The following is a 72,089-nucleotide window of genomic DNA, read 5'->3' on the forward strand; positions in this document are numbered from 1 at the left end:
AGCAATGGGCACGAGGCAGGGAACAACCCAGGATGGGGGGCCAATCCATCGCAGGGCACACTCACACACCATTCACTCTTACACATGCACACCTACGGGCAGTTTAGCAAGTCCAATTAGCCTCAGCATGTTTTTGGACTGTGGGGGGAAACCGGAGTACCCGGAGGAAACCCCACGGTGACATGGGGAGAACATGCAAACTCCACACACATGTAACCCAGGCGGAGACTCGAACCCGGGTCCCAGAGGTGTGAGGCAGCAGTGCTAACCACTGCACCACCATGCTGCCCCATGCAGTTACATGACTTTGTGAATTCAAAGAAGTTTTTTGACCTGTTGTCAGTTCCAGACTCATTTTGTTCAAAGTGCTCCTGATACTTGGATAACCAACAACGACTATTTGAAGGCTGAGGAAACTGTATGGGTGCTGTGGGTGACAAATGACACTGCAGAGAGAGGCATGTCTATGATACAGGAGTACAGTGATTTACTGACAAATAGTGAAGAACAAACACAGTTTGTTTGCTGAGCATGGAAAGCTTTTCCCAGACAGTAACAAGATGTCTGTAATATTTTCTGCGTCTACGAGTAAACCATCAACCCTTGCATGAATGACAATTATGACATCGATTACTTTAGTTAACACTAGCTACCTCAGATTTCTGAATAGAAATGTAGCCTGACATAATAAATTGCACAATGTAGCAATGACGTTACGGAAGAGTTGTTTGTTAGTGACTTTCGAATTTATTAATGTCAATCATAGCCTATTAATCGGGTTTTCGGGAAAAAAATGAATATTTCAGAATGCTTCAGCACACCCTAAATGTCAACTGAACTCAATAAATTTTTGCACATCTTTTTTTTTTGAGTTGATTGACAGGGTTGAAAAAATAATCACCCTATTATACACATTTTTTTTAATAGACCAAACAAGAGATTGGAGGAGCTGGGCCTTGGCTGCGGCAGCGTTGCTGTAAACATGTCCATCCCCACCCAAACCTCCTCCTCGTCCAGCATTCACCTCTACGCCCAAACACGCTTCATCCTCTTCCGAACAACCTCCTTCTTCTCCTGCTGCTGCATGTTCAGAGTCTCCTCAGCCAGCAGTAACTGAGCCACCAATGACTTCTGTGACAGCAGTATCACAGAATAGTCAACGTTATTCAACCTCAGAGCTCATTACAGGTACGGTTGCAAATGGTTTGTTACAAAGTAATCCCATCCCATAATGCACAAGAGGTGGCTATATTGTTATTGTACAATAACCCTAAAAACAACAACAACAATAATAATAATAATGATGCTAGCAAAAACAGTAGTGTTCTAAAGTAGTACGTGTTAGATGTCCAATTTTGTTACGTGACGTGTAGAATAGTTATGGTTTTGGCTATTAAGACTGAAAACGTTCATACATTTTAAAGGTTTACTATGTGCATGTCATAATACTTGCATACCATGCACTTATTTCAACCTCTGTGCACTAAATTTAAAAAGTCAGCCAACATGAATGATCAGGCCAGAATTAAATAATTTCTTCATCAATAGACAGTAGTGTATGTTAAATGTCTGAATACACATCGCAGTCCTATACTTTCACAGACCTAAGTTAAATTCTAAAGCCCCCCAGGCCACCGGTATGTGTGTGTTTGTGCACATGAGCGTAAACAAACATTTACTGAAAAAAAAGTGTGTTTATCAAAATATCTAAGTCTTTATTCTGTCAAAGTTTTTAAAAAAAAATTAAAATAAATAAATAAAGACCAGCGGTTAAATCGGGCATATAGTCACTGTCTGGTCTCACTGCATAGTGGATGACTAAGTTAGGGTGCTTTTGGGTTTGGTCACACATCGCGATCACCAACCTAAAATTAAACTCTAAAGCCCCCTGACCTCTGGGGTGTGTGTGTTTGTGCGCATGAGCGTGAACAAAAATTTACTGAAAAATCTTGTTTATTGAAATAACTAAGGCTTTATTCTGCTACAGTTTTTAAAAATGTGTTTTTGATGCTTGTCACTAAATGCTGCTTAATAGTTCCTACAGCTATTAAATTAATAATAAACTGAGTGCATTTTATTTAAAATAAAACTAACAAACTACAACTAAATAGTTTTATTCCTTAGATCATATTGGTTCAAAATTTATACTAAATTGTCATACAACCGTTTAAGTTATTGGACTTTATCCCTCCGATTAAACAATTGTAGTTAGATACTTCATCCAACGCCCCAGGCCTGCAGCGGGGCGTCCGGGCCCATGCCAGAGCCCCAGAGCTGTGGTGTTAGAGATTGACCTTTATTTAAATTAGAAATATATTATGTTATAATATTTACAAATAAGACAGATTGATAGAGGTTATGTGCTTTCTGCCTGTTTGGGGGTGTTGGCTGTGTGCTTCTCACACCCAGGACCATCGGTTAAACGAGATGTTACAGTCACTCTGTAGACACCCCGCAACAATTTGTCAGCCGGCGGCCATTTTGTTTTATTGACGCTTCCTCCTCATGGGCTTATCGCTCACGGCTCCAAAAGCTCTTGCGCCGACGCCCTGTTCCCCAAGGCCACGGACATTAGCAGACCGACATGTCTAGACATGCAATATGCATAAATCCCCCTAAAAATAGGATGGCGGTGTTTTTACCGATATAAAATAGTGCATTTTGTTTAAAAAAATACCCCGTTAGCAATACACAACTACTGCTTTTACCATTCAAAACTGCCAGACCCTCTTTCCTCTCTAGCTAGAAAAGCTTGACGCATCCGGTGACCCTGTTAAAATTATTGTTAAAAATTGTAAAATGCCTTAAAACATATTTAAAATATCGCATTAATAAATCCATGTAATGTATTTTATTCTTTTAAAGACTACTGATTCCAATTTGGTGCCATATGCTTTTATCTTGTAGGACGTAGGATAGCTCCATTTCTACCAGCTATAGGCCATGGTACGTCTGGGATATTTTGCTTAAATTCTTTATTAATTGTCGTTGGCTATATGCTTTATAACACATTTTATACTTATTTTACACGTTTACTTATTGTATACACACTTTAAAGTTCAGAAAACGACTTGCCTCAGCTGTTTTCAATAAAAGACAGTGGTGTGTGGGGATCGTGGCTCTACGCACAAGTGCGACATGGCGAGAGAGCGACAGTTATTTTAACAAGGATCGCCGGCGAAAAAGGGATATGTCCCCCTCCCGCTTATGACATCATAGACGGGGAGAGAATTAAGCTCCGCCCAATGTACCACCTAATATTTTTTAACCTTCCACTCATAAAATACTTTTTTAATGAAATCAGTTAATCATAAGTTGTTAGTACAGTTTGACTGAGTTAAAAAGTGACATAAAAAGTTAAGTGAAGTAAGACTACACAGAAAATGTGCCAGTGTTAAATTAACACTGTTTATATATTGGAGTGTTTATATGGGTCCACAGCATTCGGTGTTACCTTTAACACTTTACAGTGTGCCTTGAGTGTGTTGTTTTTACAGCAGTTATCTTTATTAACTCTAATAGTGTTAAATTTACACCATAGGGTGTTAAGTCAATGAGTCTCCACCTCCACATATCTGCCCCATTTTAATCCTCTGGGGTCTAAGGGTAGGGGACACTGACTGGAGCATTTAACACTTTACAGAGTACAATGAGTGTTGTTGTATAGTTTTACATTTATTAGCTATTTTAGTGTTCAGTTGACACCATAGATCAAGTGAGTTAAATGATGAAAAACCCAAAAATGGGGTGCAGGGCTCATACTGCACATAATGCAGTATACCATCTAATGTGCCCACATCATTCCCATATGTGGCATTGGGGGACTGCTTGCTTCAGGTTCATATAGTTTTTTATTATTGTCTTCCTACATTTATCCATACATTCCATTTTCATCCATCCATCCATATAATAGAATAAAACTGGAAGCCGTGATACTTGTATTGTTATGTACCGTGTGCGGGATGAGTGAGCGGGAAGCGAGGAAATCAGGATCGGGCTCACGGAAATCAAAAAGACGGGGTGTATTGCAAGATGAACACCACACAGTAGGACAATGTTAATGACCGGACTGGGGAAACTAACTGGAACGCGGACTAAATACATTGGACTAAGGACGGCAACAGGAAACAGCGGGTGGGCACGGGGAATCCACACGGGGTTAATGAGGGGGCGTGGCACACGGGAGGAGCGGACGATCGGGGCATGACATGTATGTATTTTTATTCAAAGATCAACAGCATGTAATACACAGATGTTTTCTGTACCAGACAAACAAAATAGCTACAATTAACAGTGCATGTATATGACATGATAATAAATATATATGATCTTGCTTAATTTATTAAAATGATTTCTTGACACACCTCTGTGGAGAGCGATATCTGCAGGGGACTAAGGACATATAGGGAAGCTCTGTGCACACCAAAGTTAATCTATTCACGCAGGCTGTGGTGACAGTCGCTAGGTAAATGATATAGGGGTGACGCAATAACTAGGAACATACAGAACAACATGTTGCACCAGATAAGACGAAATTGCCTGAAAGTGGAAAAGTATGGCCAGGGGCGGGGGCTGCTTGTAGAATGGCTCCGGGTGATCTCTTCTCATCCACGGACCTGGTGGAGACGGCGAACTCCAACAATCTGGGGGCTCGGGATCCAGATAGAGGTCGGCATTCGGCAAACACCAGACGAGACCTGAATGGGCACGGAAGGCTGCAGGCGCCACTAACAAAAGGTAAGCAGAGCCTGTTATATCAAAATCTGCATATATGGCTATACTAAATAAAGTAGTCCGAAGTGTCCATCAGGGCCGTCAGTACATTGAGGCGGCGAATGAGGGTAGGTAAAAGAATATTAAGGCTGGGTTGGAGTCCCACTGTGGTGTCCTTGGTGTGGCAGCCCCACTATTCGCTGACGAGCAAATAGAAGCACTGGGTTAGAGTCCCAGTGAGCTGGGTTAGAGTCCCGGGGAATTCAGGACCCGCGAATTCTACAGGTTACCGGGTGGGAGTCCCGGTAAAGGTTGGGTCAGAGGCCCAGGGTCAGGGACCCCGGATTCTGAGGTAAAGGTTGAGTCAGAGGCCGAGGGGTCAGGGACCCCGGATTCTGAAGTTTATTATTTTGGGTTAGAGACCCAGGGGTCAGGGACCCCGGATTCTGAGGTAATTATTTTGGGTTAAAGGCCCAGGGGTCAGGGACCCCGGATTCTGAGGTAATTATTTTGGGTTAGAGACCCAGGGGTCAGGGACCCCGGATTCTGAGGTAATTATTTTGGGTTAGAGGCCCAGGGTCAGGGACCCCGGATTCTGAGGTAATTATTTTGGGTTAGAGACCCAGGGGTCAGGGACCCCGGATTCTGAGGTAATTATTTTGGGTTAGAGGCCCAGGGTCAGGGACCCTGGATTCTGAGGTAAAGGTTGAGTCAGAGGCCGAGGGATCAGGGACCCTGGATTCTGAAGTTTATTATTTTGGGTTAGAGGCCCAGGGGTCAGGGACCCCGGATTCTGAGGTAATTATTTTGGGTTAGAGGCCCAGGGGTCAGGGACCCTGGATTCTGAGGTAATTATTTTGGGTTAGAGGCCCGGGGACCGAGGGCGAAATTGGCCCTGTTTAGGCAGGGAACAGATCATTTACATCGTGAGGGTCAGAGCAGAGGAGAGGGCCAGCCGGAACCCGAGAAGGGGGAACCGAGAGCGGGAGACAGGCCCTCTGCCTATACGTGTAAAAAGGTCGCCCCTTCTGCCCCGCCTGCCCATATGTGCCCTATGATCACAGTTACGTCCGGGGCGATAAATGTACAAGGGGGGCATCCGGCTGGGGGGAGACCTCGACTCCCTCAGACGCCGGATTAGGTGGGAGATCGCAGGCGGACTCGAACGTAGATACAGAGTGTAGGGAACCCAAGGAGAGACAGGCAAGCAGGGAGGAGAAAAGGAAAAAGCAAAAAGCGGCGGGGCGGAAGGCAGACAGGACCAGGTGGCGTTTGCAGCTCGAGTAAGGAGGGAGCAGTTAGAGGAACAAGGGGGAGTAGATTCGCCTGGTCAGCGGGCAGGGACCAACACAGGGAAACTAGAGGAGGGTAAAAAGGTGGAAATGTGGGGTCACGTTTCGGGGGTATGGAAGGACGACCCAGAGGACAGGGCTCGTAGGGCCCTCGCAGACCAGGTAGAGGAGCGGATGGCCGAAATAGAGGCGGCACTACAACGGGAAACCTCACTCTTAGAGGAAAGGGTGAGGGCTCAGGGCTTTGCCCTCGATGAAGAGGGAGAGAGCGAGGGGGAGTGTCATTGCAAGGTCTCAAGGCCCCCAAAGCATCAACTACCTCTGCTAAGAGGGACGGGCCAGACGCAGGATAAATATAGACCTTTCCTGATAGGAGACGTGCAGGCACTGGCTGATAAAATGCTGCCCCCAGCAGAAGGAGGAGGACAGTGGATGGATAAGCTAGACCAGCTCACTCAGGGGACGATGTTGGCATTGGGAGATTTCCGGGCAGTGGGAGCCAGATGTCTGACTAAACACTCATTGCTGGAGGTGGAAGAGAGGGCAGGGACACTGACGCATCCTGATGACGTTAGCTTGACAGCCGTAGTACTGCGCATTGGGAACGCCATGAGAGAAATGTTTCCTCCTCCAACTGGAGCAGGCGTCCCAAAGCTGGCGTGGGATAAAACCCTGCACCCCAGGGAATACCTGGATAAGTGTAAGGAGGATTGGACGGCGAACCGGGTGTCACCCCGGACAGGAGGGGGTGCAGCGAGAATGGAGGGGGTTCCAGAGGGGGTGTGGGCTGCGATCCTCGACAACCCAGACTTACCAGGTGCGGACTCCCACGTGTGGGATAGGCATGTGATACACCACCTACAGAGGGCCAAGGACGAGGCAGGGAAGGAGGAGAGTGACCTTAAAGAGCTCCAAACCCAATTGCTGAAGTTGCAGGTGGGGGAGGCTAGACAGAGGGCCAACGAGAATAAAAAGAGGGGGGCTGGGAAGCAGATGGACGATCTGTTTTAATATGAAACTTATATATATATTAGTTTTATATTAAAATGTATAACAGTGCTATATAACAAAAATCAGTGGAATAATGTGTACATTAACTATGGTTACATAACATAAACCGGTTTATTTTAAAATGTCAACTACAAAAAGAAGATTCCATTTGATATTTGTTTCACTTTTAAGCAATTTATACGACATGTAAGTGCTTTTCGGTTTACATTAGCCTGTTGTACAGCATTTTAAGTCAATAATTGTATGGCAAGCCGGAAATGAGAATTGCTGCAATATTCAATATTCATGAACTGTGGTGTGGCCACCAATATCTGTGACTATATAAAACGCTGTGAGCTCATACTTTCATTTTTACAATTGTCTGTAGAACTGAAGCTTTCGAAGGTCATTTGGAAAAGGTGAGTTTGTTTAATGAAAAAGGCAAATATACCGTACAAACCGTAGGCTAGTAATCCTAATAACTCGTTCATTTTGTCCGTCTGTGGAAATATTTTAATATATTTTTAACTGTTAGTTACTCTTGTTCTCGAATCATGTTATTCCCAGGAGACTCATGCAGATGTACAGAAGATGTCAATTTCTGTATTAATATATAAGAACTTATTCTAGTAATTATATAACTGGTAAATCACAAATGTATTCATATTTTACCATTTATCACTGTTGTCTGTGTGACTAAAATGCTTTTGAACTTCTTTCACTTTCACAATCGTCTATAAGAACTGAAAAAAGTGATTTTGTCTGACAAATACAGTGCTTTCCCTAGGTATACAGCTTGGGGGGGGGGGGTTCATGTGTTTTTTTTAATGACAGCAGTCAATATAACAACTGAACTAAACATCAGAACGTTTCTTTTTATGACAGTTACCCACAAAGTGTGCAGCTTTTGTCACTGCGGTGCATCTTCCTGGGCTTCTGGAAGAACATTTCTAGAGCCTCTTGATATGAGAAGTCAGAGACGTCTGGCTATACTTTATCTTCAGGACTTAACAAACACGTACGTGCCAAACCGTAGTGATGGACAAAATGACACTTCTGGAACATTTAGCAATTTTTTTATGTCAACACTAGATGGAGCTCTCTATTCAAAAAGGGGCTCAAAGTATCCCGAAAATGAAACTAAAGCGCCACGTCTAACAAATAGCATTTCGCATTTCACAAGTCTGAGATAGAAGATGAGCAGGTCATTTTAGCCATCGGAAAGCTGCAGCCTCCCTTCCTCCTATCCTTTCTTAATTCTCTGTGGATTATTACCAGAGTTGGGTAATTCAGGTCCAGAGAGTGTGCTCATCTGTGTGTGACAATGCATAGACCTGTTCTATAGGAAAGGTAACCTTAAATGACTTCTGTTGTGATCTGGCACTGTATAGAAAATAAAATAAAATTAACTTGACCTTCAAGGGGGGCGGGAGGCGCCTTTGGGGGGACAGGGCGCCCTCTAATATAATGGTAGGGGAAACACTGAAATATCTATAGAATATATCTCAGTAGCGTGCAAAAAAACTCCATAAATAGTTAATTTACTGGGTTTGTGAAAAGTCCTAGTCAACAATGTGAATTGAAACACCTTTGGCTAGAATGAACAGTAACCGACCTTCTCAGGGGATCTTCCTAGGGAACTCATAAATGTGAAGTAAGATTTCAGCAGCCGTATCAATATTATAATTTAGGCTCAATTCTAGAAATTCTTTAACTATTAAATATCCACTGTACCTATTGTTAGGTTTGGGGATTGGACGGGCGAGCAGGAAGCGGGGAAAGACCAGGCGGGCAGGCAGGATCTTCGGGACATCACGGCACGGGCAGACGGTGACAAACTGACATCAACTGACATCAACTGACATCAACTGACATCAACTGACATCAACTGACATCAACTGACATTAATGACAAGTCTGGGGAAGATGGACTCAGACGCGGACTAAATACACAAGACAAGCCGAAAATAACAGGAAACAGCTGGGCATGATCGGGGAAGCACACGTGGATGATCAGGGGGCGTGGCACACACGAGGATCGGACGAGCTGGGCGTGACACATATATTGTTCCTTTGTAAACAGAAAGAAAAAAGAGTTCATTTTAATATACCAGATAGAAAAACAGGAGAATCCACTTGTCAAGTGTTTTACTTTAAGGCAGTTTATAAGATAATGTGTATATGCCTTCATGTTCATAGCACAGCGTTTTAAGTCAACGACTGTATGACAACTCTAAAATGAGATTTGTTGCAATATTTGCTGTGGTGTGGCCACAGTAATCTGTTTGATTAAAAAATTCTGATGTAAAAAAAACCTATCAACTCCTAAATTCACTTTCACAATTGTCTGTAAAGAGGCAGCTTTTGTGGGCCATTTGGAAAAAGTGAGGTTGTTCACAAAGATATACAGACACGGAGTGGGACTACTTTTCAGCCCAGAATTTTTATGCCAAAGACCAGGGCCCACTTTCTTGATATCGGTGACTCTTAGCATCTTACAAAGACTCTAAAGAGCACAAGGATGAAATCTAATGAAGATTGTAGTCATGTATCAGACAAAGTAATGTTACCATATAGACCAGTCATTTTTTAATTAAGTGATGTTTGGTTATGAAACTGTACCCTTAATGATTTCAATCTTATTTTAAATGAGCAATATGAGTCAATAACAGTGATAAGAGACAGCTAAGTGAGACTCAGACCATCTTCATAGAAGATATACTTAATTAAAAATGTTTCGGGAAACACAGTGGAGCTGTAAGAGAATTAAGGTAGAACTTATGAACGACGTAGCATTAAGGGACTAAAATACTAAGGGGTAACAAGACTAACACTGGACAGATGAGGCTAATTAACAGACTGAGAAAACACAAGAAAACTAATTAACTCAAAGGAACTAAAACAGGGAAACTAAAAACTAAGCAAGGAACAGGGAAACAGAATCTAACACTGGGGAATTAGGCAGGTAGGAACACAAGCAGGGGCACAAGGAACGAAACCAAAACCAACTACAAAATCACCAGACACAGGAACTAGAAAAACTCACACAAATGAAACACTAGGGAATGAAATACAAACACAGAGGAAGCAGGATTTGAACACATGACAAAGGGATTTGCAAGCAGTCACATGCTCATCATGTTGAGCCATGCGGCTGACAGAAAACAAGGGAGACAAAGACTGACAAGAGGGACAGGATGGCCAGCGATGCCTGCTGGCCAAACGGGGAAGGGACACAAAAGACTGAGACAACAGGGGCTGAATCTGACAGTTAAGAAGGTTTCGGGAAACTGGGCCCATCCAATTTTGTCTTTGTTCTGGGGGAACTTTCATAAATGATGCTACAGTATTCTGATATTTCAAGAAGAAAAAAAATAATAAATAGCATATGGAAATAAATAATTGTATGCTGAACTGGGGTGGCTTTTCCAAAAGTTTTGTTATGCTAAATAGTTTATCTATTACTTAAGATTGATTACACTGCACAACAATTTTTTTTTAAGTTTTTCTTCCTGAAAAGTTTTTGCTGATCGTGACAGGTACCTGGAGGGCATGCACAAATATAGTTTTGGTTTTGTTGTTTCACATAGGAAATAGACAGTTAACTGTTTACTGGCAATAACGTATTTAATCGCATTTATGTTTCACATATGCTATTGTGTTTACCATAGTTAGAAATGTATTGCTCTTGATTTTCATTTGTATTCAATGTCAGGTGCATCACACTGCAGTGTTAAATAGTAGTCAGCAGAAATATTTGTATCTGGTGACAGCATTCCTGCAGTCCCGAACCCAACAATTCGGCTTTGCTTTTGACAGATCCAAATCTCTGACCAGGTCATTTAATTCCGACTGTGTTATGAGATGTGGATCGCCTGATGAGTACGGTTCAAAATCCGGATCATTGTCCCTGCCAGTTCCTGCATTGCAGTTTCTTCATCTGGCTTATCTAAGATCCATTCCTCTGGTGGTTTCGGAATTGGAAGACTGTGGTCATGTGGCACAGGTCTCATTGCTGAAGGCAGATTAGGGTATTCAATTGGCTTCATGTTTTTGGCAGAGAAACCAGAGACATTAGTCAAACAGAAGTAACAGTCTGTTACCTGGTCTTTCTGTTCTCGCCATATCATCGGGACAGCAAACGACATTGTCTTTCGAGTGCCTCTGAGCCAGGCTCTCAGACAGACAACACATGTCACACAACAAATGTGAGGCGGTCATTCCTTGTCTTGATCACCGATTTTACAGCCGAAGCACAGATTATATGCTTTATTCACAAGAACAGTCATTGAGCATCTTTGAGGAGCAAGCGTATATTCACCACAAATGTAGCAGTGGACGAGAGGGTAGCTTCCCTTCGCCTTCGGGTGGGGGGACGGGTTCTGACTGTTGCCTTTGCTTATGCGCCAAATGGCAGCTCAGAATACCAACCCTTTTTGAAGTCCTTGGAAGGGGTGTTGGAGAGCGCTCCTACTGGGGACTCTCTTGTTCTGCTGAGGGACTTCAATGCTCACGTGGTCAATGACAGTGAGAACTGGAGGGGCGTGATTGGGAGGAATGGCCCCCCCAATCTGAACCCGAGCGGTGCTTTGTTATTGGACTTCTGTGCTCGTCACGGATTGTCCATAATGAACACCATGTTCAGGCATAAGGGTGTCCATATATGCACTTGGCACCAGGACACCCTAGGCCGCAGTTCAATGATGAGCATGACCTCAGGATTAGGTCTCTGCTTTTTGCAGATGATGTGGTTCTGTTGGCTTCATCAGACCGTGACCTTTGGGTCTCACTGGAGCAGTTTGCAGCCGAGTGTGAAGCAGCTGGGATGAGAATCAGCACCTCCAAATCCGAGACCATGGTCCTCAACCAGAAAAGGGTGGAGTGCTCTCTCCGGGTCGGGGAGGAGGTCCTTCCCCAAGTGGAGGAATTTAAGTATCTCGGGGTCTTGTTCATGGGTGAGGGAAGGATGGAGTGAGAGATCGACAGGCGGATCCGTGCAGCGTTAGCAGTGATGTGGGCACTGCATCGGTCTGTCATGGTGAGCCAAAAGGCAAAAGGCTGAGCCAAAAGGCAAAGCTCTTGATTTAACAGTCGATTTACGTTCCTACCCTCACCTATGGTCACGAGCTGTGGGTAGTGACCGAAAGAACGAGATCGCGGGTGCAAGCGGCTGAAATGGGTTTCCTCTGCAGGGTGGCTGGACTCTCCCTTAGAGATAGGGTGAGGAGCTCAGTCATTCGGGAGGGACTCAGAGTAGAGCCACTGCTCCTCATTGAGAGGAGCCAGATGAGGTGGCTCGGGCATCTAATTAGGATGCTTCCTGGACGTCTCCCTGGTAAGATGTTCCGGGCATGTCCCACTGGGAGGAGGCCCCAGGGAAGGCCCAGGACACGCTGGAGGGACTATGTCTCTCGGCTGGCCTGGGAACGCCTTGGGATCCGCCCAGAGGAGCTGGATGAAATGGCTGGGAAGAGGGAAGTCTGGGCCTCCCTACTGAGACTGCTGTCCCGCGACCCAACATCGGATTAAGCGGGAGATAATGGATGGATGGATGTAACGCAGCTGCTACGACATTGACAAGACATATCGACTGACACAAATCGTCCTGCAAACGTCTATAGCATCTAGCTTACTTGTTACATTGCTATTGAGGCAATGCTATATTATGAAACAATACATACACACTATCAGGTCAATTTTAACCCAATGAGCAGCATCTGTGTATGCAAGCTGCTTTTTTGGACACAAATATAACAAAAATATATGACAAACCTGAAGATTTCACCCATCAACCACCGAGCAAAGCTGCGAGTAAAATGTCCCCCTCAACAAGACATCACTCACCGCAGTCAGAGCAAACACTGAGACAACAGATAAGACACCCAAGGAGGGCCTTAGCCTGAGTCTCATGATACGCTCCTCGAAAGGAGTGACGTCAGACACCATAGGGAAGAGCCGTTAGCAATAGCAACACCCTGAGTATGGCAGCATTCAGAATGACCAGACCAACAGCAGGTATCCGCACGTGCAGAGATCTGGCCACTTCCTGGTCTGCATGCTTCAGAGTGCCACCACTGAAATGTGGACTTTACGACGCTTCCCCGACAGTAGAGAAAGATGGACATCTTGCCAGAGAGACAACCCAGATAGCGAAATGATTCGGTGCCGGATCCGGCAGGAGGATCTGGAACAGATCCGCATAACTGGTCTGGATCGGAGTCCACTTGCACAGCAGGACGGATCCAAAGCAGTTAAAGATCACTGGATTCAGGCCAGACTCTACCCATATTTGCCAGTATCATAGTTCACCCAGCCTTACAAATAACATGTTAAATATAAGGAAATTTAATAATTACCTTCTGGTCTTACGTAATGTTTGTTGTATGTATTAAATAAAACTTACATTAATCAAATCAAGCCTATTTTTTAAGGTCGTGGAATCTTACATTATATAAATATATTAATTAATAATTATTTGTGATTTCTAATTAATATTTATTTCATCCTCTCCACCTACCTACCTACACTAAAAATATATTGTTGGATGTAAGTACACAAAGTTAAATTATCTAAGAACGGATGTACATTTTGAGTTCACAGTTCAATTTTATGTTATATAAACTGAACAAATTTTAGAAGACTGGGATTAATTATTTGAAATGAATTCAATAGCACTCATGTTCAGTCTACTTAAATCTAATTTGTATGTGGGGTTGCAATTTATCTATGAATTTTAATTATCTAGTACTGAATCATTTTGCTATCTGAGAAGACGTTCTACATACCTACCCGGGTGGGCCGCCTCAAATTGGGACCCAAGTACTGCCATGCAGCAGGTGACGCCCCAGCACCACACCAGCCCCAATCCCCAACAGGCCTGACACTATTAGCTCTCCGAAGGTTTCGACTCGCCCGGGGATGAGGCTCACGAGGGCTTTGCTCCCCCATCCACTTTATGATGCATGCAGTCTACCTGTGGGCGGCTGCAGCGGAGCTACTTCTGTGGAGAGCAGAAGGGTGTCGTGTCTGTTTAGACTGAGCTGCTGTGAAGTGTTTTATAATGACTGGAGTGCCAGTCCCACCACTAACCTCCGAAAATTTTTCCCTGCAAATTGAAGATCCACTCGCAGGTCCGGATGCAGTTTAACGTCAAACCCAGGACAGTAGCTACTGTACTATAATATACACTCAGTACTCTACAGCAAATAATAATGTAAATATAAAATCATAACAGTTTAGAATAAAAAGTGATACATCCATTAACATCCTGCTACATCCTATTTTAGTCGTCTTTCGATTGGTGTATATAATTTACTATGAACCTTGGACGTAAATGCAATCAGTCGCTACTCGATCAGACATAAGGCGACAGATACCTGTCTTTTTTAATACATTTAAATTTTTGAAGTATTAATATGATCAATATATAATACAATGTCACTGTGACAACATGCATGGCCCCCCTGTGGCCCCTCCTAAATTTGTATGTTACTTGGGTCTGAAATAAATGCATTATTATTATTGCTGTTATTATTATTTACATTTATATATATGGGCAAAAACTTGTGCTGGAAAGAGGTGAAACAAACAAGCTCTTAACGGACTCTTAATGCAGGGATGCTGGGTGGTCGAGTCGTTTCAGCTGGTTAAAATTTTTTTTCTGTTGTTAACTTATTATCCTTGTGGAAGCAAGACAGTCTAAACAAGAAATGAGAGTGAATATTTGTAAAACCTGTGAAATGTAACCGCAAAGCTTTAGTGGCCCACCCGGAATTCTCCGGAGCCTCCTGACTGGCAACTCCGGCTTGAATATATCTATACTTCAAATGTGTGCAATGTCTAGTAAACCGCATAACTTGTTCACGTTTAGTCATTTTGTGAAAAGTTCAGCTGAATGATGGTGTATGAGGCCTGTGAGTTTAGAAATGTAAGTTTCCGATTTCCTCAAACCATTGGGGTTAGTAGTAATATATTATAAGTAGCCCAAAGAAAGAACATGTTGCTGTAAATAAAATAAAAAAAAACATCATTCAACTAATATGTGCCAGCAAGCTTGGCAAAATTCACCTGAAGAAGTAGCAGAAGCAGACTGGTCCTCACCATACTGGCCAGGGGCGCCATAAGAGGGGGGGGGGAGTTTCCAAGTGCCCCTGACTGACAGGGGCCCTAAAAATCTTCAAACATAATTGGATTGGTCTGTGTTGAGAGGCTGAAATGATATGCTTTCATGGGGCCCAAACTCTCTAGCAGCACCCCTGGTTCTAGCACTTCTTGAAAATTTGCACATTGGTAGAAATGGTCAATGTCAATGGATAATGCGGTGTGTGACTCAGCCAGTTAGGACTCTGTGCCTGTAATTGGCCGGTTGCCGATCTTGTGATGGGTTAAGTGTTTTTCCGCACTGGAGCCTTAAGCAATAGTCTTAACCCTAGTTTCACCAAGGAGTGGCTGATTATGCTTTCTAAACTGTGTCACTTTGGATTAAACCATATGGTAAAGAAATGTCATTTATAATTTGTTGTTAAATGTAATTTGCGTTTAAATGGATGAGGAAAATACAATGCATTCATTGAACAGGTCTGGAAGTTGGTGTTTGGAAAATGGGAGGCGGCAGCAGTACTGAACTTGTGGTGGAACAGGAGAGGAGACCAGAGCTCCTTAACGAACCATGGAGGAATGTTGAGTGGAACCCTAGGTATGAAGCCCGTTTTTGTTCAATATAATCAACTGATTTGTTTTTTTACTAGTATCACATAATTTTATGCATGAGTCTGACTTGCTTGTGCGAACGCTGGTGCAAACTGATTGCCGCTGCTCGCCGGTAAATTCTAACCTTTGATTTCTAATTCTAACTCTGGTAATTTGTTTTATGTGCATTTGGTCTCGACTGGAAGAGTTATTTTTCTGCTTTTACTGATCTTACTTTTTTGCAAGACCGATGTTTTAGCCCACCTGTTCTGTTTGGGCTATTGAGTCTTCCCTGGATCCAGATCTGCCCACTGGACATTTAAGTTGTCCGAGTTCTCGCCCACAATGTGGATCAGTTGCATTTTTACCTGGTTTGTGTTTATCTGGACTCCACTGTTGCTTGTTTTCCAAGCTGCGACGGGTCTGCTCCAGTATTCAGCAGCTGAGCTCCTCCAACTGCGTTTCCACCTGTCTGAGCATTTGCTGACTATACTGCAGCTTTATCCGGACATCGCTTTCTGCCCTCGCCGGAAATACATTCACTGTGGGTCCAGACTGACACCTCGAAAACAATAAACTCCATCTAATCCAGCTCCCATCATCCTCCACATAACTCCAGCAGGACTGTCGACCACAGTGTGCTAGCAAGCCAAGCTCAGTCGACTAACACTTCTACTCTACGTGAAACTTCAACTGTCAACTTCGGTCTGTTAAACATCCGCTCACTTAAGAGCAAGGGACATCTCATCCAGTAGCTCGTGATCGACAGTCAGTTGTGTCTAACTGAAACATGGCAACTGCCTGATGACTTTTCTCAGCTTAATGAATCTACTCCTGCGGGGTTTGCTTACATCTCTAAACCCCGTCGCTCCGGCCGTGGAGGAGGTCTCGCGATAATTTACCATGAGAAATGGAGTCTCGCCGGTGTCTGTTCAGGCATTCGGCTCTTTTGAATCCACTGTATGCCAAGTGTCTGGACCTACTCCTACCATCACTGCAACTGTTTACCATCCCCCTAAATCAAATGCTGACTTTTTAAATGACTTTGATATTTTTTTAACTCACTTATCTACATTAACATCAAATATAATAATTGTGGGGGGTTTTAATATACATATGGACAATAATAATAACCCTTTTACAAGATTCAATTAATCCATTCAATTTTATTTATATAGCGCTTTTAACAACAGTCATTGTCACGAAGCACTTAACTTAGTACTACATTTAACCGGCCAGAACCCCACCAAGCAAACCTGAGACGACAGTGGCAAGGAAAAACTCCCGCTAGCAGGAAGAAACCTTGAGAGGAACCTAGGCTCGGAAGGAGACCCCATCCTCCTCTGGGCCACCGGGGAGCATGGAACTGCATTTATACTGAGATTCATTAGAGTTCATATAGTTATGAAGTCCCAGTTGGTTTCATGTTGTTCTCTCCAGGAGTACAGGTGCGGGTTCACACGGTGTAGAGTCGGCTCAGTATCAGCTCAGAAAAAGAGAAGATGGAGAAGAGTTATTGCCCTACACCTAACCTAACCTCCGGCAGGACTAGAGTAACTATGGCAGCCTGGCTAAAAGAGAGACCTGGCAGGAAGCACAGACATGAGGCTTTCCAGGGGTTTTGGCATCAAGCCAACCGACCGTCCACAGCTTAAGTGATCAGCGAGAGTGGCAGGACGACAGCACCAATCCCCCCTTTCACCTTTAATATCAAATGACTATGAATCTCCAGATTTCCCTTCACCTTAGAAAAGGGGATTTAACTATCCAAAAGACTGGCTAAAGAGGTACGTCTTAAGCCTTGACTTAAATGCAGAGATTGTGTCTGAGTTCCGAACACTAATAGGAAGTGTATCCCATAGCTGTGGTGCTTTATGAGCAAATACTCTTCCCCCAAAAGTAACGTTCTTTATTCTGGGTATGGATAGACGACCTGCATCTTGTGATCTAAGCCTACAATTCGGAATGTAGTTGCAAACAAGGTCACTCACATACAGCACTGCAAGACCATTTAAAGCTAGGTTAAGAGCAGTATTTTGTAATCAACATGAAATCTAACTGGCAGCCAGTGCAGTGAAGATAAATTTGGGGTAATATGATCACATTTTTTAGTTTTGGTGAGGACTCTGGTTGCTGCATTCTAGGCTTATTCTGGAGAATAAGACATTATAGTAATCAAGCCTAGAGGTAATAAGCACATGAACCAATTTCTCTGCATCTTGAAAGGAGAGCGTGTTTCTAAACTTGGCAATATTGCGCAGGTGAAAGTAGGCGGTACGGCTAATGTTAGAAGCATGTACATCAAACAAAAGATCAGAGTCTATAATAACACCAAGGTTTTTAACAACAGTACTTGGTGTAATAGGTAGTCCCTCCAGATTGACTGTGATGTCCGATAGTTTACTTCTGGTGGCTTTAGTGCCAGTAAGAAGAACCTCAGTCTTGTCTAGGTTCAGCTGGAGGAAGTTGTCTGACATCCACTTTTTAATATGCATTAAACATTCTTCCATTCTCTGAAGTTGCTGTCTATCTTCTGGTTTGGCCGATATATATAATTGTATATCATCTGCAAAGCAATGAAAGCTAATTCCATGCTTACGAATAACTAAGCCTAAGGGTAACATGTATAGTGAAAATAGTAGGGGAGTTAGAACTGAACCTTGTGGCACTCCGTATCTGACCTTGACATGTTCTGAGGAATCACTATTTAGATTCACATACTGATAGTGATCTGACAGGTAAGATTTAAACCAAGAGAGTGTCACTCCCCTTATGCCTACAGTATGATCAAGCCTATGTAGGAGAATGGCATGGTCTATAGTATCAAAAGCAGCACTAAGGTCAAGCAGCACTAGGAATGAGGCACAGCCTTGGTCAGCAGATAGGAGAAGGTCATTTACTACCTTCAGTAGAGCAGACTCTGTGCTATGATGAGCACTAAACCCAGAATGAAATCTCTCATAAATCTGGTTCTCCTGCAGAAATGATGTTAGTTGACTAGCTACAACTCACTCTATTATTTTAGAGATAAATGGTAGATTAGAGATTGTTGTATAGTTTATCATTTCCAAGGGATCCAAGTTTGGTTTCTTCAATAGAGGTTTAATTACTGCTAGTTTAAGAGATTTTGTTAGATGGCCGATGCTGATGGAGGAGTTAACTATTGCTAGTAGCGGTTCAATCAATACGGGAAGCATCTCTTTGAATAATTTTGTTGGAACTGGGTCTAGCAAACAAGAAGATGAAGATAAAATTAAGGACATCAGTTCTGACTGGTTAATCCTGGTAAATTCTTCAAATAGGGTGATTGCAGCATTAGCACATGCCGTGTCAAGGCCAGAGAATGAAGTTATTGGAATATTCCAAATGTTCTGTCTAATTGAGCATATTCTTTGGTCAAGAAATTTCATAAAGTCGTCACTGGAAAATAACGCGGGCACACTTTGAGTAGTAGTCTGGTTATTAGTCAGCTTGGACACCATAGAAAATAGGAATCTAGGTTTATTTTTGTTTATGTCAATTAGCTGTGATAGATACTCTGATTTAGCGGCACTAAGAGCCTTTTTGTAGCTACCCAAAGTCTCCTTCCATACTAGTTCCAGCACCAATAGTTTAATATGACGCCACTTACGTTCTAATTTCCGTATCTCCTATTTTAAAGTGCCCAAGTGGTCATTATACCAAGGAGCAGTTTTATTTACTCTGGTCTTTTTTATTTTTAACGGAGCAATTTTCTCTAGGGTGGAATTAAGCGTAGATGCTAAATAATCCATAATGCTATCAAGTTCAGCAGGACTCAACATTAGTTTGGTTGAAAACGATAGCTCAGGGAGATTATCGATAAAGTAACTCGCTGTATTTGATGTGATTGTACGTTTGGTATAGAAGCGAGTCAGTGGGCTAATATTTTGAGGAAGGTAAATATTGAACGTAATAAGATGATGGTCAGAGATAATACTGGACTGAGGCAGTAGAGTCACATTATCTATATCAAGACCAAATGATAGGATTAAATCCAGGGTATGACCGCAGTTATGGGTAGGCCCAATTGCATTAGGTTTTACCCATGTCTCTATTAGACAGAGAATGTTAAGGACGTGGTCAGAAATGATTTCATGCTAAGTGCCTTAGTACTTAATGATCTAATATTTTGTAATCCTATTTTTAGCTTAGTGGTATGCATTAGCTGTTCTAATTTTCTAATTCTAATTCTAATTCTAATTTAATACAAATTTAATTTGAAAAGGACGCTTTTGCAGTCTACCTGAACTATTTTTAGTTCAGGGCACAGACACAATGTCAATACGGTGGTACTTAGGTGACAACTCAAGACAACTCGCAGGCAGCCGGTTTAGGTTTTCTGCCTGCAGCCTGGCCTTAGCTCCGGTTTGTCAAAGGCCGCCTAAACCTGTACCTGCATAAAGGCCAGCTGCTAAGTTCATTGAAATACGGGCAGCACCCTCCCACGAGGGGTGGATACCGTCCCGGCTCAAAAGACCGGGCTTCCCCTCGAAAGTGGACCAGTTATCTACAAAACCTATGCTACTTTCAGAGCACCACCTTGACAGCCAGCAGCTCAGCGACCAAAGCCTGCTGTAGGTCTCAGCGCCACGTCTAGCTGGGAGGGGGGCAGAGATGATTACTGCCTGGGTCATTGTCTTGGCTAGGTTACACACCTCTTTAAAATTACTTTTCGTAACCTCAGACTGTCTGAGCCTGACATCATTGTCGCCGACGTGGACAACTATCTTGGAATATCTACGTCTATTTCTGGTCAGCACCTTAAGATTGGCCCTAATGTCCGGCGCTCTGGCTCCCGGTAAACAATTTACCTCGACTGCTGGTGCCGCTAGCGGTCTATGGCCGCTATTTTCATGTGTCGTACTTCCAACAGGCGTCTCAGTGGGTGTTTCACTGAGCGGGGAAAACCTGTTCGACACGCTGAGAGGTGGAAGGTGGTGCTCGGGGGTAGCCTTCGCCGAAGCTCGGGCTCTCCGACTGTGTCGCCGAGTTGTCACCCACCCGCCCAGCTGCATGGGCTCTAATGCCGGAGTGTGGGCCATGCTATCTAACTCTAATCCTGAAGCCCCCAGACTCCCTGACTGCGAACCTGCAGCTAGCTGGCTACCTGGTGACTGTGCTAACGTCTGGAGGCGCGACTCTAGCTCTATAACTCTTTCCATCAGGGCTTCTACTGCCTTGCACTTCTTGCAGATAAAGTTATCACTGTTTAAGCTATCATTGCTGATGGACAAACTAAGGCTAAACATTCTACATTCGCTACAAAGCACATCACCACTAGCCATCTTAGAATAAAATCTCACTTACGCTATTTCTTGTTGCGCAGTTTCGCTGAAGAGCTGGTTCTTGCGATAATGGGGGGATATGAGGATGAGCTGCTGCTGCGGGTTAAAGGAGCATAATAAGCTTGATAATCTTGCGTGGAAAGTTTAAAAGTCTAATCGGTTGTCAGTCTCTCCAAGTTAGAAGTTCAAGTCGAAAAATACATATAAATGCAATTTAGGTATCGAAAGACAAAAAGTTTGGAACACCAACCAGTGTAGCGAGTGGCGCACAGACGCTACTGAGGAGCAGGAAGACAAGAGACTTTACATCCTGTCTCGAGAGTTCTGGACTTCAGCAGTACACCGATATTCCGATTCACTCTAAAGGGCATATATTGGATTAATTTGCTGCTCTGGTGTTAGCCCCTCTGATTGTACAGCAGTTGAACTCCCTATAACTGATCATTTCCTCCTCTCATTTAAAGTTGAACTCACATTTTCCATTCATAAGCTCCCTCGTTTCATTTCCTTTCACAATATTAAAAATATCAGCTTAGATTTACTTTTTTTCTAGCATTAACTCCCTTATGGACATTCCCAATATATCCACCCCAGAAGAGTTAGTTTCCTATTATAACTCTGGGCTTCATGACATTCTTAACTCTGGTGCCCCATTAAAAACCAGATCTGTCTCTTTTTGTATTTCTGCTCCCTGGTTTACATCTGAACTTCGGCTTTTGAAAGCCAAAGGTCGCCAACTAGAGAGTCTTTACAGAAAGACTGGACTCACTGTTCACAAAGAGATGTTCAAAGACCATATATCATACTACAGGGATTCAAATGCTTAAACCAAATCCAACTATTATTCCCATATAATTTCATCCGATTTGGGTAATACTAAGGCATTGTTTTCGATACTCAACAATATTATCCAACCCCCAGATTTTCTACCATCCCATCTTTATTCAGCTAATCGCTGTAATTCCCTTATGTCCTTCTTCAGAGGATCCATTGGGACCTTGGATCAACCTCATTTGAACTCATTTGAGCTCCACTCCCCTACTCTGACATTTTCATCCTTTCAGCTTCCCACCCTTTCAGAAATTTCAGATATTATCTGTAAGTCCAAGTCATCCACCTGTCAGTTAGACCCTCTGCCCTCAGATTTGGTTAAGGCCTGTCTCCCTTCTCTGGTTCCCCTCATTTCGTCTCTCATTTACTCTTCTCTCACCACTGGAACTATTCCTCCATCATTCAAAACTTCTGTCATAACTCCAATACTGACGACCTGGTGCTGAGCCTACTGACTTCAATAACTTCCATCCAATTTTTTATTTACCTTTTATCTCTAAAATTCTTGAAAAAACAGTAGCTATTCAACTTCATTCCCACTTACCTCACAATAATTTGTATGAACAGTTCCAGTCTGGTTTTCGCCGTCTTCATAGCACAGAAATCACACTTATAAAAATCACTAACGACCTACTTATGGCTGCTGACTCTGGTTTACTAACTATTCTCATTCTTCTTGACCTGAGTGCAGCCTTTGATACTATTTGTCACAACACCCTTGTAAATAGATTATCTTCCATTGGTATCAGAAACACTCCATTACACTGGATCAAATCTTACCTCTCTGGCCGCACTCAGTTCATTCAGCTCAAATCTTTCACATCTCAGCCCTCCACTGTCACTTCAGGTGTGCCCCAGGGCTCTGTCCTGAGGCCCCTCCTCTTCATTATCTACCTCCTTCCCCTAGGAAAAATCTTTCACATCTCAGCCCTCCACTGTCACTTCAGGTGTGCCCCAGGGCTCTGTCCTGAGGCCCCTCCTCTTCATTATCTACCTCCTTCCCCTAGGCAAAATCACAAGTACAATATCAATTTCCACTGTTATGCAGATGACACCTAGCTCTACTTCAGTAGCAAACTCAACTCTTCCATTTTACCTTCCTCCCTCATTGATTGTTTAGCAGAAATTAAGTCCTGGTTCTCTTTAAACTTTCTTAAATTAAACAAATTGGGTGTCATCCTCGACAGTACCTTACCCTTCCGGTCTCACATCAATAACATCACTCATATTTCCTTCATATTTCCACCTACGTAATATTAATCATCTACGTCTTTCCCTTACTCCACATACCACTGCTATTCTTGTTAACAGTCTTGTTACCACTCGCTTACATTACTGCAACTCTCTCCTCTTTGGTCTCTCTAAGAAATCCCTTCATAAGCTTCAATTGGTTCAGCTGCCCGTATTATCACCCGAACCTCCTCCATCCACCTCATCACTCCCGTTCTGCAGCAGCTTCACTGGCTGCCAGTTGAGTTCCGTATTAACTTTAAGATCTTGCTGTTAACATTTAAGGCCATCCACAACCTTGCCCTTCCATATCTGTCCGACCTCCTACAAATTGCCACTCCCCCTCGCACCCTCAGATCCTCGTCCTCCATCCATTTCACTGTCCCCCTCGCCCGTCTTCCCACCATGGGGAGCAGAGCTTTCAGTCACTCAGCTCCTCGGCTATGGAACTCATTACCATCACAGCTCAGAAACACTGACTCACTTCCACTCTTCAAATCGAAACTTAAATCCCACCTGTTCAAGCTGGCTTTCTCTCTGTGAATTCAGTTGCTTTGTCTAATTTAACCTATATTTTATATTCTTGTATTTTTTGTATTTTATGGTTTTATGATTTATATTGTTCTTTTGCATTCACTGTACAGTGTCCTTGAGTGTCCAGAAAGGCACCTATAAATAAAATGTGTCATTATTATTATTATTATTATTATTATTATTATTATTATTATATACCTGTGTTTTTTAAATATTCATGAATAATATACTGTAAACCTTCTGCTATCAAACACACCCAGACACACATACAGCCTGCATATGGTGCTGTGTGGCACTGCAGGTTAGGTCTCTGCACCCATGATAAGACGTTCACTAGTTGTAATCCCATGGCTGGTAGTGATTTCACCAGTGGGCCCATGAGTATGACTATTATTGTAGCAAAATTATTTGCAAATGTGTGTGGAGAGTTGTGTGACTGTATCTCAATCAGTGTGTGCATCATCATATTTGTAAATGTAAAAGAATCTGTAAATGCATACTGAGATTTACAAAAGTGTATAAGAATCCGTAAATGTGTATTCAGAACATTTGTGTGTGTAATGAGATTTGTAAATGTGCAAAAAATTCTTAATGAGATTTAAAGTTTTAGTTCTGGAAGCATATTACATTATTCTGGGGAAAAAAAAAGTTCTGTTTTTCCAAAATAAGGACATAAGAACCCTGTTTTTATAAGTAACATTTTCAGTTTTTCTGAAATAATGAGATAATCATCCTGTTTTCTGAGTAATATTTTCTGTTTTGAAACCGATCACTTGAAACAGTACGCCATACTTCATGGATATAAGCTGATGCATCGAAAAAGCATTCAGGTTTATGATTCCACATGCCATAAAAAGTTTGGACCTATATTATAATACAAACATCTCTGAAGACGATTCCGGCACCAGAGTTGCGTTCCATGAGGATCCAGTAGGCCTATTTGCAGCAATTGTCTTGAGTTACAACAAAGCCGGCCTGAATGCATTTTATATTTCCGTGCAGCATGTCATATTGTTTCAACTGATCCAGGACAAACACTCCATGGTCCACATTCCTTCTCATATGTTATTGCTTAATGGTTTTTAGATACACCTGTAAAGCGGAGTGATACATCTGATGTGAAATGTCCAAGTGCGGTTATACTCTAACAGCACTCATAAAAAACATTTTGTCCAATCAGATTTCTTGGTCGAAACTAACTGTTGTATATTAGATATAGAACTATTTGTGTTTCTTATAAATTTTGACTAATTCCCATTTCCATTCCTATAGCACAAGAAAGGACCTTGTGAAATACATAGAGGATTACAAGCCCCTTATTGATTCAGTGCCTCAGGCTCGGATTCTTCTTATTGGTCAGATTACAGCTGGAAAATCGAGCTTCTTCAACTCCATCAACTCTATCTTCCGTGGCAACATAACAAGCCAAGCTGACGTAGGATTTATACACACAAGCCTGACCGTGAAGGTAATGTGATTATGCGAGTCTTCATTTCACGAGCGTGCGGGTAGGTGTGGATGGAACAGGCAGGAAGCCGAAAGCAAGGCAAAACTCGGGTTTATTCCGGCACAAGGGTTAGGAACAGGTAACGTCAGGAACACCACATTAACCATCACCAAACCACAACTAACTACAATGACGGACAAGGGGAACAGGTCAGACCAGGACTTAAATACACAAAGACTAATTAAAGGAAGCGGACACAGCAGGAGACGATCAGGGAAGTACACGTGGGTAATCAGGGGGCGTGGCACACACGAGGAGCGGACGAGCCGGGCATGACAGTTTGAGCCCATTGTCACAAAAATTTTACCCGGAGACATAGTTCTGAAGTGATGGGAAATTATTTCTTTTTGCAAAAGGGAAGCAGAGTGATACACAAGGGATGATCACAGACAGCTTCAATTAAAAATGAGGTGCAATGTTTTAATTTATACATTAGGACAAGCTATATATGGATGGTCTACTCTTTGCACTCTTCTTTGCTAAGTTCAATTCCTTGTGTTGTACACCAGGGCAAAAGACTTGGGGAGCAGGTAGGGAGGGGGGGCAAAGAAAAGGTGGTTGATTAATAGAAATGGAATTGGCAAACAGGATCACAGGGGAAGAAACAGGGAGGTGTGGATATGGACAACAGGCAAACAACGTTAATGATGGAACTGGGGACCACAAGACTGGGAAGCACTTAAATACTGAGTTAATGAGGGCCCAGACAAGAGGCAGTTGGGAATTGCTAACCTGAGGGCAAGAACAAGAGGTGAAAAACGTGCACCAGTTGTGGTTTGTTAGAGCAGTGGCAGGGAGGAAACTGGAGGATCAGGCAGACATCATGGGCAGGGAAGGACTGTACCCCACCCCTCCCCAGAATCTGGATGGGACAGGACAAACACTGACAGGGGCACAGACCAGGCAGGGACCAGGCCAGGAATGGACTGAAAATGACCAAGGAGACCCAGGAAAAGAGATGGGGGCAAATAAAACAGGTCACACCTGGACAGGACAGATTTTACTACAGAGGGACAGAACCCATGGACAAAACAGAACTGGACAGGAACACACCACCCTAGGGCTTTGACCGTGGAGCCTAACACCAGGATAGACATACAAAGTCCCCAGATACAAGGACAAGACCAGGGACACAGGACCAGACACCATTAGGGACACAGATTAGGGAAGAGCAAAGTTGGGAAGGGGCAACAGGGCAAAACCAGGGCAGAGCAGGAGGGAACAGGGCTTGGCAGGGGATCATCCAGACCCTGTGATGTGGGGGGCAGACTAAAGGACGCAGAGCCTCCTGGGGTTGGAGAACTTGTGGGACCAGGTGGCACTGAGGGGTCAGAGTGGCTAGGTGGCACCAAGAAGACAGCAGGGCCAGGGTCAGATGGTGCTGCAGAGACAGTGGAACCAGACCAGGGGGGCACTTAGGAGACAGGATAGGAACAGGAGGATAAGGGACCTGCAGGGTGAGAGATGGAGGGACAGGAGGGCATTGAGGAGCTTGAAGGGCATGACGACTGGGACAGCTGAAGATGGGCAGGACAGGCTGGAGGGAACCTGGAGGCCTAGACACAGGCAGAACGGAACCAGGACGTCCAGATATGGGCAGAACAGAACAGCTCTCACTGGCCTGGCAGCTGAGAGTGAAGCTATATCCAACAGGACATCATGCAGTGAGCGGGGTAGAACCAGGCCTTCCAGAAATGGGCAAGGCAGATGACCTGGCATGTTGGGAGCATGGGCAAAGTGGCGCCCTTGGAGCTGGGAGCAACAGAAACCTCATCTGTGGTGGCCACTGCGGGTGCAAGGTGGGCAGCCCTCTCGGGGCTGGAAGCCTTGGGCCAGGCGCTAACAGAGTGATGAAGGCCTCTCCTGGGCTGGGGGCTAGTGGAGCGACAAAGGCCTCTCCTGCATCTCGTTTCCTAAGCCTCTGCCTCCACCAGTAGAAGCTAATGTAGAACTTTGGGGAACCAGCGTTCGCATCTGCAGCAAGCAGTGGGACAGTAGCTAGTCCCGGAGTAATGTCCTGCTGTCTGCCTTCGGGCGATGATGCAGAAGCAGGTGGCCCAGTGGTGAGCGATGTGGAGTCAGCAGGCTCTTTGTCTGCGGTGGATTCCACCTCCATTAAGTTCAGTGCACTAACCTCATCCCAGATGGCTCCAAGAACCCCCACTATAGCCATCACTTCCCCCATCAGAGAGTCCAAGGAGAGGATGGCCACGTACCCTTGTAAACCCCTCAGAGTCAGGCCATTCTCTCCGGGGAAAGATGTACTGCTGCCTGTGCAAGTACCATGAAGTAAGCCTGAAAACAGGCAGCAGCAATCAGTGGTAAGGATTCAGGTGATCTACTGGTGCTGGGAGGAGTTCCTTCATTTTGTTGTATGCACCAGGCCAAAGACTTGGGGAGCAAGTATACAGTTGCACACAAAAGGTGATTTATTAATATAAATGAAACTGGCAAGCCAACAGGATCACAGGAAATCAAACAGGGAGACTAGAATATAGCAACAGGCAAGCACAACGTTAATGAGCACAAGCCTGGGAAGCACTTACATACTGGAGTAACGAGGGCACAGACAAGAGGCAGCTGGGAAAGGTTAATAGGAGAGCAAGAACGAGAGGTGAGACAAACAAGCACCAGACATGGCTTTTTAGAGACAAGAGGATCAGGCAGCATGGTGGGCAGGACATGACACCTTTACCTTATTTTTTATTGTTTTCAATACCATGTGTAATTTTAAATATGTCTAAAAACAATACACTTACAGCCACTTGAATTTTCCCCTGTTTCCATGATGGGGCCTTGGCTGGTCCTTGGCTGGTCCTTGGGTGGTCCATGACCGATCCCCACTGGGTTCTGGGTGGGACCTTGACTATAATGAACAAGGGGGTCCCCATGATCCACCCCTTAACTCTCTGTGTGTAAAGTACTTGCAATGATTTATCCATCCACCAGGGAGAGCAGTGATTATGAAAGCTGAAGTGACTTACCTGAAATCAGGTAGAACACCTGAACATCTTAACTTCACTACAAAAAAATGAAAATCTAAGCAAGTATGATTTTCTTATATTTATACAAAATTCCAATTTTATTTATGAACTGACGACACTGCAATAAATGGCCTGTGAAATTTAAGAAATTGTTTCTCTTGTGAGGCAAAGATGGCCTAAAACTAGCAAAATGTGTTTTTAGTCAGTTTATTGATGAAATTAGAATTTTGTATTTTACTTCACCTTTTGGAGATGAGGCAGACCCAAGATGTGTTCAATACAATAATTACAGGCCTAAACAAAGTAATAAGACTGATATCGTTAAGCAAGGGACAGTGTGGTATATGAAAATTAAACAAATTCGAAGCCCATCGAGCTTGTTTGGCACATGATGAAAGACTTCAGATGTTGCTCTGTCTTTGTCCTGCTCTGTGTTGCACCATGGTCCTGGAGGAACATTATTTCATTTCTCTATATACTGTGTGTATTGTTGAAATGACAATAAAACCTACTTGACTTGACTACTTGACTTGATTCGCAAGGAGGTCAAGCCAGGTACAAAGCAGCAGCATGTCCAAGCAATAGAGTTATTATGGAAGAGGAGAGTGACCCAAGATATGTGTAACAGACTAATTACAGGCCTAAACAAAGTAATAAGGTTGATTTTGGAGAATAAAGGTGGACAGAGTGGAAAATGAAAAATAAAAAAAACATATGATTCTGTACTGTGCTTGAATAAAACAGACACATTCCTTAGTGTGTTCTGTCTGGCTAGCAGTCTGAAAGGCTGCTGATGGCTGCATATTCACAGGGTGGGGGTGGGGATGGGGGTGGGGGCAGTCACAATGACGTGTCATTAATTGAATGTGTCATTAACTTCTCTGCTTGGCCACAATGAAAAGAGATATGTTTGCAGGGGATCAAGGTGAGGTTGTTTTCTTAACCTAAGAACACTGAACCAATGGTCAAGCAGGGTGGTGGTAGTATCATGCTGTTTTGCTGACAGTACTGTACATCAGTACATTACACAAAGAGGATGGAATGATGAAGTAGCACTGGATAGATAGATTGGGAATTTTTTGTCATAGTACCAGACTCAAAAAGAGGAACATAAAAGAAACATAGCATAATAAGTATTTACTGTGACCCTTTGGAGTCTGAGGTCTCTCACCCAGTAGTCTGACATGCCTTGACATTTTACAGTTTTTCTGAATTGCTAAAATACATTTAGCTGTGAGCTAAGCCGATGTTGTAAAAGTGTTAATAAAGTTTTTTCTTCTTGACGGTAAAGAGACAGGAGTTTAACGTGTGTGTGCCAGTCCTCCATAAAGATATATACATTCGGTTTAGTATAATATTTTACACGCCATAACCGCTGTAGCATGTATTTCTGCTAACACCTCCAACTCCATGACTTTCTGAAAGTAATTAGACACAGTGTATGTAAATGCTGTGCTGTACTGTTATAGAGTAGTTTACTGCAAAACACACTGTGTATAGTACAGTAATGACTGTATTGCATAACCTTACCTGGACGTATTGGTGACGGAGTTCTTTGATGCGCTCACTGTTCCTTTCAAAAGGAACTTTGTATAGTGTTTTCATTCGGACTCTGTGCTTAGCTAGAGTCCGAGAAATTGATGTTATGCTGATTGTTGCAATGTTCCCAAAGACAAGGTTGTCCTCTACAACTCTGGACTGAATGTCCTTCAGTTTTATTTCATTGTCAGCAATCACCATGTTGACAATAGCAAGTTCCTGTTCTTCATTCAAGAGCTTTCCTCTGCCCCCTGAGGGAGGTAGACGTTGAGTCCTTAGAGGGACAAAATACAATTACATATTAGAGACTGGAGGCATACAGTCACTCTAATACAGTAAATGGTAAAATTATTTACACTTTGCTGTAGGAGAAGCAATATCCTACCTGTTGGTTTCTCTGAGAATACGGACAATGGATGCCACTGTGTCCCGGCTGAGATTTGGCTGTACTCGTTCCCCAGCCTCTCTGTATGATAGTCCGTGGTTTATGACATGGTCAATGATAGTAGCTCTTATTTGATCAGTTACCCTACCTCTGGTCCTTCTTTGAGCACCACCACACAACTGTAACTAAATTCTAACTCCTCTCCCTCTACCTTGCCCCACTCCTCTCCCTCTACCTTGCCCCACTCCTCTCCCTTGTCCTTGTCCCACTCCTCTCAATCCTGTTACTCGTCTTCCTTTCCCTCGTGCAAGCATTCTTTTTCTTTCTTTCTTTCTTTCTTTCTTTCTTTCTTTCTTTGTGTTGCTCTATATTGTTCCTTTTCCACACAAGATCAGCCCAAAGAGTCCTCTTTTAGAACATATGATCATGTGATTGGAAAAACATCAACACCTGAGTATGGTTCCTAGATGGGAATCAGCTGTGATTTATATATTTCCATAACTGCAATAAGCTGTTTCTCATTGGCAATGGAATAAAATACAGGGAATATATTTGTATTTCAATTCACAATATGAACAGCTGTTCACTTTGACTTTAGCCTATATAAGTTATGTTTAGAACATGATGTTATCTGTTCTGACATACAGTGTGAAAGCATTTGTAGATTTGACTGTAAAATTACATTGTTTTGGTCTTGGTTGAGCTTGTGTGTAAAAGAAGTTCAAGCATTTAAAATTGGTGTTAACTGTATGCATTTTGTATCATAGCAACAAGAAATGTGTTAATTGTATAGCCTACAAAGACGGATGTTGTGGTAACTGTGTTAAGAGTTTTGGGAACTTGTTAAATGTATTGGAAAGCTGTCATGGCGATTGTAAAACACTGTAATATATAACGTTTGCCGTACAAAGTACTCCAGAAAAGTTACTGTAAAGGACAAAGCCAAAAAGTAAACAAATGAGAGGCATATTACAGTAAAATGTTGTGCAACTGCCAAGCCAGAGTTACGGAAGAATGTTCATTCATCACCATGTCTCAGGGCTGGGACTAGTGATGCTATCCCCTGTTGAGTGATGCAGAAAGAATCCTCTGTGTGGCCCATTTGTACCTTGACGTCGAAATTCAACTCATATTCACCTATGGCACGTATTCTATGTTCTAGTCACTCTTTGGCTTCTTCAAATGTTTAGAAATGTGTGTGAACAGTTTTGAGTCATTGTGTTTAAATGACTACAGTGTGCTGGCTGCGCTTAATCTCTGCGGTCTGTTTTCTATTTTGCATCAAAGTTCACCAAAGCGCAAAATGTGTTTTGATGAATGAGAATGTGTTTCGAGTTTTGCAAAAAGGGTGACTGAGATCTGAAAATTGTGTCTAACTAGGTGAGCAAGGTTTAAAGTTTCGCCAAACAAGTGACTGATTCAATGAATGACTTTTGGCAATTGGCGTGCAGTTTTGTTTACAAAATGATTTTTAATATTTCAGCAATTCAGAAAAACTATTAAATATTTCACTTATGTAAACAACATTTATCCCAAAGTGCTACAAATGCTTTTATTCAGCAAACTCAGCACCAATAATCTTAGATCATTTAGAATGTGGTTATTCAATTTTTTTGTTACAATTACACTTTTCAAAAACCTATTTTCAGTGGGGCTGACAAATTGTAAAAAAATCACATTATAAGCATTTCTAGCCAAGACTTTTGAGCTCTGAAGCTCAGGGCTCCCATGTTATTTGAGTTTTAGATGCCTGCTGAAGTATATTAGCAGCAAGAAGATGAATGAAATCATGTGTCCTCTTCCAGTATCGCACTTACGAGGTGATGGCAGGTCGAGGCGGACAACCTCTGGGATTCCTACTGTGTGACACCATGGGATTGGAGGCAACTAAGGAGGGAGGGGTGAAAACTGACGATATTGAGAGCATCCTGAAGGGCTACATACCGGACAAGTACCAGGTAAGAGCTGTGTATCCAACCATGCCTCAAAAACAACTGCTATATGAATATAGGAAATTAAATATCAAAAAAGCAAACGAAGGGGTGAACATTGAAGATATTGAGAGCATCCTGAAGGGCTGCATAAAAAAGGTACTGGGTAAGAGCTGTGTATCTAAGCAGGCCTCAGTAACAACTGCCATATGAATGCATGCATGTCTGATCCCATTAATGGCTTATAACAGTCACATGTTTACAGATACTGGTCGTCTTCTCCCTACATTCTCTTCTGACAAAATTAAATCTTATCCATTGATTTGTTCTCACATAAATAAGGTATTACACAGATGTCATATGAGATGATCTCAAAGTCAGTGCATGTCTGTATGTGTTATTAACGTTTTGTCTGTTTAGTTCAACCCTGCATCACCATGGCAACCTGGTGCTGGTCAGACAGAGTTACAAATTAAGGACAGGATCCATTGTGTGGTGTATGTGATAGACAGCTCAACATTAGGAATTATGGATACAGAAATGAAGAAGAAAGTTGATGAAATCCGAAAGAAAACTAGTTTTCAAGGTTAGTGAGTGGGGAGGAATGTGGCATCTGTTATTGAGTGTGTGTTGTTGGGCAGGGGTACATGAATAACACAGAATAATCACACAGGAACCTGACAAAGTAAGAACAAGAGCAGCTTTCTGGAATGGAAAATGGCAAACCATGTTTTCCGGGGCTTTGGCAGGAACAGTATTCATGCTGTAACTGAAGGAGCTCCTGGATGCTCCTCCACAAAGAGCCGCTCCATCTGTGAGAAGCTGGAGGGCTTTCTGTCACATAGGGCCCACTTTTAAAGGGTTGGGACTGAAGATTAGGGTATGAACATGAGCTGAGCTGAATACATGTGGATTGAGGAAAGGCAGAGTGATGCTGGCAGGAGCTTCTGAGTAAGACAGACATCAGTGTGCTGATTGCTATGATTTTGCTTTAGAAACTTTCTCCTGATGATGGCTTATTCCATAGAACATATAATATGTCACTAGTCAGACATTTCTGTTGATGTTTTTAGATGTGCCTCTATTGGTGCTACTGACCCATGTGGACAAAGCGTGCCCGCATGTGGAAAAGGACTTGAAGAAGGCGTATCACAGCTGCTACATAAAGGATATGGTGAGTTTCAGGATCTAACACTGGAATCAGTACTAAAAGCTTGCAGCAGACACAAACACCGTGAACAAGTGAGAGATAGCAGTTCATCTGGGTGAATGTTTGTGGGCTGTAGGAGGAAACAGGGTGAACAAGCAAACGTCACACATGCAACCAGCGGCAGGGATCGAGCTCACAGCCCTGGGGGGTCTGAACCTTTGGTTTATTATATTCCAATGGCTCACAAAACTTTATCTCAATTTTATTTTCTAAAACATATTTTCAGGCAGCAAAATGACCCTGTGGGCAGCACTGTGGCCTTACGCCTCCATAAACCAGGATCCTGGCCTGGGTGTCTCCTTCCTCAGGTCCTCTGTTTCCTGGGATAGACTCACCATGTACATGTATTTAATTGCCCTCAGGAGCTTTAGAACTTTAGTCGTACAGTGATACCTTGGAGCACAAACTTACTTCATTCCAGAAGGCTGGTCGACTTGGTTTTGGATTTGGTTGAGTTCCAAGTCAGATTTCCCCATAAGAAATTATGTAAATGAGTTTAATCCATTGCAGAGCCTCCATGGTTACATATTAAAACCTATCAACCTAGTGAACTAATCATACAATCATTCAACAACTGATAAAGTCATACAGACATGAAAAACCACATATCCATCCATCCATCCATCCATCCATCCATTTTCCAAACCGCTTATCCTACTGGGTCGCGGGGGGTCCGGAGCCTATCGCGGAAGCAATGGGCACGAGGCAGGGAACAACCCAGGATGGGGGGCCAGCCCATCGCAGGGCACACTCACACACTATTCACTCTCACACGCACACCTAAGGGCAATTTAGCAACTCCAATTAGCCTCAGCATGTCTTTGGACTGTGGGGGGAAACCGGAGTACCCGGAGAAAACCCCACGATGACATGGGGAGAACATGCAAACTCCACACGCATGTGACCCAGGCGGAGACTCGAACCCGGGTCCCAGAGGGGTGAGGCAACAGTGCTAACCACTGCACCACCATGCCGCTCCTAATAATGATAATAATATTAAATAATAACAACAATAATAATAATAAATAATAATAATAATAATAATAAAAATAATAAATAATAATAATAATGATAATAATAATTGCACCGTGTCCAATCACCGCCAGTTACTGTAAACAGTAAAGTACACTTAACTGGACATGTCTATTATTTTGGTTTATACTTATTAATCCATTAATTCTAACTTTTGTACTTTAAATGGACAGAGTACAGTTATTATTAGTAGCGGAAAAGTTTTGCCTATTTGTAGATTGTTACATTTGTGGCTTCCATCCTGTTTATTTGTAGATCGTTACATTTGTGGCTTCCATCCTGTTTATTTGTGGATTTCTGTACAGTTCGTACCACTGAATTCCCCCTAAGAGGTCAGGGTGGGAAAACATTTCCTAAGTAATTTTGCATTCTCCCACAATACTTCAGTGTTGCCACACAATAGATTTGTGATCCCACTGCACTTGCCCGCTTGTGATTTGCTGTACTGTAATACAGACATGTCCTGTGTGCTTTAAGCATTAAACTACAGTTATTATTAGTAGCGGAAAAGTATTGTGAGGGAACGCAAAACTATTGAGAGTAAACACAAAACAATAAAAAATATATTTTCTCACCCACAGATGATCTGTAGAAAAAAACACAATATTGTATATACAGTAATACTTATTTTGTCACCCTGGTCTATTTAATTGCACATAAGGAAAGTCACAGAGAATAATAACCAAAGGGTGAAGAATTTGATTTTGTTATGGTGTTTGTGGTTAGAAGTTAATGGTGCTTTTATTTTGAAAGATCACTTTGTTGACATGAAGACACGTTGCAAAATGCCATCTGTATGTGAAGTTATATATCTGTCTTTAGAGGTAAAAATATAACGTCTGTAACCGTGAGATAATTCCGTCTCAATGCAAAAAGTTTAAGACGTTTTGGCCCTAAAGGGCTTCCATAAGAGGGTGCAGCGAGCGCGTAGACAGGATGGGTTTTCTGCTCACGAGCGCATACACGCGTGCCTCATATTTTGAGACTAGTAATTTAATACTGAGTGAGCAAGCAAGTATTGTAATATACATTTGGCAGCATCTGCTAAAGGCAGATTTATACCATTTTATTTGTGACTTATTACAAACAGCAGCTGGAAAATATACATGAATGTATGTGTCTCTCTGCAGATCTACAGAGCTAGCGGGTGTCTGGGCATCCGACCATCAAATGTGATTCCAGTGAAGAATTACTTTGATGAGAGTGAGCTGAATGACACCTGTGACATCCTGCTCCTCAAGGCCATAAAGCAGATGCTGGACTTTGCTGACAATTACTTCGACAACTGTGAGGAAAACACAAAGTAGATAAATTGATCATATTGAGAGGTTTTGCCGTTGCCTCAATCTGTCCATGTTTTACGCCATACCTTAAAACCTACATTAGGCTGTTTCTGTACCTTTCCTGACACTCAAAGCTTTTCATAACCAGGATTTATAATTGTCTTTTCACTTGAGTATGAACACAGCCCTGGAAAAATTGAGACCACAGCAAAATTTTATATTAGATAGATAGATAGATAGAAACTTTATTAATCCCTCGGGTAGATTCCTCTGGGAAATTCGGATTCCAAGAGCACAGCACCGACAGAAGTTACAAAAAATAAAAATAACAACGTGAGCAAATGTTATATATATACATATATATACATATATAGATACAAGAAAAATAAAATACAAAGGGATAAATAGAATAAATAGGAATAAGAGAATACAAGGGAATTGCACATTCCCAGTATTGAACCAAAAAACCAAAAGTATTGCACATTTCCAGTATTGAACTAAAAACCAAAGGTATTGCACAAGAGTATTGCACAGTGAAGTGAAGAGGCACTACAGCTTAGTTGTCCCCCCCTCCTTTGTCCACCTGTTTCCCCTCCCTCTCCCCTCCAGAGAGGAGTTAAACAGCTTGATGGCGTATGGGACAAAGGAGTTTTTAAGTCTGTTGGTCCTTGTCTTTGGGAGAAACAACCTGTCACTGAACAGACTCCTCTGGTTGTTTATGGCCGTGTGCAGAGGATGCCCAGCATTGTCCATAATGTCCAGCAATTTTTTTAGTGTCCTTTTCTCTGCCACTATCGCCATAGTGTCCAGCTTCATGCCGACCACAGAGCTAGCCTTCCTGATCAGTTTTTCCAGCCTGGATGAGTCCTTCTTTGCTGTGCTGCTCCCCCAACACACCACAGCATAGAAAAGTACTCCAGCAACCACTGACTGGTAAAACATCCTCAGGAGCTTCCTGCAGATGTTAAAAGACCTCAGTCTCCTGAGGAAGTACAGTCGGCTTTGGGCTTTTTTATTATTGCACTCATTTCTCAATTTATGTTTACGTGCCAATGTAAAATATACATATTTTTTGCAAACTGCAGCCTAGTTTTTCCCTGTTTCTCATTAATGAAGAGCTTCTTCCTTGCTTTATGGGCCTTCAGTCCTGCTTCTAGGAGCCTGATATGATCCTAACCCTAGCAGTGCACTTCACACCTACACGTGATGTTTTTCCCATTCCTTTCTAAGGTCACTTGAGGTCATCCTCCGATTTATGACGCACTGCCGGATAAGTTGTCGGTCATCTCTGGCGTTAGAAAGTTGCTTCTACCTTTTGACTGTCTAGTTTTTGGTTATTGCCTCCTGCTTCACCTTATTCTTGTTTGTTGCTGTCTTAGAAACTTTGAGCCTGGAAGCAGCCTGCCTTGTAGTTTAGCCTCCAGCAGTAAACCCAGGAATAAATCAGGATTTAAAAATATAGAATGATTTCTTAATTTTTTCCAGAGCTGTATAATTATACATTCAAGTACACATTTTAACCCAGCACTAGATTAGATGCTATGCTAATAAAATGACCTGATGAATCCAGCATTGGTCACTGTCTGTCTCAGACTTAAAATATATGCTGGTCAAATTCAATTATATTTATCACAGATAAGGAGTTTATCTAATATACTACATCTAGGGGATACCTCTAACATCTGACAAAATGTTATCTTCATTAGGGTTCATTTGTTAAGAAAAAATAGAGTTTTGACATTTGATCCCCTTAAGATGATAACTAAAAAACAATTTGCTGGGTGTTGTTCAAACTTTGTATGGGTGCCAACTGGCACTGATTAAATTTTGACACAGATCACCCCAAAATTTAAGCAATGCAGCTTAGTGGCAGCAAAATGAAGGGTGAAAGCAGACTACATTTGATTTTGTAAAAAAAAAAAAAACTGTTGGATGTGTAACAAAAACATTATTTAAATGAAGATCTATGCCTGGTTTTATTTTCAGATACTGTAAATTGTCTCAAAAATGAAGCAGCAGCACTGTGTGGTAGCAAAGGAAGGAAATGACAGCTATAGAAGATACTCAGGCTTGTTAACACAATAACTCTAAAAGTATTTTATGGATCTTTTTCAAACGGCATAATGAAAGCAAAAAAAAATAAAAAATTTGATGACATTTGATCCCGGTAGTACGATACCTGAAAAAGTAATTCCCAGATTCTTTTAAACTTTTGCAGACATGTTGTAAGGGGGAAGATCTGAACCTGATCAAATTTTGAGACAAACTGCCCCAAAAATTAAGGCAGTGGTACTTATTGACAACAAAAAGATGGGTGAGATGATTGTGAACGGGATCACACAGGATCATTTGATCTTTGATGCATTTTATTACCATTATACAAAATATATTGTAAATATTGACTAATATTTGATAAAAATCAAGAAATCAGCATTAGTCCAATATGTCAGTCCGTTGAAGTTTCAAGACACAACACTTGAAATACATGAAATGAAATGATTGGATTGAAGGGCCCAACATTATATGTAGTGGAGGACAAATGATTTCTTCAGGCCCTGCAAAAGGGAGCACTTGGTTTGGTGCAATGAATACCCTGCTAATGCAAATGCAGCAGAATCTGTGTCATGTAAATATCAGATTTTATAGGAGTATGAATTGTCCATGATATTGAGAAGAGAGTGGCAGAATTGTTGTCCTGTAAGAATGAGATCGCATTGGGATTCAGGAATCAACATTGCGATTCAGCCCTATAATGAAATAGCATAATGATATGAATCAACATTGCGATTCAAAAACAATTCATCGTGCAGCACTACTCATATAATATGAAAATGTTACAAATCACTTATTGCATTAGGCAGACAAATTTAATCAATATTAAACAATGAACAATAGGGATGGGTACCGATCAGTATGTACCGGACTGTACTGAAGTGCAGATTTTGTTGCCTTATGTTGGTGTCACTTAAATGCCTGAAGTGTTGATTGAAATATTTGCCCACTTTTGCTCAGACAGCAGAAGCATCACTGCACCTTACGTTCCATCTCTGGTTCATGTTTCACTCAGATGCCACCGTTAGTCGGTAGCTACCTCAAACCCAGTTAAAAAGCCTAAAGCTGAATAGTGTAAAGTGTGGCTGTATTTCATGGGAAAGGATTCCGACAATTGGGGGGGGGGGGGGGGGGGGGGGCATTATTGGTTTAGATTGGTTTAGGCACTGTTTAGTCACCAGCGTCTTTATTTCTTCACTCTTATTGTTTCTACATTTATTTTGGAGTTTGCACTGGGGAGGGGGGGCACTGCCGGTAATTCCTGCCCAGGTCGCCACATGGGTGAGGACCAGCCCTGAATGTACCAGGTATAAAAGTACAAATTCGGGGCTTGAAGTGGGCTGTTCAGAGAGAGGCTGTATCTCCACCTCTTTGTCTCTCTTTTCAGAGAAACAGCAACATTTCTACCATGTTTGATTTGCTAGTAACAATAAAAGATAACAAGGGGAGAACCGGCACCCGATTTTCTCTACTTCAAGCACTGTAAAAATCCATTTAAGAAACATTTTACTCCAAAGCCAGCTGTAGCATATTGAAAATGTATAAAGTATATTGTTAAAAAGGTTCATGCAAAAGGGTAATGGGTCAGTGTGTGGCTCAGTCGGTTAGGGCTCTGTGTCTGTAGTCAGCAGGTTGCTGGTTCAGATCCTGTGAACAAGGCCCTTAACCCCAGTTTCTCCAGGGACTGGTGGACCGATAATGAAAACACAATGCTTTCCATGAACAGGTCAGAAAGCTGGTGTTGGGAAAATGGGAAGTGGGAGCAGTACCCCAGTGACAGAAGAGAACAAACCAGAGCTCCTTGGTAAAGCCTGGAGGGATGTTGTGTGGGACCACAGGTATGAAGCCCGTTTTTATCCAACATAATCAACAACTTGTTTTGTTTATTTTTTACTAGCATCACATAATTTTATGGATATATATTTAAAATGTGCATGAGTTCTATAACCTTCCCCTCCCACACAAACACACATATAAACACTGGGCAGTGTGCAGCCCTGCAGGTTAGCTCACCAGCTGGTAACTGCATTTATCACCTACACTGCATTTATGTATCTCTGCTGGGTATCTTTTGCCTCATATTTAATCTATCTGCTTATGCCCTAATTGTTAATGGTCTATTGTAATGGGCGTCTCCAATTGTAACAAGCTGTGCCAAAGCAAGTTTTATTTTATGTTGCAATAAAGATTCTGAAGATTCTGATTTTATGTTCCGCAGAGTGATGTCACCATTGGGTCCTTGAACAAGACCCTTGCATAGCTTTGGTTAGCACCTGTAAATAAAAAATAAATAAACACTTTCTAATAAGCATATATGATACTTCATTAAGTGGTTTCAGTTGCAGATGACTAATGAGATGTAAAGGAAGCCATAGTAATATGCTATTATGGGATCGTTTATATTCCTTATGAATTCTGGCTAATCCCTATTTCCAATTCCAATGTCTGTTCTTTTAGCACGCGAACTGATCTCAAGCAATACCTGCAAGATTACAAGCCCACTATTGATTCAGTGCCTCAGGCTCGGATTCTTCTAATTGGTCAGATTACAGCTGGAAAATCAAGCTTCTTCAACTCCATCAACTCTATCTTCCGTGGCAACATTACAAGCCAAGCTGCAGTAGGAGAAATGAAAACCAGCCTGACCTTGAAGGTAATGTGACTGTCTAACTTCATTTCCTGGTATAACATTCGTGTATCCAGATGTCTTTATATGATGTTCTTGCTTGAAAGGAAGGACGATATTCTGTTATTTTTAGCTTCACTCTGTTTCAGTTGCTGTTTGTTATCCTCTTTGTGATTTAGGAAGGGATTGACTCTATGGCAGGATATTTAGTTTGAACCTATGGAAAACCCACATAACACAGCAAGAACATGCAACCTCCACATACACAGAGCCAGAGGCACGATTTGAGCTTCCAGCCCTAGAAGTGTGAAGTTGCAGCACCATCCACTGAGCCACTGTCCCACCCTCATCATGTTCTTATTGCCATTACCTACAGGACATGTGGTGCTCAAATGTATTTTCCGTGATATGAAATCACATGGTACCGGCTGAGCACATAATGTGATTCTTAATGGTTATTAAATCCAATCCGCAGACCAAGTGATTGGTCTCCCTGAAAAATAAAAAACTAATCAGCAGTGTCACCAAGCTTAGTGAATCTCCCCACACCCCCATTTTAATGCTGGTTGTTAAGTCCATTATCCTTGTATTGTTTAAATAAAGTGGGTGGCCTGAGCTGAAGACCTCCTCACCAGTGGCCACCAAGTTACATCATTTTGAGATGCCTGCTGAACTGGATAAGCAGGTAGAAGGTGAATGACATCATGTGTCTTCTTCCAGTATCACACTTACCAGGTGAAAGCGGGCCGAGGCGGACAGCCTCTGGGATTCCTACTGTGTGACACCATGGGACTGGAAGCAAGGGAGGATGGAGGGGTGAGAACTGAAGATATTGAGAGCATCCTGAAGGGCCACGTTCCAGACAAGTACCAGGTAAGAACTGTGTATCTAACCACACCTCAAAAACTACTGCTATATGAATACAGGAAATTAAATCTCATTCACTGATTGTTTTTGGCATAAATAATGTGCTGTTGTTACATAAGTGTCATATGAAAGGACTCACATTGCATTTTGCTGGAGTTTCCTATGATCTCACAGTCAATGCATGTCTGTATGTCATTCACACCTTTTTGTTTGTTTAGTTCAACCCTGCGCAGCCAATGAAAGCTGATAACTCTCAGGCATGGAGCACATTGGCTCTTAAGGACAGGATCCACTGTGTGGTGTATGTGATGGATGCCTCCACAACTGGAATTGTGGACCAAGGAATGAAGAATAAAATTGATGAAATCAGAAAGAGAACTAACTCGGCAGGTCAGTGAGTGTGGAGAACAGGGAGGGAGGTGGCATCTATGATGGAGTGTGTGTCAGTGGGGGAGGGGGTGGATCTGGGGGTCACAATTCACAAGCAACTATTTATATACATGTTGTAATATGCTTTAACACCTGCTTTTCCTGAACCATGAATAATACTGAACAATCATACGGGAAAGTAATGTAAGTTCACCCCTGCGAACTAATGACTTTAATAATGTATTTGGATATTCAGTATGAACACAGAGAAGTTCAGTTTACCGGACTAGAATATGGCAAACTGAATGTTTTCCGTGCCTTTGGCAGACAACATATAATATGTCACTAGTGAGACGTTTCTGTTGCTGTGTTTAGAGGTCCCTCTAATGGTGCTACTGACCCATGTGGACAAAGCGTGCCCACATGTGGAAAAGGACTTGAAGAAGGTGTATCACAGCTGCTACATAAAGGATCTGGTGAGTTTCTGGGTCTAACACTGGAATCAGTACTAAAAGCTTGCAGCAGACACACACACAGTGAACAAGTTCATCTTGGTGAATGTTTGTGGGCTATAGGAGGAAACAGAGTGAACAAGCAAATGTCACACATGCAACCAGCGACAGGGATCGAGCCCACAGCCCTGGGGGGTCTGAACCTTTGGTTTATTATATTCCAATGGCTCACAAACCTTTATCTTAATTTTATTTTCTAAAACATATTGTCAGGCAGCAAAATGACCCTGTGGGCAGCACTGTGGCCTCACGCCTCCATAAACCAGGATGCTGGCCTGGGTGTCTCCTTCCTCAGGTCCTATGTTTCCTGGGATTGGGGATTATGGATGGATGGATGACAAATTTGTGTCCAAAATTTAGATTTACATTTACTGCGTTTGCCAGATGCCCTTAGCCAGAGCGACTTACATAAGTGGGTAGAAGTCTTATCAGTGAGTACATTCTGATACTGATTCAGTAGAAGCCGGTTATGAATACTATCACACTAAAAAACTCTATCGGCAAGTAGTACAGTTTTTTGACATTTAATTGCCCTCAGGAGCTTTAGAACTTTAGTCGTACAGTGGTACCTCCAGTATAGTCCCTGGAGGGTGAAGAACTTGGTGGCGAGGGCAGCGGGCGTAGCCGGGACCTCCTGCTGGGGTGCAGCAGCTGCAGCAGGCAGAGGCGAAGGGAGCGCCTCGGGCGGTGGACCTGCAGGCAGCCGGCGTAGCCGGGACCTCCGGCTGGGGTGCAGCAGCTGCAGCAGGCAGAGGCGAAGGGAGCGCCTCGGGCGGTGGGCCTGCAGGCAGCGGGCGTAGCCGGGACCTCCTGCTGGGGTGCAGCAGCTGCAGCAGGCAGAGGCGAAGGGAGCGCCTCGGGCGGTGGACCTGCAGGCAGCGGAGGCGGCCACTCGGGCTGCGCGGCGGCCCGGCATGTTCTCCGGACGGAAGAAGCTGCCCGGGGAGGCAGCTTAGCTGCGCAGGTGACCTCAGGAACAGCCGGAGAGTCCTCCTGTTCCCCGGCTGAGAGGGAGGCGGGGGCGAGTGCGCACGTCCCCAGAACGATCGGCGGGACGATCGCGTGCTTCTTCCTTTTTCGGGTCCTCGTCGGGAAGGGAGGCTGCGCGCTGTCCACAAAGGCAGACAGCGGGAGGACAGTCCCGGGCTCACTCGGAGCGACCCACCGCTCCGTCCGGAGCTCGGCCAGCTGCCGGAAGTTATCGCACACCTCCTCTGCGAGGTGCGCGTCCTCCTCTAGGGACAGCTGGTCCAGGATGACCCAGCTCCGGCTGACGAGACCCCACGCCGGGGGATCTTCCCGGATGCCGGGCTGGGCGATCCAGAATAGCACCTGGTCAGCGTAACCGGCGTATTCTTCCTCAATCACGGAAGGTGCTTTCTTCCTAGGGTCTGCCATTCTGTCGCGCTTCGCCGGTTGTGCGAGTAAGGCGCATGGGCAGGCAAGCGGGCAGGAAGGAGGCAGGAGGTGAAATCGGGGTAAACGGGAATTTAATGGCAGCTACGGACGGGACAGGATCATGCAACCAAACTAACATCAATTACAGACCCTGAACTGAGGCAAGACGGGGACTGAAATAGACAAGACAACAGGGTACAGCTGGGTATAATCAGGGAAGCACACGTGGATAATCAGGGGGGCGTGGCACACACGAGGATCGTACGAGCCAGGCGTGACACATATTTTGAGAGTAATAATTAAATACTGAGTGAGCAAGTGAGTATTGTGTAATACGTATAGTGAAGCGTATAGTGAAGATGATATTTCTGCTGGCGAGTGCATATGCAAGCGTGGTTTTTATGTGCGTGAGTTTTGAGACTAATTAAACACCATAGACCCTTTCGAGGTCCGAATTTGTACAGTTGAACGCTTCTCGACCCATAGATGTTCTAGTAGGAAAGGTTGAGATCCAACATATTGCCTTGAAAAAAAATATCCGTTTGATATCAGAGTTGGTTGAGTTAAGAGTTATTAAAGTTCCAAGGTTCTACTGTACATTCTCATTTGGCAGCATCTGCTAAAGGCAGATTTATACCATTTCAGTTGTGACTTATTACAGCCCTGTTTGACACAAATCATGTGATACAGCAGCAGGAAATTATACATGAATGTATGTGTCTCTCTGCAGATCTACAGAGCTAGCGAGTGTCTGGGCATCCTACCATCAAATGTGATTCCAGTGAAGAATTACTTTGATGAGAGTGAGCTGAGTGACACCTGTGACATCCTGCTCCTCCGGGCCATGAAGCAGATGCTGGACTTTTCTGACAATTACTTTGACAGCTGGGAGGACGACACAGAGTAGATGAATTGATCATATTGAGGGGTTGTGCCATTGCCTTTCTCTGTCCATGTCCTTGTGTTCTACACCACACCTTTGTTTCCTGTAAACCTGCGTTAGGCTCTTTCTGTACCTTTCCGACACAGAAACCTTTTCATAACCTGGATTTATAATTGTCTTGTCATTTGAGTATGAATGATGCTTAGATATATTCTATACAATATATATTCGATATATCCTTTATATATGTGTATCCCCAAAGAAATCTCCTCAATTATAGAAGTACATATGGACTTGATGTTTTTCCTAGACAGCCCAGTCTTACAAGAGAAACAAAATAGTTGATTTTCACAGCATTTTCTTCCCGGCCAATGCCTTCTCTAGTTAAACCATAGAGACTATACTATCTCGCGTAGTCACTGGCTAACATACAATAGCCATTTCTGTGGTTTTTGTTCTCTTGCCCTATTCATCACAATCGTGGTGAATTTAAAAAAATCTGTTAAGTCAAAAACAGTACTGTGTCATGCTATGCAAATATACATCCAGCACCATTGATCTACAGGGGAGTGGGCGGTACCAGGAACTACACCGAAAAGGGTATCACAACAGTCCTAACACCTTTCCGCATATGCTAATCATCCAAGGGCAGCACTGGCAATTAAATACACCACCAACAATTAATTATTGTTATATTAACTACTTTTATTAAGAAGTACTGTTAGGTTTTACAGTGTATACACATGCTGTCTTACCCATTTTGATTATGATATCATCCTTTGTCCATTATGTTCGGAATTTTTGAAGAAGAATCGAAGCTGCGATCAGCTCAGCATCCCCCAACATGTGCCCAGAACGCTTCTTAATTCCAGTCTGTAGCATATCAACAAGAGGCTTGCAGTACTTCAGCTGCATCTTGACTGTCAAGTTCGATGGTCAGGAGGTTGATTGTCGGAAGTAGCCACCCCATTTGGGCATTAGATTCCGCTTGCAGAATGTTGGTTGCCCGGGCGACAGGGTTCATTACAGCAGCATACTCAGTAAGGAACACAAGTCGGCTGGGTTGAACCTGTAATGAAAACAAAACAAACAGCACCGCAATTTTAAGCCTACCTTTACATTGAATTAAATCAGAATATTGTACAAAAAAGAAAAAACTGAACACATTCATTTTAATTAACTAATAAAACACATAGCATATTTCTTACTTACATTGGGACCTTTAGGCCGGTGCACATTACTCCTACTGCCCCCTCACCCTTGTCTTCGATTATCCTACATAGTCTTTCCACTGCCAGGAACAAGGAATTCCACCTTGTCTTATTCGGTCGGAGAAGCTGGAGGGAACAGTGGACCTTCCACATTTGTTCCGCAGACCATTACACTTGCTAAATGTAGAATGGTACAATTTCCTGTATGCCTCACTGGATGTTGCATTTATGCCATCTTCTCTAGCTACTAGGTTTAGTAGATTGCAAGCACAGCGCTGGTGTTTTGGCAGCTGGAATTCAAAACTGTCGTCTTCATTTAGAAGTGCAGAAGTTTCAATGAAAAAAAAAGGTTCCTGTTGGTTGTCAGTCATGGGTTGGAAGGGATTTTTTTTTCTTTCCCAGTGGCAGCTGTGGATAGGAAATTTATTTTAGTTTTTACTTTTCTTTACAGCAGCGATGCTATTTTTTCACAACATAGCTTATCTGTACTACATGTACTCTACCAGCTTGTGTGTCCCAGCATGTTACACACGTGCATGCACACGCACACACACATGTACATGTAGGGTATACCTATCCTTATGGGGCCCACTCATTCACTTCTATGGGAAAAATGCTAACGCTAACTATGACAACCTTAACCCCCACCCTGCTCTAACCATAACCATAAGTAACCAAGCAAAATACAAGTAAAAGAGTTTTTGCATTTTTAGTTTTTTCATAGCAGTCACTGACCTTTATAAAATAGAGTTTCCTGGTCCCCATAAGGGAAAAAAACGGATATTTATCATGTTATGGGGACATTGTGTCCCCATAAGGATAGGTATACCCGCTCTCTCTCTCTCTCTCACACACACACACACACACACACACACATTTTCATATGAACAAAATATTTAGTCAATATGAATGCTTCAATGTTATTAAAATGTGCTGATTTTAAATGTGTGTACCATTGGTACTGAAGACATCTCAGGCAACATTTCAGCTAATACCTTTAATAGTATTAACCTCAATACTCTCACAACCTTTCTTAGGAAAAACCTTAAAAATAAAATTGAACATTTCAAAACGTTGAATTTTAAGTCTCCAGCCATTGAAATCGCTCACTTGTGCTTTCCATATGGTCCAGCCACAATGTGCTTCTTGCCAGCTGAAATGCAAACTTGGCAGAAGGGTAAGACCGTTTTAAATTGTTCTAGCATCTCGAAGGAACAAATAGGCACGCTCAGGTTCACTCAAATACACTTTAATAAATAACACAAAATAACCTCGCATACCAAGATATCGTATCAAAAGCAAATGCAAAATAATCCATACTACCATGGATATCGAATTATTTTATATATAGCTAATAAGAAAAGATGCAAAGATACAGTAGGAAAATAAATATATATATAGAAAAGAAGCAATGAAATATAAGAATTATTATCACGAGCAGTGATAATTATTCCCAAGAATCAATGAAAGGCATAAGCAGTTGCAGAGCTATTTATAATCGGACATGCTATAATCACCCACCTTCACACACGGACCGGGGAGCCCCTTTCAGTCCTGGCAGGAGACCAACACGTGATTCCTGAGAAGTGCCGGGCGATGCGCGCTCTATCCCACGGCTGATCTCCGGTCAACACCAGGATCTCCCCCTTCCTTTATACTAATTTGGGCGCTGCATGTGGGCCGGGGTCAAGCTGGCCAGGCTCACCCCTCCCCTCAGCCAATGCGCTCTTAATTCTCCAATTTTGTCTGGGTGATGCTGCTTGCGGTTTCAATCAGAAATGATAAGACAAGTGTCCTTGAGCAACGCTTTCCCTCTTTCCTGAAGACAAGTGTCCTGTGAACCGATCAGGGGCTTACGAAACATATTGCGCAACACTTTCTCTTGTCCATAGGAAAACCCCTCAGAAAAACAAGGTAAGTATCCTTGAACAGGGTGAGCATCCCGTGAAACAAATTAACAAGGTAAGCGTCCTTGAACAGGGTGAGCATCCCATGAAACAAATTAACAAGGTAAGCTCTCAATGTCATGCTTGAAATCTGGAATTAGATGAACCTGAATGATCTTGCTCAGAGACTGAAGGAAGACCTGCAGAAGTGTAATCATATTTTTAACTTTTCTAGTTTTTCATATAAAATGTCATCTTTTTTAGGTCTTGAAAAATAAATATATTAAATAACATTATATGGGAATATAAATGATGAAGAGTTTGTTACATACCGATGTCGAAGATAGAAATGAATATAAAATTCTTTCTTATTTCAGGTAACTGTGGAATTAAAATTGGACATCTGTAGGCCCGGGAGGTTGGCATATTGGGTCTGTGTGTGTCTTAGGCCTTAGACAAGAAGAGATTGTTTTGAATACTGTGTGACCTCACTTCGAGATAGCTGCCTGCAGTAAGTTCCGCAGACCCTGAGGAAAGCTCGGGCCTTGGAGAAGCAGACAGCGGAACAAAGGGGGGGAGAAACCACTTGCAGGAAGAGATTCGAAGCTGCCTCAACTGGTGCACAGCGAGTTATAGCTTTATAAAATAGTTGTGGCAAACAATATATAGCAAGCTATGCGGTAGTGCAAATGTATAAGTAATCATGTTAATCATATTAATCACATGTTAACCATGTATTGCCAGTGATTCAATGACAATACGTCAATACGTTAATCATTAATCAAAGGACAACCGAGTATTTACAGTGATTCAATGTCATGTAATCAATATCTATATTCATATCTCCAGTAGGAGCCTAGCAGTCGAGACATGTTCTGGTAAACTGAGCAGAATGGGTGGACTTTACCTTGCCACCAAGGTGAACCAATAGAATTCGAGAATTGTGTTTGTTATACGTTTGAGCTCGGTTCATTGGTGTTTTGTGACCAATCAGGATTTAGACACCCTTACTGTGGAGTGGGAGTTATGGTTTATCAACTGGTTGCTCGGGGAACTCCGGAGGATTTGGTACCGAATGCCAGAGTGTGATGAGAGCGCTTTGCTGAGTTGCTAGAATAAAAGAGATTTCCTTTACCTCATCAAACTGAGAGGTCCAACTTTTATTCTAAGTATTATATTTAAAATTTTTCTACCACAGTTGTCGCCCAACGTGGGGCAGCTGAGTTCTTTGTTTGTTCCAGACGATGGGGTCCTGCGATAGAAGTAGGTAAGGCGTAGAGCCTGATGGGACCAGATCCAGATGAGATTGAGGATTGGCCCAGTCCCTCGTCAAGGAATAACGGAGATCAGGCTGTCCCAGAGCTGAACATTCCTGAGACTGATTTGGCCGGACCTGTGCTGGTGAGGTAAAGGCTTCTCTGTTTATTCATTTTTGCTGCTGCTTTGCTTGATGCTGAAGGTTATGTTGTGATAGTGTGTGAGTGTGTGAGAGTCCGCCGTGACTGTGGGATCCAAGCACGGGGAAGCGCTGAACGCGGATAGGAAGGCCGTGGAGGGAGCGCTCATCCACCTGTAATAGGGAAAGGGTGCGGTCCAAGGGGAGACCTGAGTGACCTATTACGTGGGTTAGGTGGATGCACGAGACCTTGGGAAAGTCCGTGATTTTGAGTGGCGCCACTGTGAATTTGTGTGACGGGGCACAAGACGGCAGGGAAGCCGTCAGACAGCAGGGAAGCTGTCACCCGCGGAGGGCCGGACACGACAGTGAAGGCTTGGTGCATCAGGGGCAGAGGACAGGGCGGTGTGTGTACTGCGTGGCGTGGCATTGTATGGCGGAGGCTGGACAGTGAATGCATTGCATGCAGTAGCACAGCACTGCGTAACAGGCCAAAGACGGGTAAGATTCCTGTGTGTGGACAGGGACAACCTAAGACAGGCGCTGTCGTAGACCCCTGACTCCAGGCTGAGGGACTGTTCGGGGTTTGGTCCACTCTCGGTCCCACGGGAGTATAAAGGGTGTATGATTTTGGAGAATGTGTATGTGGTAAAGGGTGTGGGGTCTCCCAGGTGCAGTATCCTCATTGAGATAAATTGATACATGGAATTTTGCTCCACACTGACGCATGCAGGTGTCAAAAGTAAAGATAGAATTGTGTTTTTAGAACATCTAATGTTTAGAATTACACTTGGTTCTTTTAGGGTTTTATCACCCAGTAACAAGTTGTCTTGTTTAGTTTAGTGGTCACCCAGTAGCTGCGTGCTTTGTACAGACGGCAGCTACCTTGCAAACATTCGCACTCCCCTGAAAGGGACTCAGAGATCGAGAGGGAGATAATGAGGGAATGTAAAAAAAAAAAAAAAGGGGGGGATAAGGGAAACCCATCCCCAAGGCAAATGATGGAACGGGTGACTGGCCTGAGACTAAAGAAGGCTTGTAAAAATTGGCATCATCAGACTGGGGGTAGATGACCAAAGGAGGGCACTCTAAACATATTGGAGATGTTGTGAAATGTTATTGGAAAGGAGAGGGAATGTTTGTTGTAGTATGGGACTGTACAAGCCAGAATATTATTTTCGGTGGAAGTCTGTGGCCTTGATGAGGATTGATGATTGATAAGGAAAGTCGTGTAATGGTTAGCAGAGAGGAAAGGGGGGCCGATCCGACTGCTGCTGTTTCTCCACCTGTGGCTGATGCTGAGAAGAGGAAAAAGCCTAATGCAGATCTCCTGTATCCTGTCCAGCCTGAAGTGTCCCCTCTTCCACCGCTGCCACCTGCACCTCGCCCTCCTGTCCAGGTCCCTCCTCCTCCAGGAAGAGGTGAGTCCTCTGCCCCTGCTGCAGAAGGGGGGCAGTGGGTCCGATGCCACATCCTTCTGTAAAGCAGGAAGAGTCTTCCCATGATGAGGAGGATGAGGACAATGACCAAGAGAATGATGATGAGGAAGAAGAACATGTACCCAAAGGCCGGGACAGAGGCTTTGGGACTGTTTTGTTTATAGGAGAAAGAAAACTTTGCCGCTTGGTAGCAGATGATACAATTCTGAGAGACCGTATCCCTGAAGGTCAAGAACAGCCTGAAAGATTGCATTGCACTGCTCAGTTTTCTGGAAGAGGAGGGGCTGAGTGGATAAAGGATTTTGAAGCTGCAGGAAAACTGGGAGAGACTGTTGTGCTTGATGACCTCTATGTGGCAGAGGACAGGTCTGCTGCATCTGTCCATTTGTCAGCCGCCCAGGAGCAGTGATATGTGGGAGGTTCGGTCCCCCATTTATCATATGGGCAAAAGGGGTCATTAGAATATAAGGACTTAGGACCCTGAGTCGCAGAATGTGAGAGAAGGACCGTGTAAGTGTATTTATAGGATGGAAGGTGGATGTGTGGAGATGGACAGGTGCAAAGGTACAAAATAGATCACTGTGTAGAGGTACTGAGAATGGGGGATGCAGAAGAATGTAGGGAGAAAAGTGTTCATCCACTGCCAGACTGGTTAGGGGAAGTACCTGATTGCTTGTGCGCAAAAGGGAAAAATGATTTTGGCAGAGTGGTGTCAGCTGAGCCTTTGGTGATCCACCCCAAGTCTGACTTTCGGCCTCACAAGGCCCAGTATCCCTTATCTAGAGATGCAGAGGAGGGAGTGAGAGAAGTACATGCAGATCTGGTGAAAGGGGGGCTATTAAGGAAATAGCCTATTCTCCAGTTAATTCAGCCGGTAATATTAGCCTGACTGACATACCCGACCGATGCTGATATCTTGATTTGTAATGACTATCGGCCAATACCGATACGTTAACTGATATATACACTGATGACCAAAATTGTGGAAACACTTGCAATTTTTTAAGATTTTATGAACTGTTACACCAGTTATTTAATTGTCTAATGTATAATATGTGTAACATTCTTTCATTGTTTTGAAACATTACTGCCAATAAAACTGGACTCACTATTCATAAAGAAATGTACAATAATCACATTAAATTGTACAAGGACACTCTTTGCCTTGCTAAATCTAATTATTACTCTGGTTTAATCTTGTCAAACCAACATAACTCTAGGACTCTCTTTTCTCTTCTTAACAGCATCACCAAACCCCCTGGCTCACTCTTTTACCACCTCCAATCCACCGACTTCGCTAATTCACTCATGTCATTTTTCGCATCTAAGATCAGCAACATTCACCAACACCTCCCATCTCCCGGCGCTGCAGTCCTTGGAGTGGATATCTGTGCGTCTCCTTCGTACCCAGGTACCACTTTTTCCAGCTTTACCCTCCCCTCTATTACCGACATTATTCATCCATCCATCCATTTTCCAAACCGCTTATCCTATTGGGTCGCGGGGGGTCCGGAGCCTATCCCGGAAGCAATGGGCACGAGGCTGGGAACAACCCAGGATGGGGGCCAGCCCATCACAGGGCACACTCACACACCATTCACGCACACATGCACTCCTACGGGCAATTTAGCAACTCCAATTAGCCTCAGCATGTTTTTGGACTGTGGGGGGAAACCAGAGTACCCGGAGGAAACCCCACGACGACATGGGGAGAACATGCAAACTCCACACACACGTAACCCAGGTGGAGACTCGAACCAGGGTCCCAGAGGTGTGAGGCAACAGTGCTGACCACTGCACCACCATGCCGCCCCCTTAGGTCAATCCATTCAACAGTTATTAGCCACAAGGCATGTTTACTTATTGCAACACCACCTAGTGGTGGAATGACACTATTTTTGTTCTTATTCCTCAGAATTGGGCCCCAAGTCCAGTCACCAAATCAATTATAACCAATCAAAGTTTTGTTGAGATATAGCCACACATCCTGTTCAGTGGCTTTGTCATCAAATGCATTGGATGATAGTGGCCATAGCATCTGACTTTTAGCAATTTTTGGTCACAATCCCTTCTAGATGATGCACCCCAAATTTGATGATGATTTGATCAACAGCCTAGGTTTCCAAAAAACTTTTTTTTCAGAAAAATTCAAAATGACAATATGACAGACTTAATTAATGAGTGCAATCGAAGTTAGACAAGCCATGGCTTTAAACACACCAAAGATCATAATCCCAGGCTTAAGAATTCAGAATTTACATGCAGAAACATATCTTGAAATTTGACCTGATGGTGTTGCTACAGGAATGAATGGATTAAACCCAAATTTGGTGAGCCAGTATTTTGGATGGGCCTCTGACAGGGTGCCAAATTACAAAGTAGAAGATTAGACAAAATTTTTGGCCTGTGCAAAATAAGTAGGTTTTCTGAAAAATTCAGAATGACAGAAAATCCAATAAGGAAATTAACGGCAATGGATGAATTTGAATCGGGATGAGCAAAGGATTCAGAGGAATGAAAGATCACAAATCTAGGCCAAGGGGTGTTAACATACTTCATATATCAAGTATAATACCCGTAAGAAATGAGTTTATTATAAGAATGTCCGCTAAAGTCAGCTAAAACTGCTTAATTTCATTCTTTTTAGCTTTGCTCTGACTTTAGCTGAGTATTTTGTTCACCCTGGTGCTTGTTGGTAATACCCCAGTGAGTACAGTGCACGCCCCCTCCCCCAAACAGATTCTTCCCACAAAAATGCACCAACTTCCTTCACGAGGGAAAGATTTGGGATTCATTTAGCCTTTATTTATTTCTAATAGAGTATAAACGACTCACATATTTTAATTAATTACTTACATTCAGTGCTGTGTGTGGTTGTGCATTGACTTTAATAGGAAGGAGTGTCTGCAGGTTTTCTGCCACACACAGGTACCAGCCCGTGTCCTTCCTCTCCAGTCGCCTCATTGTGACGCTGAGCACTTTATTAACTCTTTCATCACTGAGCTCCACAGGCCTCCCATCCAAACTCCCAGAATTCTCTACACAGGAGCCCTTGCCCATCCTACACCACATCATGTCAATGTAAATGTCAGTATAGTGACACTGAATACTGACAGTGTCTCCTTTCATAGGCGTCACCTCCTGTTTGTCCACAAGCTGCCCTGGAGATCCTGAAGACACAAATCAGAAACAAAGGAAGCACTAACGTTTGCATAACAATAAGATATTCTCACTATGATTATGAACCAGTAACAAGATGTTTATATCGTCTTTCCGTACATTTTATGCATATCTATAGCTAAGCTATGACATTTGTCATATTACTTATCATACTTAACACGGGGGCAGCATGGTGGCGCAGTGGTTTGCCCTGCTGCCTTGCAGCAAGAAGGTCCTGTGTTCAATCCCAAGTCCTTTCTGCGTGGAGTTTGCACGCTCTCCCTCTGTTTGTCTGAGTTTTCACCAGGCGCTGTAGTTTCCTCCCACGGTCCAAAAGCATTCAAGAGGGGTTGAATGGTGAGTCTAAATTGGTCCTGTAGTTGTGTGTGCACCCTGTGGTGTGTTGGTGATTCCCCAGGGTTGGTTCCCACTTGTGCCCAGTGTTCTTGGGATAGGTTCCAGTCCCCAGGCAACCCCAGTTGGAATTAAGTGGCTTCAGAAAATGGATGGATGGATACTTAACCCCCTGTAGAAGCCCATGTAAACTGATATGGTTACTTTTTCCACGCTACATTTATCATATTGGGAAAAATTTTAATGCATAGCAGCGGCCCTTCTACCTCCGACGAGCTAAAAGGTGTGGCACAAGTCCCCTTATCCTCAGGACACTTTATAACTGTGTCATCAAGAGCATCCTAACTGGATGCGTCGCCGGCTGGTATGATAGCCACACCACCTACCCCAGCAAAGCTCTGCAAGAAGTAGCACGGTGTGGGGAATATCATTATGAGATGAGCTTCCTGTCAGGGTCAGCTCCTGTTGTCCCAGTCTTGCATCCATAGCTTCTGGCTTTGACCTTGAATAGGATAAGTGCTACAGCCAATGGATGGATATTCCATACTTACATACACTTCACACAGTATAGTATATGAGAGTATAATTTTCTTTACATGCACTATTAAGTATTAACATGGTCTATATGAGTAATTATGTAACTAATATTAAATAAATTTAAAGAATATATACCATGCAGTGTTGGCCTCCCATCTGCAGGGTAGGCCACACGAATCCCAGCCATAGTCTGTGCCTATGTGTATAGACTTTGCATGTCCTGAATATGTCACATTAGACATGGATTGATATCAGGCTTGGTACTTCATGATTAAAGCTAAATCAATAACGTAAAACATTCCCATTTAAATATTCAATTGCTTGGAAAAAGGCCTATTTACCAATTAAACCAGTAGCAATAGCACATAAATCCATTAAATACACAGATTAAGTTTAATTTGGTCTCAGATATTACAAAACCTCATGAATAATACACTGACATTAGGTCTATATATTTGTGTGTTTTTTTTCCCATTAGCCTAGCCTACTTTTTGTCTCTGGGGAAAAGGATATGAATGAACTCGCATGTACGCTAAACATGACTTTATACACAAACACGGAATGTAGTGTCCAGTGTTCAAACTCATTGATTTCAGGTCATTTTCACCTGTTGAAATGATTGAAGACAACAAAAAGATCATTTAAAGCATAAATGCATTTATTTTCTAATTAGATGTCAGCAAAACATTAAACATTTGTATGTAGTAATTGCAAGAAAACAAAAAGAAAACAAAATGTACCATTTTCAGTTTCTGGTACTGTGACATAACACTGATATCAGCGCATTTAACAACGTTACACATGACAGGTTAAACTATTCCTTCTAAGCTAGGAATCCTAAACTCAGTACGTCCAAACAAAAGCAAAAACAGAAATACTGTCACATGTCCAGGGCGGATTGAGAGCGACAGCGTGTCATAGAGCAAGCAGAAACAGAGAGTGGACGACTCACTCAGGGATTCAAAGGAGGAAAGGGGATAAACACTAGAGACACTAATAAAAACAAAAGCAGACCACGAGGGGTCAAAAACAAGACAAGGAACAACAGTAATCAAATAAGAAATCGGTCGGTGGGTCACAAGCTTTTTTTTTTTTTTTCCCTCCACCACCCCCCCTCTGCGGAGGACCACTTTATTGTGCCCGAGATGTTATTTCAGGTGGAGTCTAGGACCCAACCTGACACGTGTGTATAGACAAACAGGCACACACATATACAAGCATACGTTCCCACCCTCATGCAGACATAAACAAATATTTACACATTCACCCAACATTTAGACACAGAAATGAACGCTGTACACATACTCTCACTCCCCATGTATACTCTATGTGGACCCCTATTTTTCCTCTGGCGAGGAGACCAGAAGATCACCCCGGACCCCGCAGTAGCCGAGAAGCCCACCAGCCCAGACCCCGACCAGCTGTTCCTCTCAGCCCCAAATGGCGAACAGGGAACGGGGGTGTGAAAAGACCCCATGCCCCCCTTCGCCCGCTCAGATGTGGTGTTGGTGTGTGTTGTTCTAAAGTGCTTTTAAAACAGGTGAAGGGCATGGCACTAACCACCCCCTGCCGACCAACAGCTGGTGTTAGCTCGGCCTCTCCCCAGAGCCCTCAATGTCTATGTGTGATTAAAATTGAGATGTGGGCCCTGGCACCAGAGGTAAGGCTGAATGAACAGACCGCCCTCTGGATGCCATTCTGTGTGCCCATCCCCAACGCCCTAAATGTATGTGTCGTGAGAGAGTAAGTAATGAGAGTGTCTACGTTGTAGTGTATGAATGAGGTACAGGTGGTCGCGAGGGGACAGAGGAGGAATACCTACCCTGCATCCCAGCAACGCACCTACACCTCAAAGCCCTACATGTGTGGTGGTGTGATGGAGCGGGAGGAGGGAAGCATTTAGGGATGGGGAGGAAAGGAATGGGGGGGGGGCAAAATACCTCCCCCCCCCGGAGCCAGCTCCCCCGCTGACCCCCATAGGCACTCCCCGTTCCCCGAAATCCATCCAGGGAGGGGGGCCCAGGCCCATCCAGACCGGGGCCCAAGGCAGCAGCACCACCGGGCCCCACAGAGCCCAAGGCGCCCCACCGGACCCCACTACAAAGGAAAAGCTACCCCCGCCCCAGCATTCAGTCAACTCCCAGACTGCACAAGACAAAAGACATCCAAAGACATTGTACCTCTCTGAAAGGTAGAAACGTTTCACCGCTCGTCCAAGCAGCTTTGCATGTGCAAATGCACAACCCCTCACTCAACAGAGGTAGAGGCATTAGGCACAACCTGTCTCCAATTTAACCTGCGGCCCTCTCATCATTTGCCAAAACAAAAATAATTCCCAGGAAAAAAACAGACCCAATTCACACCTCCACCAGGTGGACCACCCTTAACGACCCACTCTATTGGAGTAGGAGGGACTGGTTACATCTACCCGCAACTCCCCCCCCCCACTTTGTTTCACTCAACGAGCCCCCTTAGACTACTTACCCAGGAGGATAAATATGTGGACACTTACTACCTCCCTCAGTCTGAAGAAGCTGCTTCGATGAGCAGCGAAACGTTTCTAACTTTCAGAAACAAGTCCAGTTGCCACGAGTCAACCACCAGAGAGTATGGTCTAAGGTTGCCTGGTCCTTCTGTTCCTCTGTGGTGAAGGGTACCTTAAGGGTACCTTCACCACATTGCCATTTGATACTGACACCTTCACATTGCCTGCTTCTAAATCGCCAACGATCAGTTCTTCCAATAATAATTTGTCCACCTTAGTTTCAACAATATCCAAATTTATAGCATTCGGCTGGAATTCACTGTTTATAACTTCTACTGCCACATCCTCAATTTCCAATTCAAATGCTTTTTCAAACGCCTTTTCTCTAGTCTCCTCCACTTCTACTTCTCCAATTTGTACTTGCAAAATTTCAAAATTAAATTTACTTTGATCTAAATATTCGAGATCAAACTGGCAGAGGTCTACCAGCACAGCTCCTATCTTCAGACTGTCTTGATGGTTGTCTACAGGCTTTATGGAGATTGTCCTGTTATTTATCACTAAAGCCTCCAACCCATGTACATCTATCCCTTTATCCCTCCCAAGCTGGCTAGTGGGTGGAGTTACTTGGGAGCACTCCTCTTCATCACCCCAGCAGATGATCTCTTCCCACTTGTCCCAGGCTGCCCAATAAGCATCATCCGTCCAGCTAACTGCCTTGGCAATTCGCCTTCGGGAATGTGACTCAGTGGAACTGTCAGCCTGGTCAGAAGGTGATTCTGCTGGGGAGCACAGCTCTTTCTCATCTCCCCAGTCAATCACCTCTCCCCACTTGTCCCAAGTTGCCCAGTATCTGTCGTCGCTCCAGCAAACAGCTTTCTCAATTCGTCTGATTCTGAATGAGGAAAAACAACATACAGGCAATGCAATGGAGCTGTCAGTCACTCCTGACATGTGGACTACACTTCTGCACTGACCCACACCTTCCCAATCAACAACCGCATTACTGCACAGGCAGAGCTGCTATCTTTGGTCAGCTGGCTGGCGTGAGATTCTCAATTCCAGACAAGTCTGCACATTCATCTCCATATGTGTAACAGTCTTACTACCTTGTAAATAGTCTGGAGGGTTTGCAGACTACCCCAACACTTTTGATGGAGCTAATTTTAGGTTTATAATGGAATAAAACAGATTGACTACAAGACATCTTGAGTGAGGGTTGGCAACCCTGCATGTGACACTAACTAACCTGCACATAAAATTTAAATATAATCCAAAAAATATACTGAATTTTACACAAACATATTTCAATATACAGTCATACCTCGGCTCACGAACTTAGTTCCTGACCTGAAAAGTGCGTGACCTCAATCAATTTTCCCATTTCAAATAATGTAAATACGTATTATGTTCAATATGTTTAAACTTCAGAAACGCTGCATTTTCTTCAATTTTTTATATTTTTCTGTGACCAAGAATCCATCCATCCATTCATTTTCCAAACCGCTTATCCTACTGGGTTGCCTATCCCGGAAGCAATGGGCACGAGGCAGGGAAAAATCGAGGATGGGGGGGCCAGCCCATTGCAGGGCACACTCACACACCATTCACTCACACATGCACTCCTACGGGCAATTTAGCAAGTACCCGGAGGAAAGCCCACGACGACATGGGGAGAACGCGACCAAGAATATAGACTTAAATTAAAATAACCTTACTTGTAACAAATAATGCTGTTGGCACGTCAAACTGTCGGTGCAGCGGTAAGAAAATCGGGAGAAGACTAACAATAATAGAGGATTTATAAATGGAAAAATAAGTTCACACAACACGTTATTCACCATGAACTATGACATATCGCCGTCTTTCTCTTTAGGTCACTCTATACATACATATAAACACTTCGAGCACGCGCAGTACAACTCAACACCCCCTACCGTACAATCAAATTATGACAGACTGTGCACATATAACTGAGAGCATACATTTACATTTACATGCTAACAAATGCTAAATTAAATAAAACATTAAAACTGAGCATACGCTGGTCGCTTGAAAGACGCCAAAACACGGAAAAGAACCACAAAACATCCCCCCAAAAAACTAAACAATCAACATTAAAAGACTGAATAACAGTCAAATGCAGTAATTTCGAAAATATTATTGTTTTTTTATTATACTGGACATTTCTTCGCTTTTCGGGTGGTTCTTTGGGGAGCTTTCATCGGACCCTTTTGGGGACGTTTGTGTTTTCGCGGCCCGAAACACGGTTGGACAACCGGTACAAAACAAAACACGATTTATTCGTGAACAGGACTGTTCGTGGGTCGAGGTACCACTGTACATACAAAGACAGATACTAAATAATAATATAAGTTATACGATAAAATGGGAGCAGAAATGCAACGTACCTTGCCATCTTGGTGCAGAAAAGCAAGTGAAGCGGCGTCTTTCAAACCGGTAGCTTCCCACGTGCGGAGGCATCAAATGTAACCAAGCAACAACATAACTAAATAATAACATCATAATACGTATAGTTGTTATATAATAATGACAGTTTTATAAGTTTTTTATTTACTTGTAGAAGTAAATAGGAAAAAAAATGTGTAAGAACTGCAAAGCAAGAATATAGTAGTAAGCATGAATCACACATTCAGCTCTGGATAATATCAGACAATGACTTAGAGACACGTGAAATGAACTGCACTCTTGGAGTCTGTCTCTCCCCAAAGCACTATGCAAGGTAACTTGTTTAATATGGGAATTATAAAATGACACTTTGGTAACATTTCAAACTGTTGTATCGCGATACATAGCGATCAGTATGTCGAACTGTCACGCCCAGCTCGTACGATCCTCATGTGTGCCACGCCCCCCTAATTATCCACGTGTGTTTCCCCGATTGTACCCAGCTGTGTCCGATTATTTTCACCCAGTCCTGTCTATTTAAGTCCATGTCTTGCTTTCGTTCCTGGTCCGTCATTGATGTTAGTTAGTCGATGTTCGTGCTTCGTCCCGTTTTAGTGCTAATAAATCCCAGTTTCCCCGTGTTCTGCCTGCCTGTTTCCTGCCCGTGCGATAGCGCTCGCAACCAGCCCAAAACCTGACATGAACAAGGTTATACATCACACAAGCTTCCCACAAGAACCTGTAATTAGACTAAGCGCGTACCACACTGGGCCCGGCTGCCTTATACGGCAACCGAGCACGATCGCATCCCGCCCCCCTCCGCAGTTCTGCCCCCCTGTTGCACTTACTGGTCCGGACGCGAGCACGTTTTGTCATAAACCTGCAACTTTTTGTGTGGAAGAAACATAAGAAGCAATGCTGTGTACCACAGTATGGTAGGATTCATGGTTAATTTCGTGGCTTATTTGGGGCGGTTTTGAGTATGGTGACGCACACAGATTTGTCAAGTATACAAAGCAGAGGTTTTTATTTATTCGTGCTGCACGTATAGGAAGATCCACACTTTGTGAAATTTCTCAGGCAGACTGATGCTGCGCGGGATACCGGTGCCAAAAAGGTATTGCGGTACCGCATTTTTGAAAGCTGTTCGGTATTACATTACATTACTTTTCGTTAGAACTTGTACTAATTACACTATTTTCGCTTCCGCTAACTATGGGATCATGACGATGGACTCTATATATCAAAACCACTGCCGAAACTAAGTTATACACTAAGTTAGACCTGCACCCATCATGCTATATAAAATACTAAAACGTCAGCTAGTTAAGTATGATGTCCATAGCTTCACGTCAGTGATTTATGTCAGGGATATACATTGACGTCATCAAAGTTTGATGTTTGAATAATAAATAGATAATAAAGCATAATGTGCTGCGTGGGAAGTGTTTTATATATGCATACCTGTCAAGTTTTGGATTTGAAAATAAGGGAAATTTTCCGGCGCCTGCCGCGAGCAGTCCCACCACCCCAACCAAGCTCCAGTATCCCTTACATTTTAAAGCAGGTGACAAGAAAGCTAATCACCACTTGTCAACCGCTTATAAACTACAATTGGCTTTATGCACAGCTGCACTACTTCCTGAACTTCAGGCAGCTCCTTTGTTTCCTGTCTGCCATTATTGGACAAACTAATTAATCCAGGTGATCAGTTTGTCCAATAATGGCAGACAGGAAACAAAGGAGCTGCCTGAAGTTCGGGAAGTAGTGCAGCTGTGCATTAAGCCAATGATAGGCCTACCTTTGCTGACACTGACATGCTGTGAACATTCATAGCCTAAATGAAAACACAAAAGGGTATATATGAGGAGCATTTATTTAAAGGCTTATTTGCATATTTTCTGTTCATTTAACATTGCTTGTCTTTACATTTACATTTCATTTTCATTCCACATTCTTTTCACATTCACACACTCATTCATTTCATATTGCTTTTTTGTAGTTTTTCTTTTCATTTCACATAACTTTTCTTTACTCTTTTAGTGACTTATTGTACTCATTTGTTGCAGACTTTGCATTCTTTAAGACTGTTTTGGAAGGAGTGTATTTGTGGGCTGAGCCAGAGTGGTTAATTTTACATGAGAGTAGAGCGCAAACAGTTCTGTTGTCTAACGACATCCTATTCTCTGTAACAAGTTTTCGTACCATGCTAAACACCCTTTCTGAACTTGCATTGCTATGGGGAATGCATAGTAAAGCCTTCATAAGTTTTGGCAGCTCACTGAACCTCATGTCCTTTCCTACCAGGCCCCAAAATTTGTCGATTCTGTCTTCTTGGGGGAGTTGCTTGCTATCTGTCACCTGATAGTCTGTGAATTCCTCCCTCATCTTATCCTCTCTCAGCCTCAACTGGGGGAACAGGGCCCCTAGCCTTTCCACTGTAAAGTAAAGCAAGTGTTTGACTGAACATTGCAAATCTAAACAAGTATCAAGTATACTGTGCCAATTATTTCTTTGGTTATCAATGGGGAACTGTCCCCAGAGGATGTTATGATGCGATGTAAAGCCCTTGAGACAAATTGTTTGTAAAAATGGGCTGTACAAAGAAAATTGCCTTGCCTTGCTTAACATCAATAGGCTTTATGCCCAGCTCCACTACTTCCTGAACTTAAGCCAGATCCTTTATTTCCTGTCAATTTCTGCACTACAATGGTACTGTTACCACACTGCACATAGCTGTACATACTGTACATATCTGTTTATATGGTTCATACTAAATATCCATATTTTTTCAGTTTTTCTGTAATATATTCTGTTAATACACTGCATATATATATTGTTCTTACTACTACTATAATGATACTGCCACTGCATTGCACATATATGTACCTATTGTTCATACATTGTTCATATTACATAGCCATATTTATTCTGCTCTTGTAAGGTTACTGCTAATACACTACACATCCAGGTGTGTCTGACCATTGCTAGGGTGGTTGCTTGGGTAAGTAGTGGAGCTGGGCATAAAGCCTATTGGAAACTCTTTCTATTATCTACCTGTCCCTGGAGTTATGTTAAGGCGAGCTGCAGGGTCCAGCACTTTCAGGTCCCTCAGGAGTGGATGGTCGAGGGGAAAGGTAGAGAACATCTTCTTAAGCACTGCCTCATAGAAGCTTCTCACAGTTCTACAACAGCATAAGAGTGAAAAAATGCATTAGTGGTAATATTTTTAGGCACACTACAGCCCATACTCTCATACTGTCAAAAGATGATATCATAATATAACTACTGGGTAATACACTCACTGAAAGATTTTCTTCTCGGCTGACACAGGGAGCTCAGCGCTCATCTTCATTGATATCTCAGACATGTTCGGCAGTTCGACACCTCATGTGCTACATCCTGATTGATATCTCAGACATGTTCGGCAGTTTGACACCTCATGTGCTACATCCTGATTGATATCTCAGACATATTCGGCAGTTCGACACCTCATGTGCTACATCCTGATTTATATCTCAGACATGTTCGGCAGTTCGACACCTCATGTGTTACATCTTGATTGATCTGCGGCCAATACATCACCTCACATGCTCTTTTCCTACACTTTTCAATCCCGAGATGCCCTGCATGTATCTTCTTCAGCAGTTCTTTTCACATGCTTTTTGGGATGACTATCTTGCTACCTTTGTGGTCAATGTCTCCCACCACTCACAGTTGTGCCCTGCAGTTCCAGTACTCTGTAATTTCAGGTGGACACTCCTGCTTAGTATTGGGCCATCCATCCACAGTAACTTTTTATTTATGAAGCATTTGGACATGAAAGAAAAGAAGGAAAATAAAAGGAACCGGTCTGAGGTCATGAGATACATAAGAAGACATTGTGACAAATTAACATACATTAATCGATCGTGTAATACCTCTCTGTTCAGTTATGTAAATGTCTACTTTCCCCACCTTGCCTCCTCTAGCTCTTTTTGGAGCCTTAAGGAATAAAGCATCTCCTCAAGGAGGTGTGGTTCTTTCACAATACCAATAAAGACCCCCAGAGTAGGGGTACCTTTTTGAAGCCAGTACTTTGTATCTGCCTTTATGCTCACTACCAGCAGGATCTTTAGGAGGTACTCCTCACCTTTACCTAGTACCTCGGGGAGGCTCCCCGGGTACAGAGATGTGAATGTGACGTCAACATTAAACCCCAATACCTTTGCAATAATCACTACAACCTCCTTCCAAAAATTCTGAGTAAGAGGACACAGCCAGAACACTTGGGCGTGATCAACTAAAGTTTCTCCACATCCCCTCCAGCACCATGGTTGTGTATCAGTTTGTTTGCCTTTTTGTTTTGGGGTAATAAAAAACTTATAATGTTTTTCCAGGAGAACCAGGGAGCTGGTGGTGGATGGCTGTGTTATCCAAGCGTTCATCCATGTGTCCTCTGATATTTCAGCGTCCAGGTCTTTCCCCAATGTTTCTTCACATAGGCAATAGTGTGCTTGTTTAATGAAAATATACCCTTGTACAGCCTGCCTACAAGCCCTTTACTCCTGCTGGACTTGTATGCATCGAAAAACAGCTGGATAACAATTGACAGATCTTTGTGGTCAGAGTCTTTAACCTCTTTACTAACATAATCATGGAGCTGTAAATATCTGAATAAGTCCATAAGTCTGACACAGGTGATCAAAGCTGACCAGTCTCCAGTTTTTAACTATTTACATAAAGAAGTAACGTCAGCAAAAACCCACTGACTGTATCTAAAATCATACAGCGCCGGCTTGAAGTCAGGGTCACATGCGGCCATTCGAACGATTTCATCTGTGTGTGAAGCTGAAAACGCTGAACAACCTCTAGCCACATTTTCAAAGATAAATTCACCCATTGACTGTCTGTCCATGGTTTTCCCTGTTTCCCACCAGTACGTCCTATGATTGACTGAATTGGTTTGTCTGTGAGAGAGGACTCTATTGTCTTCCATTTAGCTTCATAAGATAGATAGATAGATAGATAGATAGATAGATAGATAGATAGATAGATAGATAGATAGATAGATAGATAGATAGATAGATAGATAGATAGATAGATAGATAGATAGATAGATAGATAGATAGATAGATAGATAGATAGATAGATAGATAGATAGATAGATAGATAGATAGATAGATAGATAGATAGATAGATAGAAAGAACTTTATTAATCCCTAGGGAAGGTTCCTCTGGGAAATTCTAGTTTCCAGCAGCAGTACACCAGCATATTACAAGTTATAAAAATACAATAAAAAATACAATATAAGAGAATTTAAAATACACGTACTAAAGTAAGAGCCAACATACAGATAAGGATACGAGTAGGGAGGGGGGAAAGGGAAAAACTATTCACAATAAAAGGGAAATTGAGGGATTTAGCAGCAGTTATGTAGAGAATAGATATTGCGGTATTGCACATGAGATTGCACAGTTATGTGGTCCATTGCACAGTCCGAATGTTCGATTGTCTGGTGCAATTTATTGTTCCTGTTTCTCCCCGTCCTACTCTGACCTCCTGTTTCCCCTCCTCCTCCTCCCCCTCAGTGAGGAGTTGAACAGTTTGATGGCATGTGGGACAAAGGAGTTTTTAAGTCTGTTGGTTCTCGACTTGGGGAGAAGCATCCTGTCACTGAACAGGCTCCTCTGTTTGTTTATGACAGTGTGCAGAGGGTGCCTAACATTGTCCATAATGGACAGCAGTTTGTTCTCAGCCACTGTCAACAGAGAGTCCAGCTTCATGCCGACTACCGAGCCGGCCCTCCTGACTAGTTTTTCCAGCCTGGATAAGTCCCTCTTTGCTGTGCTGCTCCCCCAGCACACAACAGCGTAAAAGAGGACACTGGCAACCACAGACTGGTAGAACATCCACAGGAGCTTCCTGCAGATGTTGAAGGACCGCAGCCTCCTCAGGAAGTACAGTCTGCTTTGACCCTTTTTGTACAGGTGCTGTGTGTTGATTGTCCAGTCCAGTTTGTTATCCACCCACAGTCCTAGGTACTTGTATGAGTTGACCACCTCCACTTCCTCTTCCCTGATCAGAACTGGTCGTGGACTTGGTCTGGACCTCCCAAAGTCAATGACCAGCTCCTTAGTTTTTGAGGTGTTAAGCTGCAGGTGGTTTGTGTGGCACCAAGCTACAAAGTTCATCACCAGACCTCTGTACTCCTCTTCTTGGTCATCCCTGATACACCCCATGATGGCTGTGTCATCTGCAAACTTCTGGATGTGACATAGTTCCGAGTTATAGCAGAAGTCTGAGGTGTACAGGGTGAAGAGCAGAGGGGATAGCACAGTTCCCTGTGGTGCTCCTGTGCTACTTACTACAGTGTCAGAGGTGACGTCCTTCAGCCTGACGTACTGATGTCTATCCGTGAGATAGTTGTGGATCCAGGCAGCTAGGCAGGGATCTACCTGCATTCTGGACATTTTTTCATGGAGCAGACAGGGCCGAATTGTATTAAAGGCACTAGAGAAATCCAGGAACAGGATTCTGACAGTGCCTTTTTCCTTGTCCAGGTGTGAATGGGCTCGGTGTAGGAGGTACAGTACGGCATCCTCCACACCGACATCTGTCTGGTAGGCAAACTGTAGGGGGTCCTGAGCATGTTGTACCTGGGGTCTAAGAAGGTTGAGAAAGAGCCGCTCCAGAGTCTTCATCAGATGTGACGTGAGTGCCACCGGTCGGTAGTCATTCAGCTCACTGGGCCTGTTCTTTTTTGGAACTGGGACAATACAGGATGTCTTCCAGAGCGCAGGCACTCTCCCCAGTCGTAGACTGAGGTTGAAGACACGTTGTAGCGGCTCCCAGAGTTCAGCAGCACAGGTTTTTAGTAGCCTGGGGCACACCTTATCTGGGCCTGCTGCCTTCCTGGGGCGAAGCTTCCTCAGTTGTCCCCTGACCTGGTCTGCTGTGACGCTGTGAAGTGGCTGGGAGGAGGAGGGGGTGGGGGTGGAATCACCTTGGTGTTGGAGGAGGGGGTTTGAGGGAGGAAGAGGAGGGGGTGGGGTTGCTGTGGGCTGGTCAAACCTGTTGAAGAAGTTGTTGAGTTCGTTTGCCTTCTCCACAGTCCCCCCCGCTGTGCCGTTCTTGGTGTTGTAGCCTGTGATGGTTTTCACACCCTTCCAGACGTCCCTCATATTGTTCTCCCCCAGCTTCTGCTCTACCTTCCTCCTGTATGTGTCCTTTGCCTCCCTTACACATTGTTTTACCTCCCTCTGTGCTGTTTTCTGTGCTGAATAAGAAGGGTCACACCAGTATACCAGGGGCCTGATATATAATAGTCCTTTAGCGATGGGAGGGCCATGCCTCCTTTTCCTTTGGTGACTGAAGCGTGCAGAATCTTACCCCAGGTCTCTTATTATTCCATATCAACTGTGAAATATGCATATTCCATTCCCGAAATTGTTTTGAGGAAATTTCTATGGAAAGAGATGAGAACAAGTATAGCAATTTAGGGAGGATATTCAGCTTAACTGATCTGATTCTGTCACCCAAGTCAAGAGGAAGGAGACTCCATCTTCTGAGGTCCTCATATATTATTCTATTAATCCAGCTGTAATTAGTATCAAATAACTGTGATTCATCTTCAGTCAAATAAACTCCTAAATATTTCATTTTGTTTGAGTACCAATTGAAGTTGTTCCTGGAGATAAATTCCTGCGTCGGTGTGTAATTGAATGTCATGACCTGGGTATTGCTCACATTGAGAATGTACCCCGAGTATGTTCCAGATAGTTCCAACATGTTCATTAAGACAGGGAGGCAAGATTCATTACTGTAACAAAAACATCATCTGCATACAGACTAACTTTATATTCATCTTCTCCAATAGTTATAACTGTAGGTTTTGTCTCCTCTCTTATTGCCTGAGCCAAAGGTTTAATAAATAGGTTAAAGAGGCTGGGGCTTGCAGGACAACCCTGCCTGCATCCCCGCTCTAAGGCAATAGCATCAGAGAGGCAGCCATTAACCTTTATTCTTGCTATTGGGGAAGAGTAGAGTACTTGAATGCATCTTATGAAGTTTAAAACCAAATCTTTCCATTGCTAAATAAAGAAATTCCCACCCAACAGAATCAAATGCTTTTTCAGCATCAAAACTTAGGACCATGGAGGTAAGTTTTTCTCTGTTTATATATTCTATAGTATGAAGAGCTCTCCTGATGTTGTCTTGTGTTTGTCTCTTACTGGTGAACCCAGTTTGGTCTACATCTATTAGCTGGGGCATTGCAATTTCCAATCTCTTTGTTAAGATGGCAGCGTATCATTTATAATCCGTATTTTACACACTAATGGGTCTATTTCCCGTACATTCCCTCCTGTCCTTTCCCTCCTTGGGGATGACTGATATAAAGGCCTCTCTCCAAGATGGAGGAGGGGACCTCCATGTACATTTACATTCCAGTAAAGGTTACTGATAACATGCCTCTGAAGTTTGACTTTTTGCATCATTACAATACTTATAGTCAACTATTCATCATATCTTCCACTGCAGGAAATACATGTTAATGCTCAGCAGTGCACATATATGGTTTTTAATATATTTGCATTGTACTAAAATGCGTTCATTTTCAGTGGACATATATGCGGCTGAAACAGGTAGCCTAATGCATCCCAAATTTTACAACATTTTAATATAACATCGTAGACATTAAAATGTTTTTTTGGGGAGGTGGGGTGGTGCACTATAGGCCCCTGTGGTGCGGCCTAAGCTCTCGTCCTTAATGCCATTTTTTCCCTTGTAGGATCACACATGCACATATCACAAAGCTTAAATTCCAGGTGGCCTGAGACAAGGCCTACCCTGGTACGAGAGGCACACATCGGCCTAGGCCCCAAAGGGGGGGTTCGTGACCCCACACACATAGATAACCAGGGAGGCCAGCACTCCAACTTTTATTGCCCAAAGCTTTAACGACCTACAGATAGCAGAGTGGATCCCCAGGGACAGGGGCCCCTCGACTTGGCACACAACCCCATCCCCCGACATCCTGCCTTACATACCACTCACCCAGCACCCCACAGAAAGTTTCTTTTAAGTTTGGTTTTTCTATACCCTGTGTAGTATGATGCTTATGTCTCAATATGCAAATCATGTTTGTGTGTGTGTCCTTAGACAGTCTTAGTCTTGTGTGCCACCCTTATAACCATGTTCACAGAGTATCAATAATTTTACCCCTCACACTTAAACACTTGTATAAACTTGAATAAATAGGTATAGCTACCACTGCATATATGTTATACCAGAATAATCTTGGAAATTGAATAGTCTAACCAGGGATCTTAGTGTGCCCTAACTTTCAAAGATTCTTTTTCTTTGACTGACAAACCTTCTCCCCCCCTTTTTGCTTTGCCACATTCCTCGGCAACCCTTATCTGATCTTTGTATTCTACCATGCCTATCTAAGGGTAAGATGCGCTATTGACATAAGAATATGTCATATAATGTCTGTATAAAGGTTAATATCTGTTGAGGTACAACCTAAACCACCTGTACCATATACTGGTGTGAGTAAGGGAACATAACATAATGACATAATATAAGTAATCATTAATTAATCATACAGATGGTATTAGATGTGAACCGCTAGGCTGGTACGGCATGTTTGGTATCAAACTGAAGGAAAATCACTCCAGTTTCCAAATCTGGTCAGTGGTTACCACAAAAGTGGACATATCAAAAGTTACACCAGCCTAATGAAAATCACCATTACCAGATCTGGTCATAATCTGGTCATAATCTGGTCATAAATCCCAAAAGGACTGATACAGACCCCCTTCCGAAAGCCCGCCAAATGGATGGTCAGCCATTGGTCCAGGACTCGAATTCCTGGTCACTCCTAATCACGAACCTTACACTATAAAACGTGGCACCTCAGAACAAAGCCAGGGGGGAAAAGGAGAGAGAAAGGTGTAGAACATCAGCGGAGCAGAGGAGAGCGGAGGAGAGGAAACAAAGACCATCAGCCCAGGAGAAGAGAAGCCCACAAGCAGCCCTCCTGAAGCCTATCAGTGAAGACCCAGCTGGACAAAGAACTGAAACTCAGCCCAAGCTTCACCAGGAGAGAGAATCAGATGGGCTCCACTCCAACAACCACTGCAAACACCGCGCCTCCCTGAGTGCCAACACCCATCAGCTCATCAGCCCCAGCAACCAACTGCCAAGACCCCCCCTCCCCCACTCTGCAACCAAGTAAACCAACTTCCTTTCATTTCTAATAACCTAAACTGTCCTATTCACCTGCTATATTCCTTTAGGTTCATATTTCCACAAACTGCTTGCTTTGCAGAACAGTTTTTCCCTTTTTAGGTTACTCCTTTTAAATCTGGTTATTGCATTTTCATGATTACATTGTTTGTGTCTATTCCGTTATTTCATGTTTATTGTTTGTTAGGTGTAATGTCTGTCTTATGTTAGTTGTAGGAATAAATGCATGTCTTTTACACAACTTCAGTCTCCGTCATTGAGTGCTCACAATAGTCCCTGCCTCTGTGCGATCTGGCTACTACGCTCTGAAACCTCTAAACTCGCCTGAAATATCGCGAGACTCTCTCTCATCGGCCGTGAGGGGAGCTTCGCTACCGATCGTTTACATTACCTGGTGACGCAGCTCGCTGGACGAGCCTTCTATTCTAACCCAGGTTATTAAGCGATACTGGTTATTAATAAATCCCATTTAAGTCTCACATTAACAGACTCGCAATTGCGTTTGTGACCCAATTGAGTTTGGAGGAGCCGACCATTCGGCATAACAATTGGTTACTAATCAGCATTAAATTATAATTAATTAAAATTGATTAATTTCAAAACATATTGGTGGAGATATTAAAATTTACCTGAGCTAATAATTCCTACACCCTCTTACATTACTTTTATACTTTAAGTAGTTTTAAATCCAGTACTTTTACACTTTTACTTAAGTAAAAAGCTTGAGTTGATACTTCCACTTCTACAGAAGTCTTATTAAACCCTAGCATCTATACTTCTACCTGAATGTGTAATGAGTGTGAACACTATTGACAGCTCTGTCAAGGAGTAGCGCTGCAGCCGAATCATCATGCTTTGGATTCTCAGTGGGCAGTCAGTGAGTGGATTTTGAAACAATGCAGTCAGCGGCTTTCCATTATTTTTATTCTTAGTGACTAGCGAACTCATCCTGTCCAATTCCTCTTCCAGTGGCTTCTGAAGAGCAAATGTCACTTTCCGACATGGATTGGTGATTGGTGACACGTTTTTATCCACTTTGATTGTGTTCTCCAGGAAGACAACCAAGACCCAGAGAAATATCATTGTACTCCTTCATCAATTCATCATAATCAGTATTTTCATTGTTTTCCACTACCAGCACTCTCTTTACTATGTTCAGTCTCTCGCAAGCAGCCTAATATGGTCTGCACATTTACAGGCACCACCATGAATACTAGTGTATGCTCTCTATCCTTATCTGACACTTTTACCGTGCAGTTTCCTCTAACAGGTATCGCTGCTCCTGAGTATTCACTCACTTTCACTTTTGTTGCATGTAAGTTCGGTCTGGGTCTAATCCTGCTGAACGCCGCCTCTGAGATCACATGGGCCTGGGCTCCAGTGTCTAATTTCATTGCAACGTGTTTATCATTCACTTTCAGTGTCAGCATCCAGTCTTTTTTCTGTATTCTTCTCCGTTACCACATCCACATAGAATTCCTAGGAGTCACTCTCATTCACTGTATGCACTTTGCTCCATTGTGCGTGATTCTTACACTGCCGTGTATAACGGAGATTTTTGTTGCGATTGTGACATACCTTGCCATGCGCAGGACATTTTCTGGGAGGATGCTGTGTGCCACATCGACCACATGTCTTCCCCAGTACATCTCTGTGTGCCGGTTTCCTTCCATCCTTCATATCTGTGGCAGTGCTCTTTTTATCTGATCTGCGCTCATCTTTTCCTACTGCATCGGCATTGCAGCTCTCACTGAACATTTCTTTTGCTTGCATTCTCACCGTCTCTGCAGCTCTACATATACTAATCGCTTTTTCTAGGTTCAAGTCTTGTTCCCTTAGTAGCCTTTCTTGTAGAATATTATCTGGAATCTTGCAAACAAGTCTGTCTTTAATCAATGAGTCTCACAGTTCTCCAAATTCGCACATCTTACTTCTGTTCCTCAGCTCCGTCACATATTGATCGACAGTCTCTCCCGATTTCTGTACACACGTGAGAAACCTGCGTCTCAAAAGTCACGTTTCTGTTTAGGATACAGTAAGCCTCAAACTTCTCAAGTATTATATCCAACTTCATTTTGTCGTCTTCTGCTTGAACCTGAAAGCTCATAGACTTGTAACATTTCGTCACCCACAACATGCAAAAACACTTACGCCTTGGTGTTATCACTCTTTTCGTCTGCACCAATCGCCGTTAAATACAATTGGAAGCTTAAATTTTCTCCAGATCTCAGCCACATTACCTGTCAGCCAGCACTGGACTGGTAAACTGGCATACAGGGCAAATGCCCGGTGGGCCGACGCACTTGGGGGCTGGTCGATTTAATATGAATTTTTTTTTTAATTGGCCAACGACCGGCCCATAAAGCAGGGACATCGGCCCATTGGTTCATTTTCTATACTGACACTGGGCTGGCCTAATCATCTCTTAACAGGCTCCACCCCTCCCCCTCTGCTTCTTGTGTCAGATGCAGTCAGTGGCTCAGAGCCAGAAATCAGTGGATTTAGGATGGAGAAGCAAAAGCGCAAGGGGGGTGCAGAGAAGTTGCGGGCCAAAAAAAAATAAAAAATCTAGAGGTTGATGCCTCAACATGTGCAAAAATAACCGACATGTTTAGTGCTGTAGCTTCGGTTTCCAAGCCAACAGTAACGTTACCTGACGACACTAAACAGGTGAACATAGCACATGGAGGAGAGGTGACTAGTCATGGCGGCACCCAGGCAGAGGAGCAGGTGTCTGACAGTGAATTCAAGGAGGGACAGAGACAGAGTGAGCAGGAGGAGTGTAGTTGAAACGGTAAGCATGGTAGCTACATGATTT

At 43.1% G+C, this 72,089-nt stretch overlaps 1 protein-coding gene across 1 annotated transcript; it reads left to right on the plus strand.

Moving 5' to 3' along the window:
- Window positions 1–4,633: 4,633 nt before the first annotated feature.
- Window positions 4,634–44,675, plus strand: LOC125722175 (uncharacterized). Its single transcript, XM_048998359.1, has 13 exons — window positions 4,634–4,737; window positions 15,572–15,689; window positions 24,856–25,051; window positions 31,804–31,956; window positions 32,350–32,515; window positions 33,003–33,103; window positions 35,302–35,458; window positions 39,233–39,344; window positions 39,964–40,159; window positions 40,853–41,005; window positions 41,218–41,389; window positions 41,744–41,844; window positions 44,009–44,675. Exons 2-13 carry the CDS (start codon window positions 15,595–15,597, stop codon window positions 44,183–44,185), a joined length of 1,779 nt encoding a protein of 592 aa, XP_048854316.1. The 5' UTR covers window positions 4,634–4,737; window positions 15,572–15,594; the 3' UTR covers window positions 44,186–44,675.
- The last annotated feature ends 27,414 nt before the right edge of the window (window positions 44,676–72,089 follow it).

This window comes from Brienomyrus brachyistius, unplaced genomic scaffold (genome assembly GCF_023856365.1).
Source record: "Brienomyrus brachyistius isolate T26 unplaced genomic scaffold, BBRACH_0.4 scaffold37, whole genome shotgun sequence".
Classification (NCBI taxonomy): Eukaryota; Metazoa; Chordata; class Actinopteri; order Osteoglossiformes; family Mormyridae; genus Brienomyrus; species Brienomyrus brachyistius.

What these genes read in the sequence shown, in the direction of transcription:
- LOC125722175 (XM_048998359.1), top strand. Translation starts at nt 15,595, where the DNA reads ATGGGAGGCGGCAGCAGTACTGAACTTGTGGTGGAACAGGAGAGGAGA. An exon ending in AATGTTGAGTGGAACCCTAG is followed by an intron (nt 15,690 to 24,855) that starts GTATGAAGCCCG and finishes CCATTCCTATAG; the next exon opens with CACAAGAAAGGACCTTGTGA. An exon ending in AAAGAAAACTAGTTTTCAAG is followed by an intron (nt 32,516 to 33,002) that starts GTTAGTGAGTGG and finishes TGATGTTTTTAG; the next exon opens with ATGTGCCTCTATTGGTGCTA.